The following is a 72,089-nucleotide window of genomic DNA, read 5'->3' on the forward strand; positions in this document are numbered from 1 at the left end:
AGAAATTATTTTCCTATTGATTAGACTTTTAGCTGATAAATTTCTTAAGAAAAGGGCAACCACAGAAACTTTAGTTTATGGAAAAGGATGCAAGTAATTTCTATTCATGTTACAATTATTTAAGGTCTGGGATGGTTGTTAGGTACAGGATGTTTGGTGCTGACCATACTGCCATTCATTGGCTTTTAAGGTTCCCATGTGTAACACACTATATTTTCAAAACCTAGTGTTTTTGTTACAGTAATGCTAGTATAATGGCGCATCATTGAACATTATGGAGAGTTAAATCTTCTGGTGTGTTCTAGATAACATAATAGATGACAATTCACAAGGCAAGAACTATACCTTCCAAAAAAAAAAAAAAAAAAACAATAGTGAATAAAAAATGTAATATAAAGATTCTAGACTTGCAGAATTCTACATCTAGCGAGTGGGGATTGAAATTATGCAAACCAGGCTCGCTTATTGTTGTATAGCAAAGTCCAAATAAATTAATGGAAATTTAGCAAAATCTCATCTGGACTTCTTGCAGGTGAAAGAGAACGCTGTTGAGCTGGCCAAGGCCATGGAAAATGAAGATGGGGTGAGAGGAGCAGTGAAAGCTTTTCATAAGCATTTTCCTCCCAAAAAATTTGGGGACGAGCCTGAGCCATTGCCTAAGCACTCTAAACTACTTTCCGTGCGGGAATGTTTTAGTTGCTCATGATTTTTCCTTTCTTTGTCCCGTGTGAGCGTTCAGTTATACTCAACATTCTGAAATTCTGATACTACTAATCTAACTTAGAGATCTGCTTATCAATTTGATTTTGTTCATTTATCGTTGTCCAACATTTGTTACTGTGGTTCTTGTTGTTGCTAATAGTGTAATTTGTCCAGACATTATTTTTGTCCATTTATAATTGTGCAACATTTGATACCATGGTCCTTGGTAGTGCTAATAGTCAATTTGTTACTGTAGTTGTCCAGACGCTATCCATGTATCTAGTAGAGTAATTTCTGGGTTAAAATTGGTCAGTCTTTTAACATTTCCAGATTTGTGTGGACGCCGGAACGGGTGGTGACTACAGCAACCACTGGTGGTCGCCAAATTTGTTTTGCAACAACACACCAGACCTGCGTTGTTGCCACCGCATGGTCCCCAAATCTTTGGTAGCCATAGCATGGCCGTTGGATTTGACTAGCAGCCAGCTCGTGACCACGATAGCCATTGGAAATTTGGTTTTTTGTTTTTGTTTTTTTTTTTTTTGTTTTTGCAGTCTTTTAAAGAATCCATGTTCGGTTTTTGTGCTAAATTTTCAGACAACACAATTTATTCAACTAACTCCTAAAATTAAACTAATGAAGTAGAATGGGTGTCACTTAAAACCCCTTAGTCCTACTATCATTTCCTTCCATAAAACTTGGAGAGAGTTTTAGCTTGATTTGATCATAAAGCATATACATTATCCATATTTTGTCATGCGTAAAACATACGTATTAGTAATAACCATTTAAATCATACTAGATACTCATACTTTCTATGCGCATACTTAAACTCAAACCTTGTTCACATTCATTTTACAATGCATACATACTTTACACTATCATACTTTATTCTTTTTACATTTCCTTTAGCTTTCTTTTCCTTTACCATTTATAAGGGAATGATAAATATTCACATGACTGTTATCATATACTATTCGGTAGACGAGCTAGGTTGGGTGGGGTGCAAGTTGTGCGTCCGTGGGTACATTGGGAACTCCCATGTACTAGGTTAGGGTTTCAAGGTTGATGTGCATTAAATGCACTGTTATAAATGTACTCATGAGGATTTTGACTGAACATTAAAGTCATCACTGTCCTATGGATATAGGCACACCGTCGAACTACATAAAATTTATGTGTTTTTTCTCCTTTTACTTTCTTTCGATAAAGGTATAATTTCTGGACGGATTAAATTAAGAATGGGGATTAGATCTTGTTCTAAACATTTTATATCTAACTTTGTCTCTTATCAGCATCTTTCACCCTTATATTGTTTCTTTGTATCCAAATTGTCTTCCGTGTCTATTCCTCAAAAGTTACAGGAGGCAATTAGTAATCCAAAGTGGAGGGACGCAATGTAGGAAGAGACGAAAGCTCTGTACAAAAATAATACATGGGAGCTAGTCGAGTTGCCTTGTGGAAAAAGACAATTGGATGCAAATGGGTGTTTACAATGAAGCATAAGGCTGATGGGTCAGTGGAAAGATATAATGTGAGATTGGTTGCATTACTCAAACTTATAAGATAGACTATGGGGAGACATTTGCTTCATTAGCAAATATGAATTCTATTCGAGTCCTACATTTTTTGGCAACGAGCTTAGATTCGTGACTTGATGTGAAGAATGCATTCCTTCATGGAAATCTAGAAGAAGATGTATACATGGAACTTCTTTTTGGTCCTCAATTCTCCTTAGCTAAGGGTAAAGTGTGTAAATTGACGAAAGTCTATATATGGATTGAAACAATCTTCGAGAGCTTAGTTTGAGAAATTTTCCTTGGTTAAGCAGTGATTTGACTATAAACAAAGTCAAGCGAATCGTACACTATTCATCAAACATTTGTTATAAGAACATGTAACTGCTTTAATTGTTTATGTAGATGATATCATGTTGATTGGAAACAATGATGAGGAAATACAAAGGTTGAGAGAATATTTGGCTAATGAGTTTTGTAATACCCAAGAAAAGAATAATATAAGCTAAAATAAAATAGAAAATTGGCAAATATAGAATATTAATATAGTATGTTACATACAAAAACTAAGGATATTCCGAAAACATATGATAGAAAAATCCAAGAAAAATCCCTAGCTACTGCAAAAGAAACAAGTAATTATTAAGAAATGACAAAGAATAACTTAAAATGAGGTTTTAGAGGTGAAAAAAAAAAAAAGAAATCTAAAAATGTGCTCATTAGGTAAAGCTGAGCATGGTGTGTGCACTTAAAAGAGCTTTTCGAATTGGGGCTATATGCGTGATTCTGATACTTGTAGCAAAAGTTATGATTGATTTCTGTCACATATGCAAACTATAGAAATTCATTTGAGTGAGAATGGTTTTTCACATGCCAAAGCACAAAAATTTCATTTCTTAACAACCCAATGGTCAAGTGGGCCAATAAACTTAACAAACCTAGGGATTAAGTGGAGGCGATACGCTTAACACTCCGGTGCTAGGAATGAAGAGAAAATACTAGCAAACCCAAGGTTAAGCGGGGGTGATACACTTAACAAAATCAATGGTTAATTCGGGGGATACACTTAACAATCCAGTGGTTAAGCAGTGGTTATACTCTTAATAAGTCAAGGAATGAAAAGCCTCTCTATAAGATGCATGATTTTTTTTTTTGCTGATTCTCTAAGATGGATGATTTTACAAATCCGCAATGGCACTTTGATACGCAAGTTTTACGAAAAACTATGCATCTATTTTTAGACACGTAATCTTGAAAAAAGTTCTCAAAATAAGGTGAGAGAAATTTTAAGAAAAAGGGGGCTCACATCACACACAAAAAACAATTGATTAATTGTATTTGATGAGCAGTGCACTCATTTTTTTCACTCGTAAAATTGTGAATTTTGCAGATATTGTTGAAGAGGTCGAGGAGGATCCCTATGCTATTAATGGCCTATATTTCTCATGTCTACAGGAGGTCTCAGCTATTGATGGGCTAACTTTTGTTGTTATCAGCCTTAGTTATGAATGCCTCGTATGGTATCATTTTGAGTTGTACATAACAGTATTAGTGATAAAAGATTATTTAATGACTTTATATATATTTCAGAAATTTATTAATTTATTGTTTAAAATTTATTAATTTTAAAATGAGTCATGCCACTTAGGATTAAAATGGCCAAAAGATTTCTTATATATATATATATATATATATATATCATAACCGGATACCTCGGTTTCGATTCTGATTTTTGACACCAGATTATAACCGGGTATATATATATATATATATATATATATATATATATATTAATGAGAATTATATGGCGATAGGGAATAAAATAAGATCAACCGCATATCTTCAACGCTTCCCCTTAAGCTAAGGCAAAGATGTCTTGTATGCCCAACTTGTACAAGACTAAAGTAAGAACACCAGTGGACACTTTCTTTGTCAAAACATCTGCCAGTTGCTCACATAAGTAGCAGTGTTAAAAAATACCGGAAAACTGGGACCGGAACCGGAACCGGGGAACCAGTTTTGAAACCAGTTGGAAAAAATCAATAACTGGATACCTCAGTTTCTGGTTTTTGGCACCAGATTATAACCGGGTAATATATATATATATATAATTTGACACCCTAGGTGAAACAAACTATATAATTTTGTTTGGTTTGCAGAATATATATATATTACCCGGTTATAATCTGGTGCCAAAAACCAGAATCGAAACCGAGGTATCTGGTTATTGATTTTTTTCAACTGGTTCCCCGGTTTCGGTTCCGGTCCCGGTTTTCCGGTATTTTTTAACACTGCTACTTATGTGAGCAACTGGCAGATGTTTTGACAAAGAAAGTGTCCACTGGTGTTCTTACTTTAGTCCTGTACAAGTTGGGCACTTGGGCATACAAGACATCTTTGCCTTAGCTTAAGGGGAAGCGTTGAAGATATGCGGTTGATCTTATTTTATTCCCTATCGCCATATAATTCTCATTAATTGTATTTCCATATTAGAATATATTGCCCTTCTATATAAACGCATGAAACTATATCAATGAAGTATCAAGGAAAATCAGACCATATTTTCTCGTCGTCTTTTTCTGAATCTTCCTTTATCAAACAACAATATTTTAGAGAAAAAGTATAGGGTAAATTAAACTATACAAGAGTTTCCCCGGTGCAAAATTGGTCGTTATTTGGGATGAAAAACATTAGCATGCGTGTTGCATGTGTGCCTAAGTTATTAAACTGCCCTTAAAAAACAAACATAAAGATAATACAAGAACAGTCGCGACACCCCTCTGAAACTTAGCAATGGTGGCGGGACTACCCTTATGAACATGTGAAGGGTGGCCATATAGCTACTCTTCTGATAAGTATGGGGTGGTAATGAAGTAGTCGTGCAACCACCCTCACTAAAAAGATAAGGGTGGCTGCATCATCCCATTTGATATATTAAGAGGTGGCCATGCTTCTAAACAGGTAGTGGTGATTGTGTTGTCACCCTATTTGTGGGCACCCTTCTAAACAAGTAGGGGTGAGCACGCGATCATCCCCTCTGAACAAATTGAGTGGCAATGCAACCTCTGAACAAGAAAAATAAGGGGTTGTAGTGTGGTCACCCCTCTGAGTATATGAGATTGGTTGAGTGACCACCTCACTGAATTGGTGCAGCCACTCCTTTGAACAGATGGATCATTCCCTTTACTATGTTAGGAATGGCTGAGCGACCACCTTATCTGAAGAGGTGAGAGGTAGCCGGCCGAGGCGAGAAGGCCGCCGTATTGAAGCTTGGGATGCAGCAGCTGAGGAGGAGCTTGGTCTTAGCTACTCAACGGTGGAGATCCTTGTAGTCTTGTACCATGCAACAACCATCAACAAGCTTCCTCCCACCGCCTACCCAAAATCGATCCCTCCAAGTCCAAGGCATTTCAAATCTAACTGGTTGCCCATCGTGGTTGGACATATCTAGGTGAATCACGTATGTTAGGCTTTGGAACTGAGGATCAACTTCAAACAGTTGGAGGAGTTTTGAGCATCTTTTTTTTTTGCGAGCTTGAACTTTAATACATTTGAGTTGTTGTGTGATGCTGCTGTTAAACTATTCGACAAAATGCCAAGGAGAAAAATAGTCTCCTTGGTTAGTTAGTTTGTTTGTTGTTGTTGTTGTTTTTTTTTTCTCCTTGGTTAGTTAATTCAAAGGTACTCACTGTCTTCCATTGAAGGTGTCAAGTAGTTTGTTAGAATAAAAATAGTAGTTTTATTCTTATCTTACTATTTACAAACTTGAAAAGTATCCCAATCAACCACCAGCAATTATGGCCGTATGTTTCATTCTCCCTCCCACCAAAAATTAGTGACATTTTTTGTTAGATATCGATGAGAGTTCTGTACACACAACCCACTAATTAGTGGTCGTACCATGTTAACGTATGAAAAATTGGATTGAGATCTACAACAATTAGTCGCTCAATTGATAGTAATTTAGACAGCAATTGTGAAAGAGCTTATATAGAATTCACTTGCCCAAATAAATTTTAGATTGTTCGGTCATCTATTCGAATAGGTGAGTCTCATATAAACACTCATAATTATTGTCTAAATTGCTAGGAAATAACTAATTGTTAGAGATCCCAATACCTCGAGTCACACAACCTGTAACGAGTGAAAATCAGTGGGTTAGAAGACCATTTAACAGTTTTTGGCCTATGGTTCAGGCAGTTGAGGGATTGCGATTGGTTAGGTCAGGTCTCCTCACACCCTGGTTCCAGTTGAAAAACAAAGATGATTTCTTTTGAGAGAGAGAGACAATACGACCACGTCGACCAGGATCAAAACCCTAGTGCAACATTTTCAACTGTATATGATGTCTTTTGCTTTCACTTTAGAAAATGTTCTCAAGGGGCCAAGGTAATAATAAGTCCTACAAACCACACCTTGAAACACGAAATTTACATTAAAACCTTGACAACAATGGCTGTAATACCAATTGTTCATTTAAGCAGACATTTATCAATGCAATCTGTGTTCACCATTGGGCCCAAGCAGCTTAAGCTTCTATTTGTATTAGGATGGGTAATGAAGATCCTTCACAGTCTCATGAACAGCGGAAAAATCAAGGTCCCCCAACCCCAGGCTTCTGGCCTTCTTGAAAGCCTACAACAGATATGAATGTCAAGTTTTAGTTTCTAATAATCACTGAGCTCCCATATCAAACGTCTTTTTATGCAATTTTACATGCTCGTAAAAATCCAAAAAGAATTTTCTATTTTCCATACAAGAACATGAAAAGATCCATCAAAATCGATCCAAATTTGATTGCCATAGCCAAAAAGGAGAGATCTTAATAACTTCTGCAATTCGTTACCACTATTAATATATCATATCTTGTAGCTTTCATAAAATTATCAGGCCAACTCCAATATTATATATGATTTTTACACTGACAAAAGTAAGCAAAGAAGAGAATAAGCCTAGTAACCAAGAAAATGAAAATGAATTGCTTTGGGAGGAAAAGCCATCACAAACCAAAACTTGAATTTGATAGTTGAATCCAAAATCCATCCTAAACCAAGTCAAATTCAAGAATAACTCCAAACTCAAAAAAAAAAAAAAGAAAAAAAAAAGGGAAACCCAACCAATACCAACCGAATAAAATAAACCTTTCAATCATCAATATATTAAAAAGAGATGGATCAAAGGAAGGACATCTTACTTATCATCTGTAAACAAAAAAATCGATTCACAACATAAACATAGAAATTGACCAAATCTTGAATAGATTGGAACAATATGAAACAAAAAGGAAAAAGGAATAAAAATCGAGATCCAGAGCCATCTCAATCAAAGGCAACAGCTTTAGATAGTTGCAACTTGCAATAAAGATGTGTGCATCTGTGTGTGCGCTAGAGAATGAGAGGAGAAAATAAGAAATTCTAGGACTTTGATTTTTTTTTTTTTTTTGGCTGTGGGTAAAGGGTAGTAGCAGTATGGTGGCACCCCTTCCTGGCTACCCATAAACCAGGAATGTAATGGGAAGCGATATCCCACTGACGCCATAGAGCTAGGCATTATTCCACTGCAGTACAAAGGTAGTACAATTCAAACTCGACCACTGAGAATGAGCACACATTAAACACTTATACACCTACTGTAGTCGCAAGAAAAGCTTTTAGGCGGCTTATACATAACTAAACTCAGCTCCAACGTGAATGACCTTCATCCTTTACCATCTCTCCCTTCTGGCACTAGGATGAACCCCTCCGTCTACCTCTACCATACTCTGACACCACCAAGAACCGTCCATGCTTATTGGAGCAACACTGGGCAAGGAAAGCTGGAAAACCAACTATAGAGCAGCTCCAAAATTCTTTCATCCCCTCCTCTAGGACCAACTCCTCAACGGTGGCTAACAACCAAGATATATTAACTTTACCCAACCATAAGGATTGGATGATACCCCTACACCTTTCAAAAATCCTTAACACCAAAGACCTACCTTCCACCGCCAACTCAAACAATTTGGATATTGCTAATATTGCAAATGGTTGGCAGATATCATTTCTTTAGGTGGAAGAGATAAGCCATAAAGAATTCTAGTGAAAGAGTAGCTCAAACCTTTCAAACTCTTTGGGCCAGAACAACAGCAACTAATGCTCTGTTTCAAACAAAGGAAAACAGAGATTTGATTCAAGAAAATAGTGCTCTGTTTTAAACAAAGGAAAACAGAGATCTGATACAAGAAAGTAGTACTCTGTTTGGAACAAAGGAAAATAGAAATCTCATTCATCAAGAACAATTTGAATAAGAGATTAAGCCAAAAAAAAAAAAAAAATTCGGCTTCAATCTTTGCAGATTCTCAACACACCAAGGAGGATAAATCAATGCATGATACTCTGAAACCAAAATGATGCTTCAAACTTTTAGATTCAAAAAGAAATAGAGAGATTTAGGATTTGGAGAAGAATAGGTTGTCTAGAAATCAGAGATAACTGATCCTATGCTCCGTTGTTGGTAATGAAATTCTGTTAAAACTGAAAAACTGATTACATGAGTTGGAATTCTGTTATTTATACTCTCCAACAACTAAAAATAGGCTACACTACCTTTCCATCCTTGTTACTTAAGCAAAATGACAGCCCATAACAACTAACAAGCAACAACACTCGAACATTACAGAAAATGCCCTACATCAATCTGACTCTAATTAATGACACTGCTTCTACATATGTTTCGAGACTAGTAAGTGTTAAATCCATTTATTTAAAAAAACTTAAACAAATAGGAAAGGATAACTTTAATCAATTAATTAATATTCCAACACTCCTCCTTACATATAGGCTCAAACCTTCCCTTAACAAATGAGGCCTAATACGTAACCATAATGGGATAAACCGTAGAGTCAGAGTTTTAACTTGCCACTAGTCTCAAAGCTCAAGTTAACATGAAAGAGTGAATTTAACCATTTAATTAATTTTTTATAAGTGATAATCATTTAATTAATATTCTCAAAATTACAAGAGATGAAAAAAGAGTATAACCTCATTGGCTGCAGCTGCTACCGGCATTGATACAGCATTTTCATCACCAAGGGCAAGAGCCAACCTCATGTCCTTCTGCTGATGTTTCAGCGGAAAAGCAGGGGAGTAACTGCTCTGGATCATAGTGGGTCCCTTCAACTTGAACATTGGATTAGCAATTGCACCCAGATCCTGCCAGAAAGTAACTTATCAACACTCAGCTCAAATACCAAAATCTTTCAATAAAAACATTCTTGGTCTTTCAATAAAAACATTCTTGGTCATTATCTTACCAATACATCAAGAAGAGTATGAGGGTCAAGTCCACTGTTGCCAGCCAGTACAAGTCCCTCTGAAAACGCATTCATCATACTGAAAAGAAAAATGCCATAACTAACAATCAATTAAGGGTATAAAGACATAGGCTACAGGAAAGTGAAGGAAAAGCAAGCTCAAATGCAAAGGAATCTTCACATTAGGTTTAATTTCAATAGAGGCCTAACTGGTATCCTCCTAAGCTACTCTAGTTAGTATTAAGTCTTACTTTTATGTTTCTTGGAATTAGGAAGTTGCTGGTTTAGTATGGCTGAGACTCTTATAATTAATACTCAAATATTTAATAATTCTCATAATTAATTTTTCAAGAAACTGACTTCATTTTCGTATAAGTAACAATTTTAATTTTAATAATTCATAATCAATTGTGTTTCAAAAAACTCCTTAAGAGTATTAATAAGAATAAATTAATTACAAGAATTAAAAAGGATACTTATTGCTAAATATACCAATTGTTGATTAATTCAGGAAAAAATATAAAAAAGCCCCCTCAATTACCTATCATTTTCAATAAAGTCCCACAAAGTGACAAGCGTGACAATTTGATACATCAAACTACCAATATATGACAAAATGGCCACTTCGTTAGCGTTGACCATTAGAATGGAAAGAAAAACAAATTTGGCTGTAATCTTCCAAAAATACCCCTACATTGGCAATTGTAAACTATCATGCTTGTCACTTTATGGGACTTTATTGAAAATGGCTGGTAATTGAGGAGACTTTTTGATATTTTTCCCATAAATTTATCTGCCATTATTTCTGAAACCTAGACCACAAGCAAAGAAATCATTCACCAGATGATATCAAATGAGGAATCACTTGCCTTAGACGATAAAGATTAAAAAACTGTAGAGGACACCAACAATCATGAGAATTTACATCTAAAAGCAACTTCATAAATTATTATAGTTGCAACCCCTACCCAACTAATTAAGTTAGAAAAAGAAAACCATTACCTCATTGTTGACGTGCATGAGAGTTAAAAAAAAAAAAAAAAAAATGTAGAAGCATGAACAAACAAAACAAGCTTTTAACGTCTCCATCGCAAAAGGAAAAAAGTATTTTTTAGAATTTGCATTATTAATATTTTCTGAAATGTTAATGAAACTTGGAAAAACACCTATGTAGCCTTAACTTTGTACCAGAAGTCTTGTCGATTTGATCTTTTTTTTTTTTTTTTTTTCGTTTATGAAAGTCATAGAAAAATTAAAGGAAAAATATACTTTAGCTCCCTAAACTACCACCGCATTTTTGTTTACACCTCCAAACTTTAAAAAATGACATCAGGACCCCATACTATCATTGTGTGTCATATTAGACACTATTTGTATTTGTCATCAAAATAGATGGAAAATAGGTCATGTGTGCCACATGTGACCTCTTTTGCGTTTTTCTCCCCAAATTGCCCATTCTTAATAGAGGAAAAAAAAAAAAAAAAAACTTAGGGTGTAGTTGAGCCACCTCCTCTGGCCAGCTCTAGCCGACCTGAGAGTGGCCAAACCACCTCCAAATAACCAAATGGGAGTGGCAAGCCACCCCCAAATGGCCAGGAGGTGGTTTTGGCAACTCCCATTTGGTTATTTGGATGTGGCCAAACGACCTGAGCACCCCCTAATTAATTTTCTTTTCTTTCTTTTTTATTAAAAAGAAGGGACAATCTAGGAAGAGAAAGTATATAATTTGATACATTGAAGTAGTACATGGACCCCGATGTCACTTTTTAAAGTTCGAAGGCGTAAATGAAAATATGGTAGTAGTTCAAGACACTAAAGTATATTTTTCCCAAAAAAAAATTAATTAAATTCTATTTATCAAAAAAATAATTAATTAATTAAATTTTGATAATAAGAGGGTCTACAATCATTTATGCTTCTTAAATGTCAGGGGTATTCTTGTAATTCCATAATTTGTTGGACATGGGCTGTACCAATTCATATTTGGGTCAAGTTACATTTTGGGCAGTTTATTTAGTTCTTGCACATTTTATGACTTGATTGAAAACCTACTCTCAGAACATGGATTATTGTCTGAGATGTCTCCATTTTTATTTTACTTTTCTAGGTTACATTAACCAAAAGCTAACGTCTACCTGCCCATTATCATGTTGACAACAAGTTTCATCTTCGCTCCATTTCCAACCTGCCCTAAGAAGAAAGATTTCTTCCCCAGGACATTAAAAGCTAGGATCGCTTCTTCATACAATGCCTGCATTTTCAAACAGTGTATCCATGAGCTGCATGCTAAAAGATTAACAGCTATACTAACAGAATCAAGTTATGTAGCACTCTGAAAACAATAGAAGGGGCACGAGGATCACCAAGCCACGGGGTTTCTTATTTACTCAAATTTTCCTCTTTGACTTATTCTTTCTCAAACACCAGAAAAACTAGTGAATCGCTTCTGTGTTCCTAGTGAGCCTAAATTATCATATCCTTTCAAAGATTTACAGAATGTACGACTGCACAGTCCAAGCAAGAAATTTGACAGCAAAGTCAAACAAAAGATAAAACCTATGTTTGCTAATGTATTATTCTCCAAGTGTTTTTGTTTTCAATTTGAAAAACACACTTTTCTCCAAGTGTTTTTGTTTTCAAGGTTTTCTTGGGTCAATTGAGTTTAGATGTAAATCCACAGTTAATCATGTTTGGAATTTTATATCACCTTAACAGTAGTATATTGACAAAAGACAGGTAATATATTTCATTAATATCAAGATCACAGTAGCTCTACTCAAAGTGAGACAACAAAAGCCTGTTTTATGATTGTCTAGCAGTCTCTAGCTCTAGCTGATGTAAATATTAAAGGGCCATAAGGCGGAGCAAAATTAAAGAAGTGATGTTTATGAAAAGTGGTGTGGTTTTAAAGCTAGAGCACCTGCTCATCAAGGATATTATGGTACTTTAGTTTTGGTCCAGCAGCAACTTAGCTGGCCTTTAGGTTTTTGCTTTTGGATCTGACAGATTAGGTAGCTTTTTGTCTTTTGGACTGTCAAAAGTCTAGGTTCACTTGGCTCTTTGACTTGAAAGCTTCACCATGATGCAATCTGGTTTGGCTTACGTAAACATGAGATACCTTAGCACTAAGTAACCTCCTAAGCATGACTACATATAGGGTTGTATCTCATCAGATGGAGAATGAATGAAGAAAAATATTTTGAGCCTTTTATGTTTTATTTTTGTAGTGTGATGTCATCCTCTGGGTGTGTTTTATTTTTCATGGCCCTTTTAAAAAAAAGATGAGATTCACCAGCCAACCAGATCTATAGCAATAAATTGCAACATCATAAATTTGTATATGAATTTACCTTCTCCCCAGCAGCAAGGATTACCAGTTGACCATCTTCGGCAGGCTTTTTGCTACCTGAAACAGGAGCTTCTAGGAAGTGACCACCCTTTGATATAATTGCCTGTAAATATTGGATGCAAAACTCAGTAATATATCTGAAGATGACTTCTTATTCCCCATCCTCAGCAAAGATCAATTACTTATAATCTAAACCACCACGCGTAAAAAAGATATTGCAGAAAATGAGAGATACTACAATCAAATTACAGTCATGGCAAAGGCAATGTAGAAACGTCTAAGAATGTATCCATGGTCTCTAACAAAGAACACACTTACATAAGATTGATAACTGGATTACTGAAAAGTAAGCTCACTTAGCTTCTTTAAAGCTCTCATCCATCACCTTTACAGCATCAACAATATCTTTTATATGCATTATATCATATAGAAGTCTAAAAACAATGCAAGGTATCATTCCCTAAAAAATGTATTTTTTACAAATTTGCAAGTTTCACATGCTTCTAGTGGATCTTTAGCCCATGAATTCATCATACACCCCACTCTTATAGGTGGAAATGTTATTTGAGCAAGAGCTCCTATTAGCATATCCTAAAAAATGAGCAAAATTTGAGTAGATACTTCTGGAAATAAAGTTCCAACCACCAAAATAATTATCTAAGCTAACAGAAAAGTCTCTAAAGAAATAAGTAGGGACTAGTTAAGGCCATTTCTTTTAGATGACAACGAATGGCACCACTTAATTTAAATTCTATTGAATGGTTGACCTCATTCAATTCAAATCAGCATATTTCCTACTGTCTAGCTAGCTGGCGCATTCTCTGCAGAAAACCTTGTATAACAGATTGATTGCTTCCAAAACAAATTGATTGTTATCCCTTTATTGTTGCAAACCATCCATTGAATATTGTATCTCATAATGACAAGTATTCTGTAAATAATTTTGTGTCTTATATAATACATATCAGACTCCCACGAATTGTAGGGAGAATTCAAAACGTACACAGTATAAGGCCCATGGCTTCCTCCACCTCCAATGCGTCAGCCCTCAACAACAGAGTACAAAATTTCAGTTCTCTTCCTATTGTTTAATCCATTTGACAAGATGTCTCCCTCGGGCTCAACCAAAACAACTATCATCCCTAGAAGACGCAGGTGCTTACAGCACTTTGTAGTTATGATCTCCTAGGTTTTGTCATGGGGACAACTCCCGCACCTCTGCAGACCGTCGATGGTGCTGTGAACCCAGACTACAAGCAATGGTTTCGGCTTGATCAAATGATTCTAGGCTGGCTCACCAGTTCCCTTTCTGAGACTGTTCTTCCATTGGTTGCTGGTAAGGACTCTTCCTCGGCTCTTTGGCATTCTCTTGAGACGTAGTTGGGGCCTCAATCAAGGTCTCACATTCAGCACATCAAAACTGAGCTTCAATCTATGACTAAAGGATCGAAAACAGTTTCTGAATATGTTGAGTATGCAGAGTCATTGGCTTTGCAACTTGCTACAGTTCACATGGCAGTTGATGATGCCGACCTTGTTTTATCAATCCTCAGAGGGTTGGGATCTGAACACGATCCCATAGTTGCTGCCATCAATGCTGAGAAAGAAGCACCCTCTCTTGATGATGTGCTTGGTCTCTTGTTAGACTTCAAGCTTCGTCTTTCCGTCGTGGCTACACCATCACCCACTGCCTTCATTGCTCATGCAAGAGCATAAGGAGGGCGTGGTCAGGCTTCAAATACTTGAGGTCGCTCTCATGGAGGGCATGGATCCAACAATTCCATTCCTCAAAGTGGCTCAGTTTTGGGCTTCAACACCAATGCACACTCCTTCTCATGCAATGACTCCTCTCCCCATGGATGAGGTCGTGGCAGCAAGCAAATTACACTGTAAGTGCAGTTTTCCTAATCAAAAGGCGGATCAATGCTTGGCTGATTCCTCTAATATCTCTAAACTTCAGCATGGTATGGCTGCGATGCATGTTTCTAATGGAACTGATGATGCTTGGAACCCTAACACTGACACTACCAATCATATGACTCCTAATGATGACCTTCTTCAAGGTATGTCCCCTTAAAACGGGTTTCATTCTGTTATGATTGGTTTTTTTGGATAAGTAATTATGATATAAAAGAGCGCAAAGGGGCGCAACCCACATACACAGGAAGTATAAAAGAGAGCGCCTAAGAGGGAGAAAAATGAAAAAAGAAATCAAAGAAGCTAATCCCTACAGGAGCTAGCCAAGCGGCCGTCCAGGAATAATGGAGCTAATTTATCTATCTCCAAAGTTGTGACTTTTATGCTTGGCTTTGATTTTGGTGGTCTTCTTCTTCATAATGTTTATGTGGTGCCTTCTCTTCGCAAAAATCTCCATAGAGTTATTGGCGAGTTGGAGAGGTCAATTGGGAAGCTAAGACATTTTGGAAGTTTGGAGGATGGTACCTTTGTGTTTAATGTGGGGCATTTGGAGATAGCGGAATGCAAGAAGCTTTGAAGATCACGAGATTTTTCTTTTGATAAGTAATCAAAATTTCATTAAAAAACACAAAGACACAACTCAGGTAGACAGGAAGTATACAACAAAAACACCTAGCTAAAAAGAGAAAACGGTCAAGAAAATCATGAAAACCAAGCAAATTAGAAAGTCTAAAGTAGCTGTCCAGTGGTATGGAGTATTCAAGAAGAAAGGCTTTAGATCCACCATCTTCCTCTCGCAGTCTTCAAAACTTCTATCATTACTTTCCCTCCAAATACACCACAAAAGGCAGGGCAGTACCATCTTTCAAACTGTTGCACTTTGGGGACCGCCACTCAACCCTCTCCAACAAGCGAGCATAACCCAGGTTAGCCCAACATGACTAAGAATCTCACAGTGGAGAAAAAGCAAAACATTGTTTTCCGTTCCAGCACTGAAGCTGAGTATTGTGCCTTGGCTGCTCTTGGGGCTGATGTTTTGTGGCTACTATACATTCTATGTTTCTTCATCTATCGTTTGCACAGCCTCCCTTCTGTGTGACAACATTAGTGCGCAACTAATCCTGTCTTCCACAGTCACACCAAACATATAGATATTGATGTTCATTTCATAAGAGAGAAGATTGCCTCTGGGTTTCTTTGACTTCAGCATGTCCCCACCAATACTCAGCTAGCAGATTGTCTCACTAAGAGTCTTTCCAACCCTCAGTTCATGTCCTCATGCACCAAGCTGTGTGGAGGACCAACCCACTTCAGCTTGCCGGGGGGGGTGGGGGGGTGTTAGACTACAGCGAAGATGGCCCCACTTAATTCAAATTTTATTGAATGGTTGACCTCACTCAATTCAAATCAGCCTATTTCCTAGTGCCTAGCAGGCTGGTGCATTCTCTGCAGAAAAGCTTCCATAGCAAATTGAGTGCTTCCATAACAGGTGATTGTTATCTCTTTATTGTTGCAAACTATCCCTTCAATATTGTATCTCATAAATGACATGTATTCTGAAAATAATTTTGTGCCTTATATAATACATATCAGACTCCCACAAATTGTAGGCTGAATTCAAAACTTCCTATTTCTAGGCTTTTTTGGAGATATCTAGGCAATACCCTTATTGTTTATCCGCCAAACTCTAAGCAGAATATACAGTAAGTTTCAAACATCATTTTCTATCAATCAGATGTCAAACAATTTTTTAACCTGAATGAATTGATACAAGAGAAATAAAAGGGAAAGGGGGTGGAGAGTAGCATTAATAATCCAACCTCACTGATCTTTAAAGAAGTATCAGCATCAACTGTTGACATGTCAATGTAACCTTTTCCGTGGCAAATTTCCTCAAGAACACCATCTTTATCGAAAACCACCTAAACAATCACCGGTTTGTGACCTTGTAAGCAGAGAACTAGAACTAAAGAAATAAAATATCAAATACCAACATGGAAAACACCAACCGAAAGAGCAGCTGAAGGATCGGATAACATTGCAATGATACACTTGCACTTCTTGGCTACAGCTGCTGGGGTTTCTCCAATTGAAGCACCATGTTCCACAAGCTCATCACACTGCAATTTGGGGTTACAAGCAAAACATGCAACAGATGTTGGTCTCAGTGCAAGCCATTGATGACAGAGTATTCTCACTGATGATAACATGGTTATGTGAGATTTGCACGCTAGCAAGACTGAACTAATTAGTAGCTAAGATCTCATAATCATAAGCAATATGTCCAAGTTGTCCTTAGGTTATTTGACAAAGGTTCTAAATTTAGATTATATCAACTGATCAGTTGGTATTTCATCAAATTCAGTTAATTCCTCTTCATCTTTCCACATTTTATGGATCCTACTCACTTACTCAGTTTTAAAAAGAAAAAGAGTGGACATAAAGAAATATCAATGAAAAAATGACCCCTGTCACTAAGAAAATCAAAGCATGAGCCCATTGACCACCTACCAATAAATAGTTCCTCAAGTGATCCAATAGGATCATCTCCATTTGCTCATGATTTAAAGTTAGTGCATCTAACGGTGTATATAAAGTCAAATTGGTACATCTTTTAAAAAATTTATATAGTATGAAATCATATACACCATAAGATACACTAATTTTAAATCTTGACCACGTCATGCATCATCTCCATTTCTTTGTTGTCCGTGGTCCATAAAGTTCAAAATTAAAACCATATGAGGCTTGCTTTTCAAGAGCATGTCACACAAGGATTTTTCTCTTCACTATGGTAGACCTATGAAACTAAAGAACCCAAACTTCTTACTATCTCATTGTCGCCGTTGGTTCATCCACTATTCAATCATTCATCATAATACATGTATAACAAACAATTCATACAACAGCAGCCAAGAAAGAGCATTAAGAGGAGAATCACTGGAAAACAATGTAATATAACATAATCAATTTTGAGTTCAAGACCATCTGATCATTCTTAGGAGTCTTCTTATAAGACAGTAAGTAATCAATCAGCAGGAAAGTGCACCCAAAAAAAAAAAAAAAAAAAACACAATCAAATCTTCAAGACAGATAAATAGCATCACGAAGAACCGGCAACGTACCTTGGAGAGGGTCCTGTTCCAAACCGTGACCTTAAAGCCGTTGCGCAACAGATTGGTGGCCATGGCCTTCCCCATTATCCCCAGCCCCAAGAACCCCACCTCCATTGCCATTTTCCTTCTCTATCCTTTCAACTCTGTGCCTCACTGTGTACGTGCTTCCTTTACTTCTCCACGGAGGGAGTCCATATTTATTTATTTATTTTTTTTTTTGTTAATTGATTAAATCACAATCACCACCATTTGATCCATTTCTTCGCCGTCCTCGGTCATGACAAATTCAAATTAATTAAAATATTCCTCTCAGTGTCTGGATTGGTACCGCTAAATAATTTCTTAAATCCTCGTAATATATATATATATATATATATATATATATATATTAATTAGTTACTATTATTGTCATTATTGAAGTTTATTGCTTATCTGATGCACTGATTCTGGTTGGTCATAGTGCATCTGCTTTTATCGTTAAGTGGACGGGTGGATGCATTCCACGTCACTCAATGATCTGATCATTTTGGTTTTTTCTACCGGCTTCCCACTATCGTGGGAATCCACTTTATCCGCCCATACGTACGTGTAGCCACTGCTACTTAACTCTGCTCAGTGAAAACCTATTAAACAAAAAACTAAAAAAAATAAAAACTAAAAAAAATTAATAATAATAATAATAAATTCATATACCCTCCCAAGCTATCACTAAATTAATAATATTTTCCAAAATTTTTAATTGCAACAATATCCTCTTAAATTACCAAAAATTATCAATATCTCCCCTAATGACAAAAATACCCTTACTAAAATTAAAATTCAAAAAAAAAAAAAAACTAAAATTCAAAAAAAAAAAATTGAGTGGAAATTTAAAAAAAATTTTGTTTTTGTTAAATAAAAAAAAATAGAATTTATATGGGTATTTTGTCTTATTGACAAAAAATTATGGTTATTTTTGTTTGTTTACTAGCCTTAAAAGACATTATTAATTATGTGGTAGTATGAAAAGGGTATGTAGACTTTTTCACAAAAAAAAAAAAAAAAAGAGACGACTGCTAACTATATACATAAATACTATTTACAAATTACCAAACAGAATTATAGCAATTTAAAGATGGATTTAATTCCTCTATGGATTTTGGCCTGCAAAATGGAGGGTTTACATCAAGTACCTATCACAACCAATAGTTTTAGTTCACTGCTTCAATTCATCAAATTCGTAGTAAAAATTACAAAACACAAAAACTTAAGGAAACCCTGTTGAGTAATAATAGAAATCATATGCTAAACAATTACATAGTCCTCATGTGACAACATTATCACCATCCTCATAACATATAACAACAAAACAACAATTATAGCAATTACAAATTCTGTTTTTTTCACTGATAAGCATTGTTACATTTGTTACAAAAAGCATTAGAATTTTGTTTTTCACTGCTAAGCTCTCCTTTGCTAGAATCTGAAGTCCTAGTCTTCCTTTCTATACAAATTGATAAATTACACTACCTACATTGGATAGAAAAATGAAAGCATCATAGCAAAATGATACACTTCCATCAACATGCAAATCATAGCCCTTAAAAGCTCATTTGTCTGTGTGCCTGCCTGTCGAAAAATGAGCGGCTCATAAGCAATGGCTTGGTTAAGAGAACCCACCAGAGCCGTAGAGAAAGCGAGTCTGCATAACTCACAAGGAAATTGTTGTGGATGAATAAGATATTAAGTAGCAAAACTGATGATGAAGGGCCAGCTCTGACAATAATCTGCCTTGTTGCATGGCCAAAGTGCACTTTCTTGGCAGATATATGCACAGAGAACAATCTTAAATACTAAAATTTTCTTGTATTAGTAGAATAAAGCACCTCCTTTAGGACGCTGCAACAGGTTCGGGCAGGAATATCTTATTTTGTTCGCGTTATTCTGCTTCTTTTTTTGGATGGTGTAAAATTAATGGACAAATTTTCCAGCTTAAATTTCTGAACCATAGTGTATACCTGCATTGGGATAAAGATATAAGTGCACATAATTGACAATGCAAAACTCGCTCAGATTAGGCAACTGGATCTCAAATATATCCAAGAAATGAAAAATGAAACACTATCTAACTAATCCAAAATAAGAATAAACGGAAATGATTCACTCTTAAGAATTAAGTTCATTACTCACCTATTTAAAATTCATATAGGGTTTTCAATTTTGCAACTGACAGGTTTGAAGTTCATATAATATGCTTTGTTTCATTCTAACTACAGCTTCTTAGAATGCAAAACTCAAAATTGAATCATAAAACTAGATCCAGTAGCACCTCCACCTCGCAAATTGGGGAGATGTTTTGCTAAGCTCCTTGTACTTCTTTCTTTCTTTCTTTCTTGGTTCTATCTAAAGTTCTCTAAGGTGTAGAAACATTTTCTATCCTATTGGAAATTATAAGTGTTTCAAGCTAAAAGGAAAGAAAAAAAAAAAATTGAAATAGTAAAAGAAAACTACATTTATATCCCTTGAACTGACATCTTATTCCCAAACATTCATAACTTTAAAAAGTGACAATCAACCCCCTCAAACTCGCAACACCTTCAAGTAACCCCATTTGTCAGCATTTTCTATTAAATTGGATGGAAGATTTCGCATATGACCTACACATGACCAATTTTGTCTTAAAAGTGACCATTATATCCCAACCTCCATAGCCATGGTCGTGGGTCTCCATGGCCTCCTCTGACCATGGAGACTCACAGCCTGGCTGTGGGTCTCTAGCCACGGTGACGAACAGTCAGGTTGTAGGTCTTCTTAGACCCACAGGCCAACTATGAGTCTCTGGCAAGTGGAGGTTGTGGGTCTCCAAGGCCCAAGACCCACGGCCATAGCCATGGAGCTTTGTCCTCTATGGCCTCCTTTACGGTCAGGCTGTGGTGGATTTTTGTTTTTTAATTATTTTTATGTAAGAGGGCCCTCACAATTTTATTTTCATATATCTAATGCTTTGGTCACGTGGGGAATTTTCTGTCCAACTTAATGGAAAATGCTAATAGAGAGGATAACCTAAAAGTGTTGCGTAGTTTGAAGGAGTGTTTGCAAATAGGGTACCAGTTCGAGAGGGGTAAGTGTAGTTTCCCCAAAAAAGAATCTTAGAACCAACTAACCAAGTCCTTACATTGAGCAAAGGAGAGCTGAAGGATAGAAGCAACTTCAAAATTTATAATGCTTTTACATTAGCATGCCACCTTAATCTATTTTTTGATAAGAAAGTATCACCTTAATCTATAAAATAGACGACAAAAAAAAAAAAAAAGCTTTTTGTTTTTTTGAATCCAAATGCTCTAAATGTAAAATTGGGTTAGCAAAAGCTTTGCATGTTTTTGAACATAATTTGCATTATTTAATACTTCCTACTGCAAGCTTTTTATAATTGACATCAACTCATATCATGGAACATTTGAAATGCAGGAATAAGACATTACCTTTCTGACAGCAGATGTCAATCCCATGCTTGAAAGGAGCTCGGAATCAACACATTTCCATGGCATAATTTCTTTGTCCTGCTTTCCAAGTAAGTCATTCTTCCCACCTTCATGCCAAGAGAAAAGTAAAGAAAGATCATGCAAAGTCATGAAAATGTGTGTGTGTGCGCGCATGCGTGTAAGTAGGAAGCTCAAAGAGCTCCCCTTCACTGAGAGTATTAATAAGAACTAAAACAGTCGGATAAGTATACCCTTGCTGATAAAAAGACATGCAGCTACCAATTAATGTCATTTTCATTGAAAAAATAAAATGTAAGTATTTGTATTGTTTCCTAAATATAAGCAACGTTCAGATTTCACTTTGTGCCCCTAAAAATAGTAAGGTCTTCAAGATTGATGGAAGCAGTATAAAACCTTGGTAATGCATGGAAACTCTAGGAAACATTTGATGGAAAAAATGAGCCTTATAGGTAAGTAGAAGAACAATTCATTTTCTGTTGGCAAGAACAAATCTTCATCCAACAAATGGCCAACACTTTTCACTTGTGTCTTACAAAAGGATAAAAGACAAATTTACCATATCCAAACACACCAAAATCCAAAATGATTTCTTTCCAATTAATTTGCACCAAAACATCATGCAATGTTTTAGAATTTTTGGGTTTTGATAACCCCTGGATGTCTCATATCAGTTTCTGATGAAACCAAAGTTAATGATAATATAGTTTTGTTCATCACATAATTATAAATGTACAAGGGAATGATGCCCAGCGTCATACAATGACAATATTCTGACAATAACAAAAATTTATTGCAAGCAATGCTCTCAATTAAAATTAACAATCTATTACAAACAATGCTTTACAAACAACAGAGACTACGACAGGAAACCACCAAAAGGACGACTGCATACTTGATTATCCAAATCAATTATTTCATATAACCAAACCTCTGTCACTGAATTTGAGAGAGAGAGAGAGAGAGAGCACCTTTAAGATGTAACACAAACAATTCCACATATACTTTTAGACGAATGTGAGTGAAAATATGGACAAACTCTCCAACATCTTTCCTGAGAACTACGTCGCAGGTCCTTTTGGGGTCAAGTCCAAAGCTGTTTTTCAAAAAGCAATCAATTGCTTCTCTCCTAGAGGCCAAATCAGCTTCTTCGTCCAGCAAGACAGACGGGAACTCCCAGAGGCCAGCAAGCAAACCTTTTTCAGGCCTTTTAACAAGAAGATATCTGCTGTCAGTTTGGCTTCCCTCCGATGTTTTCTGACCTCCAAGTAACTCCACAACACATACAGCAGAAAAACCATGTCTCTGCTTGACCTTTATCCCCTTAACTGGGAAATCTGTAACCTGTACCGCACTATCATGTCTAGAGATTGACAGTGCACGACAATGGCCAGATGCAGGACATGAAGAGCAGCTTGGGTTCAATGGAGTGCAGACAGTTGCACCAAGTTCCATGAGAGCCTGATTGAAGTCGCCAGGCCGGATAGGATCAACTAGTTGAGCTGCTACTTTCCTGTTCCCACACACCACATAAAACCAGAAAAAGGATTAAAACCTGACCATGAGAATGCATTAAATAAGCAAATTCTGCGAAAGATTATCAAATTATAATCATTCTGACATCGCTTGTTAGAATCATGAATGCTGTGGTAAATGTGTTTAGTACACCATTATGCATATTAGTGATCAGATAAGCAGTGAAACTACATGCATTTGCCATTATAAAATTATTTTCTCAAAAAAAAAAAACAAAAAGAAAGACACAATGCAGAAGCTCAAAGGTCCAAGATTATCATCTTCAATGCAGAGTGGAACCATGAAATTGTTGTAATCTAAGAGCTGTACCACTTGGATGCTTTAATAGCCTTGAGAATTACTTAAGTATGAAGATCTACTACAAAGAAAAAAAGAAGTACAAAGGTCTTTACGTAACATATGAAACATGGTAGGCATTTTTGTATATAGGACTTCCAGAAGGTGTAGCTGCTTAGTCAGCGACTTATTCATGAAGTAGGTTATTTAAACCCCAAGTGCTTCACCATGAAGTAACCTGCTAATCTGCTTAATCAGCCGCTTGCATACTTAGTCCCATGTACTTCACTTGGAAGTAAACTTCTTAGTAAGAACTTCATATAGATTTATAACTCTTTATTTTAGAAAGGAAGTTGTAGTCCAATTTGAGTAGCCTTTAGTGCTTGTGTGGGGTGAGAAGCCATACACCCCTCTTTGGTCTGTGGTGAGAATCAGCAAAAACCTGGATCAAGAAGCGAGGTGACCTTTGTTCTTATTTCCTCTTTGTTATCCTATTTCCTTGTAATATTAGCCAACATCATTTTGATACTAGACAGATTCAATTCCAATTCCAAGAAGCTTTGTAGCATCAAATATCACCTTTCTCCTAAACCAGGACATATTATTAACTAACAATTTTCCCATCAATCATACTGATAACAAATAGCAAAAGATTACTTTCTTGTAGAGGAATACCACAAATGGAACAGGAAGACAAAAGAAGAAAAAAAACTATGCAATTGCATAATCCATGTCGTATCAGTGCTGCTGGCCAGTAACCAAATTGTAGTAGAGATGACGAATGACAAGCATGTTTTCTTAAAGAATAGAGTACAATGACTCCAATGCCACGATTTCATAGATTGGACAAAAGAAATGGTTCCGATAAAGATTTGTTAACTATAATTTTCTATTCCTCAGAATCAAAAATAAGTTTCTACAACAAAAGGAAAATAAAAAGAAAAAGTTGTAGGAGTCACAAAGCTCACCATACTTTCTTGACCATCACCTTGTCTTTTGGATTCGCAGCAATAGCTCGTAGTCTAGCAATCACCCTTATCACATTCCCATCAACCACAGGCACCACCTGATAAAGTAAATCTTGAATACTGCTTGGGGCTGATTAAACAAAAAAATTCCAGAAGCTACTCACCTCCTCAAATGCTATTGAAGCAATAGCTCCAGCAGTATAGTCTCCAATTCCTCGAATCTTTCGCAGTGCAGAAACTGTTTTAGGAAATCCACCTCCTTCTGTAACAATCATCTTTGCTCCCTAAGAACAAAAACAAAATGGAGGGAGAGAATTATGACATGGTTTACTGTCAAAAAAAGGATGCTATTCTCTTCCTTTCAAATAATTTTAATTTTTTTTTTTTTTTGGTTTATCCTTTTGAAATATGGGAGACTTCAATCTTCTCATCTGTGAGATGAAACCTCTTGATCAAGAACAGAGCCACAACAATGGTTGTTCAAGACTGTCCAAACGAGTTCATTATAAATCCTAAATTCTTAACGACAACATGAACATGGTGTCAGCCCACATGGGAGGTATTCCAGTCACTCCAGATGTCTAAGAGCCATAATGTACTACATGACTAGTTCTCTTGACCATGCCAAGGCAAAAAATTATCGAAGGCACCAAATGCTATTTGTCTTCACATCACTTGAGAGATGAATCAGCATACTCATCTACTGATTTTGGCACTTCGCTTATTTGAGTCACAAGTTTCTCAGTGACATAGTACAAAGAGATCACAAACCAAATCTAATTGAGAACAGCAGAAACATGATGTTTCCAGTGTTCTCTGATTGCAAACATTAGGGAAAAGATCAAGGTTTTGGTTGAGGTTTTGAAGTGCTAAAGTTGCAGGATTTTATGGAAGCAATGTAATTTGGGGGTTTTATGATGGTTTGTGGTAGGATTTCGTGGTGGCAAAGATGTAGGTAAAAACTAGTGAATTTGCAGTTTAAGGGTGAGGAAAGGGAAAGGATCTGGAGCCAAAAAAGCCGAGAAAGGGCAAACATCAGAGGCTGTGAATAATAATCAGAGAACAGAGGCTTGATATTTTTGAATTCTTTGGGTGCTGATTGATGATAGAAGAATTAAAGATTTTTATCATAGGAATGTTTGAGGGTCTAAAGGTGATAGATCAAGGTTAAATTGTTGGGTTTCAAGGCTAAACGAGTTGGTGTGAAGCAAAGAGAAAAGAAGTAGAAGAAGATAAGCTTCTAGGTATTCCAGTCACTCTGCATAGAACAGCCCCTATACCAAGTCCACTAGCATCACATTCAGTAGTAAAGGGTTTAGTGAAATCCGGCAATCTTAGGACAGGTGGGTGTGTGACAGCTTGCTTAAGTTCTTGGAAGGCCTTTGTTGCACTGTCCCTCCATTCAAAGATTTTTTCGTAAGTAAAAAAATATTCATTCTTAAGTAAGACTGTCAAAGGAGTAGTTATCATTCCAAATCCCCTTATGAATTTCCTGTAGTATCCAGTAAGTCCCAAGAATCTTCTAAGAGATTTGAGGGTAGAAGGGAGTGGCCAGTTAATCATACACTCAATTTTTGAAGGGATTGCCCTTACTCCTTTCTCAGATAGCAAGTGCCCCAAATATTCAATCTCTTCCACCCCAAATATACACTTAGAATGTTTGGCATACACTTGAGGATTCTTCAACACCATCATCAATTGTATGCAAAAATATCATCTTAGATTGAAGAATCATCAATTTTATGCCAAAAATATCCTCTTAGATTCAATTTTGAAAAGATTCTAGCCCCATATAGTTCATCCAAATAGGGCACTTATCGTTAATTGTCTCCTGATTAAGTTCCTTATAATCAATGCACATTCTTTAACTACCGTCTGCCTTCCTAACTAACAAAACGGGAAAGGAAAAGGGGCTTTGACCAGTTTCAAACACAACCCAACGGTAATCTTCAGAGTACATAACAACCCCTAGAATCAAGCCACGCCACGCTCACTTTTCCCAAATGAACTGCTCGAGAGACACCCGACACCCCTAGTGCTTCCAAAGATTCTTAACATTGAAAACCCTTCCTCTGCCAATAGCTCGAACACTTCCGCTTCCACGAAAAACACAGCTCAAATACCCCATCATCATGGCATAACCAAACACTGAAAACAAAAGGATACACCATTGCCCGAAGCCAACAGACAAGACCAAAACAACCCGAACGCCCCTACACACGCTGACGAGAAAGAGGGAGAGAACTCTAGATAATTTTCAGGTCTAAGCATGAAAAAATTATATTTATATAAAGCACAGAAAACAACACACGACCTCTTGTTCAGGTGGTGTGTAGCCAACAGTGGCCATTAAAGTAAACTTAATAAAAGCAAACAAGAAATCGAGGCAATGCAGTTCATATGGACTAAATCGAGCCCAAAAGAGCTATTTCTGGAAGGAGAGAGAGAGAGAGAGAGAGAGAGAGAGAGAAAGAAAGGGCGGAATATTAAGAAATGAAGGGAGAATCACCTCTAACAGAAATCGTGCTCGGCGATAGTAGCCCAAACCAGCCCACATTTCATTCACCTCCTGCTCACAAGATTAAAAGGACCAGAGGTCTCAATCCATGAATCAAGAATACAAATAGAAACAGAAAAAAAAAACAAAAAAAAGAAGTCTTCTTTACCTCAAGAGAAGCCTGAGAGAGATGGTGAATGGTGGGCCATTTGCGCATCCAACGGTTGTAGTAATCAATGACAGTCTGAACCCTCGTCTGCTGAAGCATTATTTCCGAGACCCAAACTCCATAAGCCCTTTCTTCTTCTGCTTCTGATGGCGACTCTAATTTCTTTGAGCGCCATGGGAGGTCCCTCTTGTTCAGGTCGTACCACTCCAAAAGAGATTCCCTAATCCTCTGGGTTTCGTCCCCACTGAACCTCCACGGGATAATATCCTCTATATCTTCTTCTTCTTCTTCTTCCATTTGTTTCTCTGCTGGTGATGGTGGCTGTGGTTGTTCTCTGACCAAACGTCGTCGTCTCTCAACAACAACTGCATTCTTGTTTTGCTTCGGCTGTTTCCTCTTCGTCTTCTTCTTTCCCTCGCCCCCCATACTCGAAATACGAAACCGACTTTTCACTTTTGAAGCAGCAGCAGCGGCGGTTTCAAATTCAAAATCCACCGCAAAGCCAAGGGTACCCACCATGGGCCAAGGCTTGAAAGTGCTGGATTGAGCCAGGCCGGCAACTTTTAAGCCTCCACTGCCAACGTAGGGCTTTACGTTGGTATATCCATATTGAGCCTAACTTCTATGGGGACGTTGTAAAACAAGGGTTTTATGCCCTCCAATAGAAAAATGACACGTTAGCTTAAGCACAAAAATTGCACAGAAATATCTAAGACATAAACACTAGATTTTTAAGTTCAACTAATCCACAAAATCTCACGACTAGGTCTACGCAAGCAGGCACATGGCCTGAGACTTGCCGTGGGTGACCGTGAGCCTCCCATGGGTCACGGAGGCTGGCTCTAGCCGCAACCCAGCCAAGGGTGTACTCATGCCACCACCGGTTTCGCTACTACCCATGCCATCGCGATTCCGCCTCTGCTCCTCCACCGATAATGTCTCAAGTGAGTTAAGTTTTTTATCCGATGAGTTGATAACAATTTAATTATTATTTGGTGTTTTGATCTTATTTTCTTAAGGTGTACTAGGCGAGGTGTCAATATTTTAATGGAAGGCGGAAAACATCATGTTCTCTGCCACGACCGCATAGAATCACCTCTCATCCATATTATAGTAAAACAAATTCCTACAAAAATTTGAGAATTCATTTACTTGTGCGATTTTTTTGTATTCTCTAATATTTTTTATTGCTTTTAAAATTGTGAGTATAGAAAGAAATTTTTTTTGAAATTATGTTTGTATGATTTAGAAAACAGAAAATAAAATTGAGAAAACATGTTTGAAAAGGTAAATAATTTAAATATATTTTAGAATTCATGTTAAGGAGAAATTTATTTTTTTGCACACACTCTTGTCATGCTTACTGACCACTCCCATACATCAAAATAAGCAACACAAGTCAACTCAAACCATCAGCTCTCAACCATCAAAATCCACTACATGACATCCCCTCGACCCTCGCCACCACTTTGACACATCGGTGACCACCCTAATGCCCGGAAAGCCACCCTATTAGGGTCTTGAAGCACCTCCTCTTTCCCTTTTAGATGGTATCCCACACACATAGGCCTTCAAAGGAAAATGGTCTCTGATCAAAGCTAAACTCACCGACCTCCAACCCTAGCTCACTGAGTTTGCCGAGTTCCCCAACTCCTCCTCATTCAACACCCTCTCCCTTAACCTACTTCACTTCATTTCCCACACCTTGAACGATGACGACTCGCTCTGCAAGAAGTGTCAGACCTGTGATTTTTTAGAAGGTAAGCTCAAGACCCAAAGCGACATTGACTCCATCTTTGTAACGCTCATAAAACTGGCATTGATCAATTTGGCAGGATTACTAGCAATTACCCCAGTTTACCCAACTTGTGGCTAAATGGGAAACCACCCCTCTAAATATTATCAGAGTTAATGTATAGGAAGATGGAATAAATCTGAGAAGTCTATTAATCATTATAGGTACAAGTATAATCATCAATACAAAGACACGGAGCAACTAACAATAATTTAAAGCAAACTTGATAATAATATGAAGATCTTTCTTAAGCCAAAGTCTGTGGTGGCAACCGCACCACTCTAGGGTTCTAGAAACAAGCTTCCACATGAGTAATAACCATGTAAGTCTAACGACTTAGTAAATAAACCTCACAATTGGGTATGGCATGAGCCAGTTATTATTAAGTAGAAATAAACATGCAATTGTGGTAAACATTTAAAAGATGTGTTGTCTCTGTTAATACACCGCAAAAGTATTGTTTGGTTAGTAAAATGTGGTGTACTTCTAGCGGCAATCAGCTAAGTGTTTTAATGCATAAAACTAATGTTTTATAGGTCATAACTACCATATATAGTCTACTCAAGATATTACTGATGAGCGCCAAATGTTGCATATTCAAGCCCCTTAACTCGCATATGTTAATTCCTTAACGTTGTTATTTGTTTGATTTTGTTTTGTTTTTGTGTTTTCAAGTGTTTAATAAAGATACAAGATTGATTTTGGGCTTAAAACACACTTTGAGAAGGCTTAGCATACGTCTTATTATTTTGACCATAACATTCTTCTCAAATATCGAATTAAGGTGAATCAAGATGCATTGAAAAGCTAACTGAAAATTCTAGAAATCTTTGTGAAATACAAATTTCCTAATTCTAATGTTTGCTATGCCAAAATCACCTTGCAAGATAAGATCGCAAATCTGTCAAGTACGTAGGTGCGCTCGAGCGCATCACAAGTAGGATCGAGCACACTCTTGCTGGAAAGTTCGAAAAGAGCCCTAATCCACCCTAGAGAAGGTTTTCAATCTCCTACTTGGACTATGAGACTGACCTATGACTTTTTTGGGATCTCTAGGGCTTCTAGGACTTGTTTGCTCCCTATAAATAGCTCTCAAGGCTTCAAGAAAAGGTGTGCTTAGTTTTAGAGACAAAAATCTTTTTAGAAGCTTGACAAGTTGAAGAGGAGATAATCCATGGCTGAAGGCCATCCCAGCACCCCGATGAGCGGCTAATCCTGTAATAGGGCATTGATGTAGCCCTTTCCAAGTAACAATGGTTTAATTATATTTTAATTTGGGCTTTTCTATATGCATGATGGTTGTATAACTGTGAGAATTGATCTTAATGTTTATATTCAATCATAATAAATTTCTTATCTTGTCCTAGAAAGTCTTTTATAGTGATTGAACTCAATCCTTTATATTTTCTGTGATTATATGAATGATTGTTATACAACGACTTTAATTGATACATGATTTTGATAAGCAATGTCTAGGGAAGACTAATTGTACTACACCCTAATTTAGTGTGATTTAGGTAGACAGTTTGTGTCAACCGAAGATGAGTTATGTTTATTCATTGATTGTGTATAGCCTATTAAGGAATTAGATAGTTCATACATAAGGAAGATGGATCGTACCGCATCTTAGTGGTTAGGTGGACGGTCTGTGCCAACCGAAGATGGATTATACTTATTTCTTAAATGATGGTATTTTCTTGACTACTCGAGTAAGACGAGTCCTATATCATGCATAATATGAATTTTCTTTATTAATTTATGATTGACCATTGTTATGAGGTTAGTGGTGAATTCAACCCCCTATTATATCTCTCATTACTATCTTTACTTTTATGGATTTAATTTAGTTTAAAGAAAATCAAATCAAACTTCTTTTAATTAAGTTAGAGTTAATTTTGAAAAACTTGATAACAACACCCCTGCAGTCCTTGAAGTTCGATACCTTCTCTATAGCCTTATCCTACAAGGATTCGTCCTATTGTGAGTGATAATTTATTATTGATATATTTTTGCTTTAAAAAGACCACATCAATTACCCTTCTCAACAGAGTTGGCGCTGTCCTGAGGCACCTATAATACAATGCCAATGCCACGACCATTGTACGCTGCTGTCCATAACACTAACAGCCCGATCGAGTCCGACCTCGAGTGGCCCACGCTACTAATGATGTACAACCTGTAATGACCAGCCCGTTAAGGCTGTGCCGGTCATGAAATAACCATTGGATCTAAGGCCCATATAACACATTCACAAACAGTTTGACCATAGAATCAAGTCTATATAGTAAGCCCATGACCATTATACTGCACGTACCCTTGTATCATGTCATACAATGCATTTTATCAACCAATTATTAAAGTAGTTACCAAGTTGTAAAAATATAGGCATGCTCATATCATATGCGTGCTCAGTCAGCTGACATATCACACGTTTTTAAGGAAAGTGTTGTAAGTGTTTAATTACCTTGTGTGCTCGTTAGAGTCCTTTGACATCACGAATCCCTACTATAACAAAACATGACTCATCATTATAAGCAGTACTAGAGAACTCTACGATGTTCTATCTAACGAAAATGGTTGCTAAAAACCTTCGTACCACATATTTGGGCTAGAGGGCGTTTGCCTTGTTCTCTAAGCGAGGGCGAACGTTAGGCCATAGAGTTAAGGCTCAGCCAGAAACTCCCAAATTTAGGCTTCTATCTAAAGCTATGGGTTGGTATATCTCTTTCTAGGCTCTAAATAGGCACACACAAGTACAAAACATACTATCATGTAACTTTAAAGGAAACAAGGGTGAGTTGAAAGCTTTTCGAAATCAGTTTTGGTTTTGTAAGAAAAATGGGCGCAAGAACTTGCCAAGGCATTTTTAAAACTTATAATACTAGGAAAATAGTAACAACAATAAAAAAGGCATAAAGGAAGGGTCAAGAAATCACCTTAGAAGATAACTAAGGCACCAAACTCTCTTCCTTCTTTCTCCAAGTCTCTCCTCACATTAGGGTTAGGTTTTTATGAGGTTGAAGGTGGCTGAGGGTCAAAGAGTAGGGCTTACATAGAGGGTGCAGGCGTGCCTTGTTTTGAAAAAGTGGAGAATTGGTTAAAATTGCTTTTAGAATTTGGCAGCGAGCGCTCGTGTATTGTTGAGCGAGTGGTCGGGTACTATTTACACGATGGGTAAAAAGGTTCAGGCGTACGTTTGGGTTTTGCCCAATGGATTGAAGACTGGTCAACGAATGCTCATGTGGTCCCCTAGCGAGTGCTCACACCTCGACCAAAAGCAGGCGCTCGTGTGGTCCCCTAGAACGTGCTCGACCAATGAGGTGATTTTGAGGTTTTTGCTTCCAAAAGTTTTAAGGGGTTGGGTTCTTTGAAAAATGTTTAGGTCTTTTGGTCTAAGGCCTTGTTTTAAGGGAAACATTAACTGTTTAAGTAAGAAATCTTTAACACTTTAAAAACAATTGTTTTTCAGGGTATTACAATCTTGGCCAACATCAATCTCACATCAAGGACAATGATTTTTTTTTTTTAATTTTTAATTTTTAATTTTTATCAAGAATGGGGTTCTCCAAGATAGCGGCATTCCAGGCATGAGCTCTTCGTCGTCGAAGAGAGAGGCTGTGAGAGCCGAGTCAAGAAATCGAATAACCCAATTGTTGATTAAGACTGTCGAGTCGAATAGCCCAACGATGAACTGGTTGCTAAGTCTTCTCAAAGACACCTACTCGATTAGAGTTCCATGAAGATGAGCTATCAAGTCATGTTGTAATCTCGAGGATTTTGTTGGTGGAAACTAGGTCTATAAACAAGCCGAGCTTGGACGAGCTGGGGCTGCTCAAGCTCGGTTTGTGAAAATAGCTCATGAGCTCGAGCTCGGCTCGTAACGGGTTTGGAATTACCAGCTTGGCTCGGCTCACCAAGAATAATTTCTTGTGCGAAATTGAGCTCGAGCTCAACTCTTAGATGAGCCGAGCCCCTTATCAGGTACTCGGCTCGCCCAAATAGTAATGTATAAAATATATTTTTTAAATTAAAAAATTAAAATTAATAAAAAGAATGGATAACAAAAATTAATATATAAATTATATCAAAAGGGTAAGCACACCAAAAATTTTTTGTCCCCAAGTTTTTTTTTTTTTTGTTGACAATTTACTCCCTGCATCAATTGAAATGCCAAGAAAATCCTTACCGTCAAATTTTTTTAACTGCCATTAGATTGGTTGAAATGCACCGTTTTGTCACGTCACATAATAATTTTTTATTAATTTAATTTAAAAATCAAAATAAAATTAATAAATTTTTTTTTAAAGAAAATAGAAGGGGTGGCCGGAAGCCACCTCAGCCAAGGGCTGAGACTTGAGAGGCCACCCCATAATGGTTGGGGTGGCCAGGAGTGGCTCTTTTTTTATTTATTTTTATTTATTTTTATTTAATTTTTAAATTAAATTAATAAAAAATTATTATGCTGATGTGGCAAAACGGTACGTTTCAACCAATCTAACGATAGTTAAAAAAATTTGACAGTAAGGATTTTCTTGGCCCTTCAATTGACCTAGGGAATAAATTATCGAAAAAAAACACTTAGGAACAAAAAAGTTTTGACGTGCTTACTCAAGATGTTTTGATATAATTTCCCATATATATATAACTTATTTTAATCAAATTCTCTAAAACCACATTACAACTTACAACTAACAAGACAAACATTTACAATTACAACTCCAAAATTATGCCAAAAAAAAAAAAAAAAAACATATCAAATATGAAATAGTATTACAAAAAAACCTAATGAATATTTGCAACATCATTATGATATATTGATATGCAATTACAAATCAAATTTAAAAAAACCTATAATCACTTTACATTTTCCAAATGAAATATAGTCTTTACTAAACAAGTGAAGACAACAAATAAAAAGCTCAATTTACAAATGAAATCTTGAAATTCACAAGCAGCTTTTGGTAGGAAAAAAAAAAAAAAAAGGCTGAACAGTAGACATTGGCGCTAGTAGTCTGGCAGAACTGTAGAAGGCAATGCTTCCAAATTCTAGCAAAATGTTGCACCATCTTTTTATGAATATTAAGATACAAAAGCAAAATTAAATATATGATTGACAAAAGATTTGAGTCATTTGACTATTCAAAAGCTTACTTAGCTGTTAAAATTCCAATCAATGCCACTACCAGCAACCTTCAGCTTTGAGGTTCAGAAGCACCAAGGCAGCAACATACAAATTTCCAAATCAACAAGGCTGCAATTTTCAAATAAAAGAAACATTAAATTTTCAAACCAGCATGTAATCAAAACCCAAGATTTATCAAACCAATAAGGTAATTTGCAAATGAAAGAGAAAAAATAAAATTTCAAACCAGCTTGTAATCAAAACCCAAAAATTTCAAACCAGTAAGGCAGGAACTTCAGCAACTTCAGTATTTTCTCAATAACCTAAATACACACTAAAAAAGGTTTAATATATTTTTTCTCTCTTGCATTACTTAGTCAATGTCAATAAACTTCATTTGATTAAAATGTCAAGGGAGGTATGATTTAATTACAAAATTTAATTTATCATATCATTAAAAATGAATTAACCTCAAATCCCCAACTCCAAGCCTTCATGTCTTCAAAAAAAATTATAACACATGAATCACATCATTGATATAACAATAACAAATAAAAAGTGCAATACATTGACATCTACATATTAATAATTAATCTAATAACTAAAAATCCAAACATTCATTGAATTAATCAAAACTTAAAATTTTCAAACCAGCAACAGCAAGGCAGAAATTAAGTAGGCATGAATGGTGGAAACTTTTGAATCTTTGATTGCCTTAAGAGGAGAGGTAAACCAAGCACAATCTTCTGTATCTGGGCCATACATCCCTACCACAATGCTGCAAATATATTAGTTTGAAGAGAAATTATCAGATAGAAAATGTCATGCAGCAAAAATAAGCACTCAACATTGCAGTAGGAGATAACTTGCTATAGTTGAATTTCCCATAAATTTCTAAGGAATCTTCCTGTGACTACCAGCAAGGCAACAAGGCATCAACTTCAGCAACATAAAAACTTTCAAACCAGCAAAGGCAGCAATTTGCAAAATGAAAGAGAAACAATAAATTTTCAAACTAGCATGTAATCAAAACCCAAAAATTTCAAACTTGCAAGGCAGCAAGGCAGGAATTTCAGCAACTTCAGCATTTTCTCAATAACCTGAATACACACTACAAAAAAAGGTTTAATATATTTTTACTCCCTTGCATTAATTAGTCAACGTGAAGAAACTTCATTTGATTAAAATGTCAAGAGTTTTTTAATTACAAAATTTAATTTGCCATATCATCAAAAATGAATTAACCTCAAGTCTCCGACTCCAATCCTTCATGTCTTCAAAAAAATTATAACACATGAATCACATGATTGATATAACAATAACGAATCAAAAGTGCAATAACATTGACATCTACATATTAATATTAATAATTAATCTAATAACTAAAAATCCAAACATTCATTGAATTAATCAAAACCCAAAATTTTCAAACCAGCAAGGCAGGAATTTAGCAAGACAACAACTTCAGCAATTTAATTTTTTTTTTGAATAACCTAAATACATACTAGTACTACAAATTTTCTAAATAACCTGAATACACACATGATTAATATTATATAACAATAACCATCAAAAGTGCAATAACAAATGGATTGACAAGATATTAATTATGGATCTGACTTATGCGTTGTAGTAACAACTCCACATGTCTCCAAGGGGTAGCTCAATCGGCTGGAGACCACGCCTCATAAACTAGAGAAGACTAGTTCGAATCCCCATCCCCCTCTTGTGTGGACATGTCAAAAAAAAAAAAAACTCCAGCACATCTCCTATAAAAGTAACCAAGGGATCAGATTTTACATCATTTAATTTGAGTAAAAACGACGTCACATAACTCTAGAGGCAAACATTTAAGCGAAACAAAATATCACGCCATTTGTTCAAATTCTCTTGTTAAAAAAATAACTGAAAATGATAGATATGTGCTGGGGGAGTATTGTGAAACTAATATTGTAAGTCTGAACACACAATTTTAAAGGCTAAATTACGAGTTTAAATGCCAAACTGTAATTTTACCAAATGTGTAACTGCATTTTCAAATTGCTCGATTTAAAATTGTTACTTTTTAATTGCGCGTTTTGATATTGGAAACCCAAACACATTGCAAATGCTTATGTTTTGATTTGTTTTTTAATGCATTATGCTGAAGTAAAAATCGAATCTATCTATTTGTTTAATTTGGCTTATTTAATTAAATTTTGGGTTGGAATAAGCTATGATTGTTAGAAAAATGCTTACTTGCTATTTAGGTCGAAACTATCAAGTATAATATGCTTTTAGATGCCTGTATTGTAGGCCAAGTTGCTCATAAATTAGTACTAGACCGGAGTATATGGTTTCTGTATGTTGGCGTCCTCAACCAATTTGTCAATGCCTTCCATGGAACCATACCCACTTTTAGATGCCCGTATCTAAAAAATGTTTTCAGTTGATCAAGGAAAATAACCTTAACGAAACGTAAAATGGTTTACACTTTGCATTTGCGTAAATCATTTTTTGTCACTCTCCCACACCAAGGCATGCAATTTTGAGAGAACTCCTAAAAGGACTTATCTACTCGAGTAAGTCTTGGGATACTCGAATACCTACCCAGGTAGTTGAGACATACAATGGCCTTCTTAAAATTATCCGTCCAAATTAAAATAATATGGGTAAACAATTGTATGGTTAAAGGACTAGCTAGACAAAAGAAGTAAATTATATATATATATACTTAACCTACCATTTCTCATGTTCTCAACTGTTTCTTTTCATCATGGCAATGAAGTACAAGAGAGATCTCTTCGCAACGGAATATGATCTTTTCCAATTTAAATGAACCGGATAAGATTCAGTTAATTATAGTGGAGGAATATTTTTGTCTTTTTACTTTTTAAGAAGACAAAAATACTTCACTATAACTAACGAGATATTTTTCAATTCAAATGAAATGGAGAGGATTGTAATTCCTTCGCAACATACAAGACACAAATGATGAAATGATTTTTGTAAGTGGACTAAAAGAAGAAAGAAATATTTATCCACCGCATCAATGGCTCCTTCCCTATAATAGTGGCTTACAAGCATGTATAAACCCATAGATTGATGCACATATAACCCGACCCGAACCTTTGATTGGTCCTTGCTTGCCGCTCAGCCTTCTTCTACGGTCACCTTGCGCCGCTCAGGTTTCTCTGAATCTCTCTCTTTCATTCTCTCTCTCTATTTATCTCTCTCGGCCTCCTTTTGTCACAAAAATGTCAAAGCACATAATACCCGCATTACCCGCCCCGCCTAGCCCCCGTCCCGCAAAACCCGAGACCGCGGATATTATTTACTATAACCGGGTTGCGGTTCTAATTTTGATGGGTTCCGAAATACTCAATACCCCCGATCCGACCCGTGCCCTTTCGGGACACAAATACCACATTCATTACGCTTTACGACCTTCCCTCTGTGTCTCGCATGTAGTTGTCCTTCCGTATTTTGCATGGAGAGAAAGGAGACGAGGGAAGCGGAGGATGATGGAAGCTCAAAAAGGCCTTCTCTTAAAACCCGCCATCACTTCAATAATCACGACTTCTGGAAACACAAGGTCCGTTTGTTCCATTTTTTAATTTTTAAAAATTATTATTATTATTATTAGTTCCATAGCTGTTTTACAATCTCTGATGTGAGAAATTTGATGGGAAAATGTAGCTCAGAGAGAACTGTTACAAAAGGGTCCGAGAGGATCGAACCCGCTTGCTTTGGAAATTGAGGTTGCCCTCTAACACTGCTTTTCATTCTCTCAATCACAGCCAGAACCAAACGGTCAGAACCCTTTTTCTTTTTAATTATTATTTTTCCTATGTTGGTCTTGAATTTGTGATCCATCTAACTGTTATCTCTTTTTGTTAAATCGATTCTAGATTTTGCAGAGTGATTGTTGTTCTTAGAGTTTGTTTGGCACTGTGATTTTGCATACCAAAAGTGCTATTTTAAACAAAATCATGGTTTGGGAATGCATTTCAAAAAAATTCTGATTTTAAAATGTAATTAGTCTGCGTTTTCCAATCGGATGCTAGTGAATTTTAAAGGTTAAACTGAAATTTTACCAAATGTTTAACAGCGTTTTTAAAAATTGCATTTTCAGATCGAATAATTTAAAATTGTTACTTTTTAATTGCGTGTTTTGAAATTGCAAACCCAAATAGACCGCAAATGCTTATTTTTTAATGCATTATGCTGAATTAAAAATCGAATCTATCTGTTGGTTTAATTTGGTTTATTAAATTCTGGGTTGGGAAAATGCTTACTTGCTATTTAGGTCCAAACTATCAAGTATAATATGCTTTCAGATGCCTGTATTGTAGGCCAAGTTGCTGATAACTTAGTACTAGACCGGAGTATATGGTTTCTGCATATTGGCATCCTCAACCAATTTGTCAATGCTTTCGTGGGATGTGTTTACCACTTTTATAGAGGAAGAGAAGCCTCATGAAGTGTATTGGTGAAGAATTGAGATTGTTCCTTTAGTCCAACTTATTTAGTTCACCGCCCTTCACCTCATCAGAAACCTCTAATTCTTATAATTTTCTTTCTACATTAATGCTGGAGACTCACTAGTCCATTGAAATTCTCTTGCTCTGATGGGAACTATACGCTGGGAATCTAGCTTATTGGTGTTGGGTGTATAGTTCATCATCATTTAGTTGTCTAAAGCTCTATAGATTTGGGTTTCTCACACAAAAGCATTAACAGAACTCCATGGGTTTGGCTCTACCTGTGGAAGTACATAAGCAATGGTCCTTAATAACGTTGATATTAGAAATGCCTCATGGGGAGTTAGATTTGATGTGCAAATTTAATTGAGCCATTCACTTGGATCTTTCAGCATATTCATTTTGTTATAATAGTGGTTTTGGAGTTTAACTGTTATCAAGATGATATTCTTGTTATGCAAAGTGGTTCATGGGATGTTATTGGCTTGAAGGGCCTTTCTTGTATGCATTTTCTTTTGAGTGATTTTGGTGGGTTGTGGTTGAGTGTTAGTGGCTAGATCAAGTTGAGGCATTGGAATTTGTTCCACCCGCCGGAAGAAGTGTGTTTTTTTATTCTATAAAAGAGAACAAGTCATTGTTTGTATTTGAAGTATGAAGTTGAGGTAGGTGTATAGTTTAGAGATCCAGGTTGGTGGATGACACTTTTAAGTGACTATGATAAATGGCAGGTCTTCAAATACTATGCTTGCAACTGGAGAGTTTAGTTAGTTGATGCATCTTAACTAGATTTTCATTCGAAGCAGTTTATTGACTTGACAGGTACTTAAGCAGGAATGGAGATAAGGTGTTGCATTTAAACCTATACTTCAGTTTCACCCTTTTTTTCCTCTTCATACAAATGTCATAGTCATCAAAAAGATAAAAAAGAAAAAAAGAAAAAAAGAAAAAAAAGAAAAGAAAAAAGAGAGAGAGTTTGTTCGAGTTAGACTCATAAGATAGTTGGAAAGGGCTAGATATTTTATGCTTATTGTGTTGGTTGTCTCCTGAATCAGATTTTGAAAATATATTTTTCTCCCTTCCCCTCTTCAACACTTCTTAGTAAATGTTGGAGGATGCATTTAGAGTAATGGCTAAATTACCTGTATAAGCAAAGCCAGAGGATGTAGAAACGAATTTTTACAGTCAAGACATAAGCCGACAAGGTGTGTCTACCTCTTCCTTGCTAAAGATATCAATATCAGCAGAAGTAGAACTAGAATCAGGTTTGCAAACAGTCAAATCTACTATAGAAGTATGATTGGCACGAGACCTGGTTCCACCTCCGGAATGACCCCCTTGACCTCTCATGGGACGACCATGAAGTATCCAACAAGTTTCCAAGTATGTTGAGACCTATTATAATGTTCACAAAATAATTGTCCTTGTCGTCTAAGGTGGCATGTGTTCCCTTGCCACCATCCCAACCCTAGTAATCAACTTTCGAATTACGTGGAGATGCACTAACTAGAGCAGATTATTCCTATGAAATAGAATGGAGCATTGTGCTATGATGGCTCTCCTCGTTTTGGACATATTCAAGACCTCCCTTAGTGAAGGAAGGGGTTCCTTTCCAAAAATCTAAAAACGAACTAGATAACTGCCACTATAATGGCTCTCCTCATTATAGCTATGTCAGCACTAAATGACATGCTGTTTTGGACACTGCCATATGACCTGCTGTTTGCCATCACACCCAAAAACGACCTGTCATTTTTCTCTCTGATCTGAACCTCCGCACACAGTCACTAGAGATGACACTTCCTCCATTGAACATTGGGTTTCCTCAAAAAACACTCAGAAAACATCCAAAAATCGCCGAAGAACCGAAAAAATACTATCTTTAACAACCGATTCATCAAAAAATGACCCAAATCTTACTTTTCCGCTTGCCGGTCAATCGATTCAACAAATCCCCACTGCTTGCTGGTTTGCGCTTGACAGGGCACAAATTTCCTCCACTTGCTAGTTGTGCTTGACAAAACACGCCAAATATAAAAGCTCATATGATGGTAAACCGGGAGCCGCGACTGACAATCATCGAAGAACATAGATTTGGTTCTACGCTGATGTCAGCAACTGTACAACACAGTTTCTGTGTTTTCTTGGATTGTTTGCAAGGATTCCGTTTGCTCTGATACCAAATTGGAATAATGGAGAAAAGAAAAAGATAGAAGAAAAAGAGTTTGAGAAGAGAATGCCAGAATTAGGATTCTCTTCCTGCTCATATATTATTTATAATTGTCACACATTGTATCAGTACCTAAATGTCCTCCAATAAAAGAAAATAAAAATTATAACACATCAACAAAAAGCTCCAAACAAACAAAATCTTTAGAAAGCCATGACCCAAAATACTTTAAAAGATCTAAGAAAAAATAAAACAACATATTCAAGGTTCTTCTAGAGGGCGTGGATCCTGGAGCCCATGTGTTTGGCTTCAACCACATCTAATTATGGGAAGTCAAATTCTTGGGGAAGAGGGTTGGCTTTGATGTGTTCATACATGGCAGTAGTAGCTGCCGTTGATGGAACTGAGAGGAAGAGCAAGAGTGAGAGAGTGAAGGAATGTAAGGGGGTGTACTTGTGGAGGGTGTTGGAGGTAGGAGGAGGAGGAGAACCTGAGGGTGCAGCGACAGGAATTGGGGTATAGTTTGGGAGATGAAAGAGAATGCGAAGTGCGCTTTAGGAGTAAGTGGATTGAGTGGGTGATGGAGATGCATGTTACCATTAACATGTTGACTATTAGAAGGGCTCATAGTAGGGCTCTTTTTGGTATCACCAGCACAATCTTCATGTCCCTTTTTTTCTTTGTTTCCTATGTTTACTGAAAGTTCACTGAAAGAGATTTGCTCGACAAGCACGATGACGAAGCTTTGATGTGTCGAGCACCGAAAGCAACCTGACCCACCAAACCATTTTCAAAAAGAGTTGTTTCCCCAGGCAAGTTAAAGAAAAACAAAAACCCCAAAAGAAAACGGTTCATTTCACCATATATGTCCCAGTTTTCTTAGGGCAATTTCATTATTTCATACCCCCCAAGTTGCATATGTCATACATGTGAAGGTTTTTCTGTCCAAATTAAAGCCAGATTTCGACAAGGGGACATATTGAAACTGAAACTTGAAACTAGGGGGCAGGTTATAATGATTGAAAGTTTGATGCTGTACTTAGAATAAGATAGTAGTTTTTGGGAGAAAGAGTAATTTACTCTAGAAATAATGTTAAGAATTTTTCAAATAGAGATAAAATGATTAAGTGCATGTCATATGGTCAGATTCCATTATCAATCTGGATAGAATTATAATAGAAGGCCCTATTGCCCAAATAGCCATAGTTCAAGTATTAAATGGACTGACTTTAAACCACAAGGGGTATAAATGTCACTGACCTAAACTTGGATAGATGTTAGTGTATTTCAGCCTAGAGAGAGAGAGAGAGACAGAGACAGAGAGAGAGAGAGAGATTGATGTGTGTGTATATATTGTAGGCCAAAATACACTAACATTTTTCCAAGTTCAAGTAATAGCATTTACACCCTCTCTTTCTCTTGCCCCCCCCCCCCCCCCCAAGGGGCAGTATATAAATATATAGCCTTATCAAAAAGAAGTAAGAGAAAGAGTGGCTCACATGTGTGAATGAAATGTAATTATTTTCTTCTTTCATGAATGACCTTGTTTCCAGATTTCCTATATTTCTCTTCCTTCCAGATTACCATTTTCTCTGAAATCAGTTTTTATATCCCAGCACCTATTCATTCCCCCTTTTTATTTTTTCTCCCTTTTGCAGGACTTAATCAAATCTACTTTTCATGACATAGTTTCTGATGAACTCAAAAAGATTAAGGACTCATCATTGAATGGTTGTTTGAAGTTTCCAACTTCTTCCCCCGAGGCCAATGATGTGTTATGGGAATATGATGGCCTTCATAATGCTCATGAAGGCGAATGTGAAGAAATATTGTTAGAAATGCAAAGGATCTTTTATGAGGATCTTACGGCAGAACCAACTAGAAAAGGTGAAACATGGTTTCTCCATTGATTCCTGATGAATATCTCCAAAATATCCAATTAAACAAAGGAAAGATGCTATGACGTGAAATGAAGTATGGCAAAAAAGCTTCTGTATAGATGCAACTATTCTCAGAGTAGTGATTAGAAGCGATTCATGCTCAAATTTAAAAAGAAGCAATGTCCTTCAAATATCTAAAATGATGCAAGTCCTCTCAACCAAACGTGACAGCACTTGCTGCAAAGTCATTTTTGTTGACATGGAATATGCCATTGGGACAATTGTCCATGTCTATGTCAACAAAGATTCATAATTTTTTATTTTTTTGCTTTGAATTAAATAATATAAAATTTCTTTTTTTCTTCTCCTTCCCAAACCACCCTTAATACTAATGCCAATCCACCTCCAACTCACTCCTGCCATTCAGGGCTTCCAACTTGTCAATTGCACCGAATTTGTGGCACCAAAGAATGAAGGAACCACAGCCACTAAAGAACTCATTTTCAGTTCTATTCCCTGCTTTATTATCCAAACCAAAAACTGCCAAAGAATCACCAAGCCTAGTTACAATTAATGATATGCAAGCTTCATCATGTCCATAAACCAACAAAAATGACAAAAAACCCACAATAACTTCTACGAGAAAATTATAATTTTCTTTATGTCCAACTTTGATACTGGCACCGGATTTGGGATGTCCATTGATTTGGTGGCACAAGCAGTGGACACGGCCATGGTTTTGGGGCTGTGAATGAGCTCATAAGCATGAAATAGGAAGAGGGAGAAGGGTTTTTTAGGGTTAGGGCTTGGAGGTTTGGGGGGGAGAGAGACAGTTTTGTTTTTGTTATTAATTTAGTTGAAAGCAAAATTTAAAGATCTATGAATATGCCATAGGGATAATTGTCTAGATGGTGTATGCCATGTCAGCATAAGTTGCTTGGCAGTGATTTTCGTTACAGTTGGTTGATAGGAGTATTCAATTGCAACATTCTATATATTTGATGGACTTCATGCAAGTTTCAGGGACCAAAATTGGTGTTTAACCTTTACTTTTGTTCATAAGTTTATTTATTTTTTGGATAAGGTTGGTGTTTAACCTGTACATGTTTATATCGATGTACATATGTCATCTTGGGGCTTAAATGGTCAACCCATCTTTGTGAGCATAGATGTTACTGCTTGCAGAACCTGATAGATATATTGAAACATGGGAAGATGAAGAAGATGAATACTTGGCCCGTGCAGTTTATGAGCATATGCAGCTCAACGATGCGCAGGTACAACAGCCACTTTTATGAGGATTGTATAGATGAATTTTTCTACACAAGCGTGGATGATATACAAAAGTTTTAATATATTTATGTATCCATATATGTATGTCTTTGTGTATCCATAAAATTTACATATAATTCCATATACAATAATTGTTTCTTGGTCGTATATCCATGTTCAAAAGTCTCTTGAGTTTTTTATAATTCCCTATACAATAATTACAAGTCCATTAGGGCCATTTTTATGATCAATCTTGTTCTGTGTTTCTAGTAGTTTCCAAGTTTCTTACATATGTGTTGTACGGGTCAGGTTTGTCTATCACACATATCTGAGCTAGCTTTTCTTCAGTGGTCAAATAGAGTCCTACAGATTTCTAAATCAACTGGTTTTGTTTTTGGAAGGTTTTCAGTTTTGAATTAAATTTTATTTACTATTAATAGAATTCCTCTTGTACAATAGTGAAATTAGGGTTTATTTAGTGGAGATTGAGGTTTTATATTTTTTGCCAAATATTGAAGGCCTAGCCTTTTTTTTTTTTTTTTTTTTTTCTTCCCACTGTTCTTTCTTTATCCTTATTCTTCATCATTGGTTGTGAATCAAGCAATACCCATGCAGCTCAACCTTACAGAAACCCTTGCAACTCTAGTCCGATTTTGTCTGTTAATTCTTAAGCATCGTTAAAGCCATTCCCATGCCCTTTACTTTGTCAGGACAGCCATAGCTCAAGAACTCTGAGGCTATTCTGAAGTCACCTTTCTTGCTTTATATCAATCTGCTGCTTTGGTTTCCCATATTCTATCAAAACATGTGTCATGTGTTTTCTGTGCATGCAACATTGCAAAGATGCTTTAAAATAGTTTCTTTAACAATGCCCTTCACCTATCCTCCTTTTCTTTTTTTTCCAAAAAGGAAAAAAAAAAAAAAAAAGGAAAAAAAAGAAAGAAGAGCAATTGATTATAATTTTGGATGTTGATGGTAGGTAAGCGAGAAGATTTGGTGCCCCATATGTAAGCAAGGAGAGTTGCTAGAGAATTACTCTCTCATATATTGCACTCTTTGTAAACTTCAACTCAACAAAGGCGATGAGGTGTGTTGCTATCTCCTCTCAATCCTATGTTACCCTTTACACAAAACTGGTCGACTTTATAGTTTTAAACAATAATGTAATACAGCATGTGTTGAATGTATGACATTCTAATCATGACTCAATTTCCTCTATGATAGCAACAAGTTTGTTACAATTTTTGACCCAGTCCCTAGTTGTACCTGCTGTCTTTAATTTTTTGGTTGCTAAAATGAAATGGAAGCTTGATTCTTTTATTTGCTAAATTGTGGTTGTGAAAAGTGCAGGAAATAGATTTAATTAGAATATGACTGCATAGCATCAAAGTCAATTCAAGGTGCAACAGGTGGCCATATATGTCTACTTTCCTGCAACTTTCCCACCCCTTTATCTAATAGTGGGTGGAAGTATTAGCAACTGAAAAAAAAAAAAAAAAAATTGACATCTTTTGATGCTTTCTTATCCTTTTTTTTTTCTTCCTAATTTTAGTTGTCGAGTAACTCAAACATTAAAAAGTGGCTTAATATTCTTCAGAATCTAGTGCTTTCCTTTCTGACAAGATTTTTCTCCTTTAATATTTAGATGGGCCATCATACTTGTCCTCTTTATATTTTCCTCATTGATTTCTGCATGGTTAGAATCGTCCTCTAAGTTTTACTTTTTTGTTTAGCTGGGAAGAGTGTATTTAGGACATTACTCATAAAAAAAAGAAAGAAAGTGTATTTAAGACATCAGAAGTGCAAATGACATAACAGATGGAACTCCTTACTCCTGTTCAGCAGACAATGGTGGCTTTGACTTTGGCATGTAGCTAATTATATCGTTTATCTCCTTTGATCACTGAATTACGAATGTGGCAAAAACTCCTGGAGTATTTCAGATTGTCTTATGGAAACAATTCAAATAAATGAATTTTATTCGTGAATATATAATAATTCCCTTTCTGACAAATTTCTTCATTAAATGTTGCAGTCCTTGCTGGAAAAAAAAAAAAAATCAATAATATGTTTGTGATTAGTGCTAAATGGTGGAAGATTCAAAAATTTGTTATTTGTTTTCCTTTCTTCTTTTTTTCCTTTTCCATGAAAAATAGATTTACTTAGAGGGAAGTGTAGAAACAAATAAGAGACTGCTAATGCCAGGTATTGGATTAGTATAAAATTATAAATGATTCATCAACTTGAAGTCATTATTCTTATTTTTGGGTGTTTTAGGTAAATTTGGATTTGTTGCGGATTCGGCTAGCACAAGTGCACACAGAACATCTTGATCGTGGTTGCAGATCGAAACCCAAGTTTTGCGTCGAGACAAGATTTGATTTAACTGCATTGTACATTTGTTGTATGAGTTGCAAGATATTTGAGGTTGTAATATAGTAATGGTAGTATATATATATATATTCCAACTTGATACTAATTTGAATATATTCTCAAGCCTTCTGTTCTTATTTAGTTGTCTGTCCTATCATTTTGGTTAGCTTTGATTGATAGTTTTTCTCATGGAATGCTCTTCGTAAAAGGTTTGCTGGATAGGGGAAGTTTACACCAGTTTTCTGGCACATTCTGATTTGTATAGGAAATAATATGATCATTCTATTTCAAGGCTTCAGGAAGAATGAACAAGGACAATGGAGAATGTGGTAACAATCTCTTGCCCTTTTTCTATTTGCTGGGACAAACCGTGAACTCCAAAACCTCCTTTTGTTCTTTTGGGGCTGAAGTACCATTTTTTTTTTCACCTTTTTTTATATTTATATTATGGAAAAATGTTTACATACCCTCTTCAAATTATCACTGAATGTGTTTGGGCTCCATTTCAAAATATTCTGTTGAAACGAACAGGCCTAAGCACCCCAATAAGTACTCTTAAACCTCCTATTGTTCTATTGGGTGGTAGGGGGGTATGTAGACTTTTTTCTATATTATTTTATTGGGGTATTTTGGCTCCATTTGTTTTGGTGTAAAATATTTTTTGAAAAAAGTTTTTTCTATTTTTAAGTGTTTGGTGCAGCATAAAATACTGGTCAATCTAAAAATGTTTTCAGTTGATCAAGGAAAATAACTTTAACAAAGTGTAAAATAGTTTTGTACTTTGCATATGTGTAAATCATTTTTTGTTGCTGTCCCAAACCTCTTGGCATGCAATTTTGAGAGGGCTACTAAAGGGACTTATATGCTTGAGCAAGTCTTGGGCTACTCGATTACCTACCGAGATAATTGGGACATACAATGGCCCTCTTACAGTTATCTGTCCAAACTACAAGTAATATGGGGTAGACAATTGCATTGGGTCTTAATCTCACTCTCTCGAATATCTTTTATTATTTATCATCAGGGATGAAGCCAGCTTTGAATTTGTGGGGGACACACAGAATATGAATAGTGAATGCAGGCACAAGACAAAGAGTAATTTGAGGGAGACCAGGGCCACTGTCGGTCCCCCCTAAATTTGTCTTCGATTATTACACTCTTTCTATGTGACTCCTCTTTGTTACATTTCTCTCTTCCTTGCAGTTTCTCATATCATATGAAAGAGTAATCTTAAAAATCACATTTTTATTCTTCAACTATCCGACAATGCTCACATGGCAGTCCTAACCAATCAAAATCAATTCAGGGTGCAACAGTGGGGTGAAGATCCAGCCAAGTGGGGTGTACTTAGCCAACCTGTTTTTTTACCCATCATAAGATAAATCCTCATCATTGGGTTTTATTGGCACCCATCTGCATGGAAGGGGATGCCCTCATTTGGTTACAGGACTTTGAGACATCTGTGAGGAATGACTAGCTACGATACCTTTATTGCAGACCTATCCAATCGACTTCGCCGAAACTATTGTTGCTTGGAAAGGCTCATACGGTTTTAAGTACAAGGCTGATTTACACTTGCATTAATTCATACAAAGCCTGTACGGTTTTATGCGAGTAGTTGCTTGGAAACTATTGTTATAAGTAAACTCGACCAAAGAAAGGTACTAAATCCAACTATCCTTGAGATTGAGCATACATATTCTCAACATATCCTTCCAAATTTGGATGGCCCGCTTTGACTAGCCATCAGTCTGCTGGTGGTAGGCTATGCTAAAGTTCATATTCGTCCCAATTGCCTTCTACAAGTTTGTCCAAAGCCTTGATGTGAATCGAGGGTCTCGATCAGACACTATGGTAATTGGTATCCCGTGCATTCTGACTCTTTTCCTAATGTATAGTTCTGCTAGTTTCTACATCGAGTCTGTAACCTTGATGGCGAAAAAGTGTGCGCTCTTTGTAAGCCTATCAATCATCACCCAAATGACGTCTTGTTCACTTGGCACCTTTGGCAAACCAACCACGAAGTCCATCACGACTTCCTCCCATTTCTATTATGGGATGTGCCGGTGTTCAGCCTTCACTTACTAGCAAATGAAGAATTGTGCTACGTACTTCGCAATCTCCCTATTCATGCTACCCCACTAGTATCATTTCGTCATGTCTTGGTGCATTTTTATACTTCTGCGGGTAGGGCATGTCTGTTGAGGCAAAAGCTTCGCATTGCGATTTCCTACTCAATGCATCTGCAACTACATTGGCTTTATCAGGATGGTATTGCATCGCATAGTCGTAGTCCTTTATAAGTTCCAGCCATCTTTGCTGCCTTAGATTCAACTCATTACGAGTGAATAAGTACTCCAAACTCTTGTGGTAAGTAAAAATTTCGCACTCGCACATTGCCAAACTTGAACTCCTCGTCAGTATGTGGTCGGAAAGTCACTTCCTCCCTTCGGCAATTGATGCTCGCCTAGTGTTTCAATAAACAATCCATCGCAAGGATTACATTGAAACCGAGCATTTTGAAATTCCTAGGCTCGTAATTGTTGTTGAGTCCAGGTGACCATGCTCATGCATATAGAACCATCTGTTCTCTTCTTTTGAGCAGGCTGTTACTTCAAATAACCTCTAGATCAGATGAATAATAATAATAATAAAAAAACCAATTCAATAATTTTATACACATGAATTAATAAATCCTTAATTATTACACATCTTGAATGGACAGACTACCTGAGTTTTATGTTTCTTTAGTTTTGGTATACATCTTGTCTCATAATCAAACCAGCAGAAATAACACGAAAACACGGTTGGTTAAAGGACTAGCTAGCAACATATGACATACACTTAACCTGGCATTTCTCATGTTCTCAACTGTTTCTTCCCACCAGGGCCATGAAACTGAAATTCCATGATGAGATCTCCAAAAGCTTTTACCAGGAGAGACCTCTTTGCATCACACAAGACACAAATGATCAAATGATTTTTGTTAGTGGACAAAAAGAAGAAAGAAATATTTATCCACCGCAGAATGTATGCTGCCATCACATGCACAAGTCATTCAGACGAAACAACGCCAAAAAAAAAGGACAGCATCCTCATTTTGGCAACTACATAGTCAAATATACATTGATATTACATGCACACCATTGATTCTATTGCAATTGAGAACAATTAGAAAAACAAAAACAAAATATTTTAAACAGGCTAACTCGGGTCAAATTGGCATTGTGCATTTCTTTTGCGAATGTCCTAACATATGGCAGCGACCACATTGAACAACTCTCTTTGGCCGCTTAAAGTTCTCTACACGAAGAACCTTTTTTTTGGGCCTTCCTGGAGGCCGGCGAATCTTCGGTGGCCGTATTGTGATATCACCCTTGGCACCTCCACCCTCTGCTCCCTCACCTGCTTCTCTCCATTGGCTTTTATCTGGAATAGGATTTACAATCTGTGAATAGGTCTCACGGTAACTTGCTACTGTGAAACAAGGCTCTGCAAATAGATGGGCATTTTGCCCACAAGAAATAAGAGCAGCAGCAGCATGTGCACAAGGTAAACCATACAGCTGCCAACGTCGACATGAGCAAATACGACTACGTATATCCACAATATTTGTTCGCTCAGTTGACACAATCTCAAATTCAACTTCATTTGCACGAAGTACTTGATAGCATCGAGCATCTGCAATAGCCTCTAAAACCCGCTTCTCAGCAGATGGTACAAGAATAGAGGTCAATCTCATGCCCATATCTCGGCGATCATTAAACCAAGATGTCAACAGATGGCGAATATGCTCCATCATTCGCACAATAGGGAGCTCATGACATTCAAGGGCCCAATTATACAACAACTCTGTGACCCCCAGTGTAAAATGGCCATATCGCACACCCTCAAAATATGCTACAGCCCAGAGTTGGGGAGGGAAGTGTTGAAACCATGGTATCACATCCTGTGAAACTTCTACCATCTCAGCAATCTTGCTCTCAAATTCGACTGCCGTGAGTGCATAAACTGCATTCCAGAAGATATTCACCAATTTTGTGTTTTTAAATGTATCACGGAAATTTTCACTAACGTACCGCAGACAAAAACCATGACAAGCACTTGGAAAATGAGTTTCCACTGCTTCGACAATGCCTCTTTGTCTTTCGGATAATATTGTGAGTCTAGGCATATTGTCAGTATTTACTCCAAGCAGCTTTCGCAATTCTGACATGAACCACATCCAACTTTCATCACTTTCCACGTCAACAATAGCAATAGCCAATGGAAACAATGCATCATCAGCATCAATGGCTGCTGCGCAAAGTAATGTACCCAAGTACTTCCCTTTAAGATGTGCTCTGTCAAGTTCTAATAGTGGCCTACAAGCATTTATAAACCCATAGATTGATGCACGATAAGAAATAAAGAGGCGCTGGAAGCAATTTTCTTGTCCAGTGGCAACAACTGTTGCAATGCTTCCCGGGTTGGTTTTCCTTACTTGCTCGCAGTATGCAGGAAGAAGGCGATACCCTTCTTCAAAAGTTCCATGAAGGGCAGCCATGCTACGCTCCTTCCCACGCCAAGCTTGCATATAGGAAACAGCAACTCCATGCTGATCACGGATATCTTGCAGGATTTCTTTTGGCTTGTATTGTGGATTATCTCGAATGCGTGCTTCTACAGATCTAGCAACCCAACCTACTGATGCTTGCTGATGATGATGGTTGTGAACTCCTTCACAGGTATGCTCTCCATGAAGGGTTCTAATTGTGAAGGTTGGAACTCCAGGACATTTGGCAACATGGACACGCCATGGACAACCTTCTTTATTACACTTGGCTATAAACCGACTGCGATCTGATTTAACTATTCGAAGATCAAAATGCAGTGCTATAGCAATATCTTTCAACGTTCTTCGACAAGTTTCCACATCAGCAAATTCTTGACCAATGACCAACGGATGCTCTATTATATCATGAGGAGCATTGGATACAATTAAAGAATGATTAGCCATTTAATCCACATCAAACCTGGACAAATCAGGGTCACATGATTCAAAGAATTTTTCCCATCCAGCGCAATGTGGAATAGAAGTGGTTGTCAAGTGTACATTTCCAACAGTGCCACCACAAAAAAAAAAAAAAAGGCAGCAAAAAGAACTCCTGTCAGGTACAGATTCTGCAATAGAAAACGCAAAAATGAGGAAACAATTAAACATGACAAATAACACAAGTAGAAAGCAAGGCGATTAAATAGAAAAATTGTATCAGTGCTAACTAAGATGCATTGAGAAGGGTTGGAAGCTTTTCTGCACAAAAATCTTATGGAAGTGCAGGAAGCATTATTGAAGAAGAAGAGGAAATGAAGAAAACAAGAACGATGAAGACAAAGCAAATCCATGCATATCAGAAGAGACCAGAACAAACTATATTTAAAGGTGCTTCAATCTATAAGATTCTCCGCATTATTCAGCCTACCTCACTAACAGGTTCCACCAAGAGTTATGCAACTACAAACACATTTAATCAATTTATTTTCAGCCAAACAGGTCGAGATCAATAGCCTTCATACTATCAACTGTGCAATTCTTTTGGTTGCTAGCCGATGTTCCAAGTTGACTTCCTTCATAATCCCTTATATTCTTGTACAGTTTTCCTTTTGATTGATTAACAGAAAACAATTATCCACAATCTTCTACACACTGTAGCTTGCCATGCTCTCATCTTTTCTTGCTTTTACTTTTTAACACTTTTCTCTAGTTCTTTACTCCCACTGATTGAAGAATATTGAATAAGCATCCAAAGATGTGTCCACCATGCAGAATACTTTGACTACATGACTGCCCAATTCTTCTGTTTTTCAATTATAACAAATGCAATTATATCTGGCCATCCACTAAATTTTTAAACCCATGAGGTAATGATTCCAACTGTCACCTCATCAAATTTAGGAGTATGACTTCAATCTTAACCCCAACAAGGGCCCTATTCAAACACGATCAAAATCACACCAAGCTTCATGGAAAAGTCCTTACACTGCTGGTGTCATCACTTACTTCCAAGAAATATACTGGGGAAATGTACTCAAATAGAAGCACCGTGAACAAAATTGCATCACTTTCCCCATTCCCCATTTTGTTGGCATAGTTGATTCAATGACTCGATGAATTCTCTAGACCTACAAAATATAATCCTTCCTAAAGTGGCACCTAATCTGCTAGGTAAGACCTTCTTAGAACTTCTAATAAGAGTGTAAAGTCCCAGTTGGAATGGAAAATTACTATTTCCAAAGAGAAGGGTGTCGCTATGTTGATTGGTTGTAAATATCTCATGCACAACGCCAGTGATAGGAGAGCAAAGATAGGGATGCCATGTCATGGAAAAAAGGACAACCTGAATGAAAATACTTTTTTTTTTTATAAGTAATCGCAAATTCATTAAAAAGCACAAAGGCGCAACCCCAGTACACTCCCTGTGTACAAGAAAGAAGCCTAGCTAGTAGCGGAAAAGAGATCTAAGAAAACATGAAAGTTCAAAATACTAAAATCTAAGGCAGCAGCCCAAAGAAAAAGTCTAAAGAATTAAAGCCTTTAATTCTAGTTAGGCCCACTCATGATCTTCAAAGTTGTAATCGGTTCTTTCCTTGCATGGGCACCACATAATGCAAGGCAAGATCATCTTTCAAACTGCATCAAGCTGAAACCTACCCCCTAGCGCTCTCCAACAGGCAAAGAGATTTACCAACTTTTTAGGCATTACCAAGCCAACCTCACACTGCTAAAGATAGTATTCCAAAGTGCACCTACGATTTCAAAGTGGAGTAAAAGATGATCCACTGACTCCCCATTCTTCTTGCACATGCAACACCATTCAACCATGATGATATGTCGTTTCCTTAGATTCTTCATGGTAAGGATCTTCCCTAAGGTAGCCAACCAAGCAAAGAAAGCCACTCTCAAGGGAGCCTTATTCCCCCAAATGCTACTACAAGGGAAGGGAGTGTAATCAAGGGGGGGACAAGAACATTATAATAGGATCGAACGTCGAACAACCCTCTTGGAATGAATCCAACAAAGTCTGTTCTCACCACTTGTCTCACTCTAATGGAATACAACAAAGTGAAGAAAGAAGTAAAGAGATCCATCTCTCAATTATGCACCGCTATGAGAAAGATAATATTCCATTGATGGGAGCCACTAGAAAGCTTCAAATGGTCTACCACAACAGCATCCTTAAAGCAAGTAAAGCTAAAAAAGTCTGACAAAGGTGTCTTGAGAGCTTGACCCCTACACCAAACATTATGCCGGAATTGAATTTTGGAGCCATTTCTCAAATTTAGTGTGGGTAGAAAGCCCTCCCCCCCGCCCAACCCCTCCTAATATTCTTCCAAAGCCCTACCTCGTAGACCCATGAACCTCATTAGAACCCCAAGCACTCTGCCATATCCACAAAAAATCTCGCTACAACTATTCTAGGCAATTGGCCACACCAACTAAAAGGGGGAAAAGGGACATGAATAGGTAGATAGATTAGATAAAGTGATTTTAATCAAAGTAACTCTCCCACACTTTGATAAGTACACCCTCTTCCATCTAGCCAAACGAAGCTCTACCTTCTCAGTGATGTCATCCCAAATAAACTTGGCTTTAAACGAAGCTCCCAAGGGAAGACCTAGATACTTCATAAGTAAAGAAGATACCTTTCAGCGTTAAATACTCGCCAAACCTTCAACATTCATTATATTGCCAACCAAGACTCACTCTGATTTAGCCAGATTAATCCTTAGACTCGAAATTGCTTCAAAGTACAGAAACAAACAGCACAAATTTCTAGGGTGATTTGGATTTGCCTCGCTAAAAATCAGGGTGTCATCCGCAAACAAAAGGTGAGTTGATAGAACCTCCACTCCTTGAACCCACCATAATGCCTAATAAAAAACCCCCATCCACTAAAGTTGAAATCATTTTACTTAATGCCTCCATGAAAATAACAAAAAGAAGAGGAGACAAAGTATCTCCTTGTCTTAGGCCATGGGAGCCACTAAAGAAACATGACAGGGTCCTCATTCTCCAAGATTGAAAAGGGCACAGAGGAAATATAGTAAGCCACCCATTTACACCATATTTCCCCAAAATCATATCTCTCAACATATATAAAAGGAAGTCCTAATTGACTTGGTCAAAAGCCTTTTCAAGATCTAGTTCGCACAGTACACCTAGAACCTCATGTCTAAGCCTACTATCAACACACTCATTGGCAATGAGAATTGAGTCAAGGATCTACCTACCCTTGATGACAGCATTATGAGGCTTAGAAATGGTTTTCTCCACAACCATTTTCAATCTATTAATGGCTCTTGGTTTCTTCGGAATAAGAGAAATGAAGGTGACATTGAAACCTTTTACAAACGTACATCTAGCAGGAAAATCATGGAAGAGATTCATGATGTTTGCTTTAACCATCTAGACCTGGGGCCTTGTCACCATTAAGGGCTTTCACCACCTCAAAGACCTCAACATCCTCAAAGAGTCTCTCCAACTAATTGGCTTCCTCCCCCCCAATGGAATCAAGCAAGCGACCATCCATCCTGGAATGCCTACTAAACAACTCGGTAAACAAGCTGTCGTAAAACTACACAATGTGATCTTTGATCCTTAATTTGTTCTGAACAAACTGTACCATTAACCACCAACGACTCAATGAAATTATTCCTTCTTTTTGAATTGGCCATTCGACGGAAAAACTTTGTGCACTTATCACCCTCAACCAAAGTGCCCTCGATTTTTGCCTAACATAATATAAATCAGCATGGTTAAATTCTTATTGCTGTAAATTCATTTATTAGGTCCAGCTTTAGTGATTAGCAAATTCTTGAGGGTGGCAACTAGTCATCTGATCGACCTTGAAGATTCATTTATGAAAGAATACAACTGTCAAAATGCAGGTTAAGGATAGATTCAGAAATGACTGACTGGATTGAATTGGCTCTTTGTTTGATCCCTACTCATTTTCTTCTATAATGGAACTGATTCTTTCAGCAGACCTGTTCGTCATCACCATTTTGACTTAGAATATCTGGTCAGATCTAACACTTGCATTCTTTGCCTTGTAATCCCAGTAGTATAATTGCCTTTGATTTTGATATTGATGCATTCTAGAATGCATCCATCAGATAGAGCGGACATGGTTCAATTTAGTGATTGCTAAAATTCTCATGGATCTTAAAATCGAATTTTATCGGATGTTAATCAATAATGATCATTCATTGTTTTATACTTAAATAAATAAATAAATAGTGACATTTGTCAAAATTATAAGATGCCACATGTCATGACTTTAGACTCGTCTCTGATTGATTCCTCTTTACGATATATACTGGGCCTGAGCATAATATAAGTTTTACTATAAAATCCTTCAGCATCAACTGATGTAGGATATGAATATGCAAGCAAGCATAGAACTGAGCTTATGTTTTTCCCTAATCTTATCATGATAATCCGTTCATCTCACAGCAAAACAGTTTCATTTACTCAAATTAGTACATCAATCTCAAATATAAGCTCACTTTCAATAGGAAAATTAAAGAGAACAACTAATTATGCTGTTGCGTGCAAAAATCTCATACAAAGGAACATCTCCATGTAAAGAGCATCAAGGTGGCCCTAAGGAGAAGAATCTGCCAAAGGCATGAACGAACAAGTTCTAATCTTTGAAGTATAGTCTAGCAGAGGATTCAGGTATTGATCTAGAGGAGCAAGAAGAGGACTTGAATGAGTCTTCATGCTTTAGTGCTTATACAAAAAATGACATGGAAAAGAATGCGCATGCCAAGTTAGCGGAAATGTGCGCGGGATGGACGATACCTCATTTCATTTGTTTTGACGAATACTAAATGCCTCATTTCATTGTGTGGGTTAACAAGACATCCATTTCACCAAATTGTTTAATCATGACTTATTTCACTACTAAGACAGTCAGGTATACATGAACTCATTTTAGCCTACTCGACAGCAAAACAGAGGTTGTATTACTAAAAGAAACTGTAAGTCAATCTTCTTAAGCTCATAGCCACCTTTCAATTCGCCACAGCATCGTCATACAAAGTTAAAACCACTAGCTCTAATTCGCAGGGAAACTGCATTCATCATATTGTCTTAAGAGTATCAAGAAGGTAACAATAAGTTCATAAGCCACAAAATCACTCAAGCCCAACAAGTACAATGTGGCTCCAAGAATCGCACTAAACCTCTGAACAAGCATTGCACTTCAACAGAGACGGGCAAGAGTTCATATTTCTTCTTCGAAGTACTACAGTTAGTTTGGACATTTGGGTAAGTCACTAGCCAAAATCACTCACAAGACTCTACAAGCTAGAATCATCCTAACCCAATAACTAAAAACTGGTCCAATTCAATCCTAAATAACCGCCGACATAAAAAGGTAAAAATAGAACCTAAGACAAACTAAAACAATAATTACACATAAACAAAAACCTCATAAATCGCTTCAGAGAAAAAAAAAAAAAAAAGGTAGCAAATTCGCTCTCGAAACACGAATTGGGGCCCTGGAGGCAGATCTAATAGCGTCAATTCCAGGTTCACCCAAATGCAAATATAGAAATCGGAAGACTATTTGGTCGCGGTTTCTTTTAGGAGTTTCCGAACTAAAATTCGAACCGAATTAAGTAAAAAAAAAATCTCTTCGAATCTATGCATATGAACACATCCGATGTTTTCTCAGTAAAGGGATTTTGTTTCTTCTGATATATATATACATGCATATTTGTGAAGAAAATGGTATAAAAAAAACTGAAGAAAAGGAGGAGAACCTGATGGTAGTGGCGGGCAACCGCTGCTGCTTTCTCTTCGCCGTGCGGTTTAGGGTCCGGCAATTGGAGGAGACGGTGGACAGAAGTGAACAAAGCCTTTATTTTTTTTTTTTCTTTTTCTTTTATTTTTGGTTGTTTTTTATTTTTTAAATTTTTTTTGTTTTCCTTGTCTTCGACAATCGATCGGGGTCCCCGGGTGGGGGGGCTTTAAGATATGGTTTATGAATATGTGCGTGCGTGTTCACGAATTTGACCTCATTTGCACCATCTCGCCGGCCCTTGCCTTTTTGTTTCGAGAATTCCTTTAAATGCTTTTAAGCCTTTTATTTTATTTTATTTTCTTTTCTTTTTTTATATATATGGCAATGAAAATTACTATTAAATTTTAGACACAATAATTTGTATATTTTATATTAATGATAATTTTCACTATTACACGATGAGTAACATCGTGTGCTAATGAAAATTACTATTTTTTCAAAAAAAAAAAAAAATCACTATTGAGTTTTGAAAAGGTTAATCTGTTTATTTTATTTTCACATCAATGATAATTTTTATTGTCACATCAAAAAGTAAATATTGTAATAGTGAAATTACTATTAAATTTTGGATGAATTAATTCATATATTTAGTGTTAATGATAATTTTAATTAACATATCTGTATATTTTACCTTGTGTGATTTATCCTATCTCCTCCAGAAATCACAACTCCAGCCCCTCTTCCAGTCCTCCGACATTCCACCGACTCCTCCGAGCCACGAAAACGGCATTTTCGTTCAGATTTGTTGTGGGTCTCCAATCCGGTTTCTTTGAAGCTCAATTTGTCCTCCCCCGGCAGCCATGCTACCACACCATCGTCTCCGGCATCATCTCCTCCCTCGCTGCCTCTCACTCATCCTTCCGGCCATCTTGGGCCTTCATGTCTTATCCACCTCCGCCTCTGGTGTTGCTGATTTTTGGACTTGGATATTTTATTCTGCTTTTATTTAAATTGTTGCTATATTGTATTTGTTGTGTTTTTGTTTTTCCTTGTAATTTTCTGTTCACTATGTTTCTTTTCTTGGCTAGATCCTTGATCTGGCCTTCTTTTCTATTTTTGACAAAGATTTTCCTCTCATTTTCCGACCACTGATGGTCGTGTCGGCTACCCTTTGGGGTTTTGTTCCATTTACGGAATTTTGTTGTTTATAACAGCCTCTTTTGGCCGTCTTGGTTTCTTTGATGGGTTCGGTCATTTATTTGACCCATTCCCGACTGTTACTAGGATTTCTCTATCGATTTCGTTTGTGTTCTTGTAATTTCTCTTTTTCCTTCTCCCACTTTGAATAGTATATATATATATATATTTCCAACCCCCCCCCCCCTCCCCTTTTATTTATTTTTTATTTTCTATGTATTACTATCGAGAAATGCTGATTATTTTATTCCAACCTAATAGAATACTCATTCCGCAAACTAAACGGGCCTTAAGTTGTTCCTGTTCAATGATAAAATCTATCCCCGTTACGTATTCACGTAACATCCTACATCTCAAGTAAATCCAAACTATAAATAACGGAGCATGACTGCATGAGAATGAAATTAATCATTTGGGTGTGATTCACTCTCAATATAAAAGGGGATTGATTTATCATCCTCTTGTGGGAGCCTACACTCTCTGGTCATCTTCAGTCATTGGGGAAAAGACTCTAAGACTCTAGATGTCTCAATATTCCTGTGAAGTTGTATAGCATGAGAGGAAGGAAGGAAAATTTCAAGAATCCCATGGTGCCAGATCCCCTACATGTATGCCTGTGACTTGTTCTTGCTATTTCAATTTTGTATGATCTTTTCAAACTTTTTCTGAAGTTCAAATCCCTGGTATCTTTATTTTGTTCCACATGATCCTGACAAATGGTATTAGAGCCATTTTTATTAAAAATATGGAGAAGATGAAAGTTTGTGAAACTTAATTCATACATGTTCTACAATTCGGCTATTATGTGTTATTGTTAGAATTCGATTTCAACAATCCTAAAGCTTGGAAAAAAAATCAGTTCTAGATTTTTAACATGTTCTTTAAAATGTTCAGATCATAACTCAGGTGTTGTTTCAAACAAAATAGTGTTGTTGTAAAAGTTACAATGGTGATTGTTTTAAGGGTTAAATACCTTATTCCCCACGTGATTTAACTTCTTTATTTTTTTTTTCTTATTGGGTTTACTTTTTATCACAAGAGGTACATCTGGTTTGCCTAAAGACGGAGATGATACATCCGTCTAAATTCCATCCAAAATTTGACAGAACGCCACGTCAGCACTAATAACAAATTGACATTTGTCTATATAATTAATTAAAAAATAATAATTTTTTTAAAGTTAAAAACATTAAAAATTTATATTTAATTATTTTTTGTTTTTTTTTTAAAAAAAATGTTTGGGGGTGGTTACGGCCACCCCCTTGGCCATTTGTGGGGTGGTCTGGCCATCCCCATCTGGCCGGTTTGGGGGTGGACCCCCAAACCCATTGAGCCACCCCCATATAGCCAAGGGGGAGGCTCAGCCACCCCAAAATGGCCGGGTTGGGGGTGGCCGAAACCACCTCTTTCCTCCCCCCCTCCTCTCCCAAATGGCTGGGTTGCCACCTTCGAACTTTTTTTTTTCTAAAAAAAAAAAATTAATTAAATATAATTTTTTAATGTATTCATTTTTTTTTAAAAAAAAAATTATTATTTTTTAATTAATTATGTGGACACATGTCAATTTGTTATTGGTACTGACGTGGCATTCCGTGAAATTTTGGACGGAATTTAGACGGAGGTACTATCTCCGTCTTTAGGTAAACCAGAGGTACCTCATGTGATAAAATGTAAACCCTAAGGAACAAAAAATAAAAAAGTTAAATCATAGAGGAGAATAAGTTATTTAACCCTTGTTTTAATCCAATTTTTTAACGTGCTTTAAGAGTAAAATTGTTTGGATACATGTAAAAATTGTGGTTAACGTGTTGAAAAAATAGGTTCGAGGTTTCAGAATGTTTCTTATCTCATTTCCAACATAGCTACAATCTTGAATTTTGTATTAAAGATTTATTGTTTCTTGTAAATTTTGTTTTAATGCATAGCCAAAGAAAAGTTGTTTCTTTGATTATTATATATGTTATAAAGTGGTTATAGTATATATTAATCAAAAGAGATTAATTTTACAAATACTTCTTATGTTTTTTTGTAGCCCTTGAAAATTGGTTTCAAATTGATGGCCTAAAACACATGATTTTATAATATTGCTTTATATTATTGTTTTGCATGCTTTAAAATTCTTTTGTTGATGCTCAATTGATTTAAAAATGTTTTGATCATTGAAAGATGGTATAGACTTTTATGGGTAGCATGTATGATGATTGGACTATCATACTCAGTTATTTAAAAGATGTAATCATTGTCATATAATTAATAATTATATGAGTTAGTTGTATGATGTTAGACTGTCATACTGATTCAAAAGGATGTTCTAATCATTGATATATAATTAAGAATTATATGGGTTTCATGTATGATATTGGTTGGAGCATCACACATAGTGGTAGTATGTATGATTATGGACCATAGAACCACATTAAGGTTAGCCATGGGTATAACTCATGACTAAGTTAATTGCAATTATCCGCTATTCGCAACTATTTGCTATCCGCATATATGTGGATGGCGGTTTTAGGGCCCTTTATATATAATATATATTGAATAAATTATGTAGGATCCTCTGACTTGGGATGTTTTGTCTCTTTATGAATGTTGTATGATCCTATGTACTTGGCATGTTTTTTCAACCACTTGAGCTATTGAAAATGCCTTTTTGGTTTTTTTAATTGTAGAGATTAGAAACCATAGAATGGATGAGACTCGACGAAGAGGTTCTTATGGACCTTTTTAGGGAATATAAGTTTGCATCACAGTTAGGTTGCATGACCAAAAAAGAGAATAAAAAAGAAAGAGGAAGTGAGTTGTTAGTTTTTAGTGTCCACTCGATTAATTGCTCCATCAAGATACATTTTTCACTTCATATATAACTTAATGTTGTTAATAAATTCAAGGGAAGGGGTCGGGAGATGCCTCTCCTCACTTCTCAAAAATTCATTTATTCTCCGTATAAATTATTTTTTTTGTTGTTGTGTTGGTTGCCCACCCTCAGCCAATCATTAACGGGCATTGACTTTGCACTGAAGGTTCTTTCAGGAGGAGATTAGGTTAGATGAAGGTAGAAGAAGGAAGATGGGAAGACGTATGACTCTTTTTATTTTTGGAAAAATGCATAGTTTAGATAAAACAAAAACATACCATTTAAATTTTTGGCGCTTAAGCTATTTCCAGTTGACTATTCTTATATAGTTGCACCGCTTAAAAAACATGACATCTTTTAAAGTTTTTTTTTTTTTTTTTTTAATCAAATTAGAAAAGGGTTACAAGATTAAAACATCGAAAAAAGGGTGGGTTCCCCTACATTAGACCCAAAATGAACAATACGGTGCAGCAAACAATACAAGAAAACAGTAGGAAATGGGTCATAAAATGACCCGGTCCTCTCAATAAGGGCCGCACAAAGCGGTTTAAACTCCGAGATGGAATAAACGGACAGGGGGTTCAACCCTACCCGAACACCTGCAAGGTAAAGGCAACCACCAAACGGATGTTGCAGAAGAAAAAGCACTGTAAAGACATCTGGATCCAACAAGGAAATAACACACCAAATTTCAATACAAGAAATCAAGTAATAAAAACACACAAAGCAATAAAAGCAACAAAATAACCCAAGAAACAGCAGCATCGGAGGAGGGTGTGACAGAGGAGGGCGGATCAGAGGGGCTGACCATCGGAGGAGAGTAGATCGAACTTAAAAAAAATCAGATTTGCAAACCTTGATAGATCCGGCAACTAACACAGAGGAGGAGGCGGAGAGAAAACCGGCATGGAGGAGAAACCACAACATAGAAGATGAAGTTTCAGGCGCGATAGGTCGCACAAGGCAACGGATAAGACCTCGTGAGAGGCATCAACAAAAGGGAAAAACTTTATAAAAGAGAAGGAGGAGAGTAGGGAAGAGATGAGAGGGAAGAGGAGGAAAAAGATGAGATTCTCTTCCCTCCTCTTTGCAGGCGACATCTTTTAAAGTTAGTTGAGAGACCAATTGACTTTATTTTATTTTTTTACTAAGGCTCCGTTTACTTCGACGTAAAATGGTTTCCTTCGTAAAATATTTTCAGGAAATTCATTTTCCCTGAAAATATTTTCCGTCGAAAACATTTTACGGCGTTTACCTTGCATACGGAAAATAATTTTTTTTAATATCTTTTTTTTTATATATATATTTTTTCCAATAAGGTCCCCACTAGGACTTGCACGAGACTTGACGGGGACCCGCCCAGGACCTGCCCGAGACTTGACCGGGACAAGCTCGGGACCTGACCAGGACCCTTCCGGGACTTGACCGGGACGCGCCCGGGACCTGCTAGGGACTTGACCGGGACCCGCCCGGGACCCTGGAGGGACCTACCTGGGACCTAACCGGGACTCGCCTGGGACCCTCCCAGGATTTGATCAGGACCTGCTCGGGACCTAACCGAGACCTGCTTGAGACTTGCTCGGGACCCCGGCGGGACCTGCTCGGGACTTGCCCGGGACCTGACCGAGACTTGACCGGGACTTGCCCGGGACCCGCCCAAGACTTGACCGGGACCTGACCGGGACTTGCTCGGTCCCGGTTAGGTCCTGGGCAGGTACGGTCAAGTCCCGGGCGGGTCCCGGTCAAGTCTCGAGCAGGTCCCGGTCAAGTCTCGGGCGGGTATCGAGCAAGTCCCAGTCAGGTCTCGGGCAAGTCCTGGGCAAGTCTCGGACGGGTCTCGGTCAGGTCCCGAGCAGGTCCCGGTCAAGTCTCCGGCAGGTCCCGGGCGAGTCTCGGTCAAGTCCCGAGCAGGTCCCGGTCAAGTCCCGGGCGCGTCCCGGTTACGTCCCAAGCGGTTCCCGGGCAAGTCCCGGGCGCGTCCCGGTCAAGTCTCTAGCGGGTCCCGGTCAAGTCCCAGGCAGGTCTCGGGCGGGTCCCGGTCAGGTCCCGGGCAAGGCCCGGTTAGGTCCCGGGCAGGTCCCTCTGGGGTCCCGAGCAGGTCCCTTTGGGGTCCTGGGCAAGTCCCGGGCGGGTCCCGGTCAAGTATAGGGCGATTCCCGGTCAAGTCCCGGTCAGGTCCCGGGTGGGTCCCGGGTAGGACCCGATCAAGTCTCGACGAGGTTTTAGGCGGGTCTTGGCAAGATCTATCAATTTAAGAATGAGATGCTTATAGTCGAAAAATGGTTTACGGTTTTCAAAACCGTAAACCATTTTCCTAAAATTAAAGAAGAATTTTTGGTCAAAAGGAAAATATTTTCCGTTGACCACTATTTTACGTCGAAATAAACACCGTAAAATACGGAAATCATTTTCTGAAAATCATTTTACGTCGAAGTAAACGGAGCCTAAAACCAACGTACTTATCACCTTAAAAGTTTGAAATAAGTTAATGTAACTATTGATTAACGGCGCCAAATTTGAATAATTAAACCGTTTTTTATTTTTTTTTCAAAGCGCACAGGCTTTAAACCTAAGGATTAAGTATATACAATGTAACAATGCTACACACTCCAAGTTTTCTACACTCATTTTCATTTTTTTAGGTGGCTTTTAAAATTATCATTGAATTAAACTTCAATAAAAATCAATCCAAATCTAATGATGGTTTTAAATGCCACCTAAATGAGTGAAAAATTGGTATGCAGAAATAGAAGTGTGTGTAATGTTACTCATATTTAAAACACTAGTGTCGTAGAGCGATTTGCGAAACAATAGTAGCGTAACACGAGTTCTGAGTGGATTTGTGATTAATGTATTTCTTCTTGACAATCAAATTTGTCAAAAAAAAAAAAAATTTAAGTATGTAATTGGGGAAGAGAAATAATGCTGGGGAAGAGAAATAATGCTAGGGAAGAGACCAAAATAAAATGAGAGAAAGTATTATTGAGGGAAGAGAAATGCTAGAGATCAATAAATTACCCATATTTGGCCCATATTCGTTTACAAATTCAATAGATCAACCATTAGATCTGTTTTGATTTGTAAGATGAGATGGACCAAATATAAAAATATATATATATATATATATATTGACTCCTAACATTTCTCTTGAGGAAATGAGTACAGATGAGCTGAACCTTGGTGTGACGTCCCACATCGCCTGGATATGGAGATAGGGATGTACTTATTTGTATATTTACACCCTTAATGACAACAACGCATTTTAAAGCCGTGATGATCATGATTCCATCAGAACTCCACAAAACTCCACAGTTAAGCGTGCTTCTGCGAGAGTAGTACCAAGATGGGTGACGTCCTGGGAAGTCTGGTTCGGAGGAGCCAAAAGTAGACAATATTGTGTGTCATTATGGTGGGGTGTTACACTCGGACCCGACAAAAATAATGTAAGTTTTTGAATCTAAGAGTTAGGATTTATATTCACCTAATATCTATCTTGGGGAAGAAAGTTGATCTTTTGTTTTCTTATCAAGCAAACAAGACAAGTGAAAAAGCTACCCATGGCATTGAACCAAGGAAGCACAATGTGCTATGCTCCTGAATTTTCACCGTAGGCAGGCTAAGATTCATTACCTATTCTTTGCCTCTTCACAATAAAAAAGTACATAATTTTTATTTTTTTATCGAACAAGTATCTTTGTTTTTTTGGTTTTAAAAGCTTATTAACTGATAAAAACGCTTTTAAAGCTAGTACAACCAGTATCTTTGTTTTTTTGGTTTTAAAAAGCTTCTTAATTGATAAAAACGCTTTTAAAGCTAGTACAACCAAGCAGGCCTAAATGGAATACAAAACAGACAATAATAAGTACTCTTGAAAACAATTGTACTAACCAGACTCAAAACCAAGGAAAACGAAAGAAAAGAGATAATTAATCTTGAAAAAACACAAACACGCACAATCCCTTGATGCTGCCTATGCAATTTGAAAAGGACAGAAATTTCTTTCAAATTAGTTTGGAGAAAATTTCATTCAACTTATTTTAATAAGTGACGAGTGTCATTGAACATATTTGAATTTCTCAAAAATCAATGTTTAAGTTCTTATGTTAGTAGAATAACAATAAATGACTATTAAAAATATTAAGGGTTAAATACCTTTTTACCCTCCTATGGTTTAACAAATTTAGTTTTTACCCCATAGGATTTAGTTTTTATCACAGGAAGTACCTCGGGTTTACATAAAAATAAAAACGCAGATGGTACCTCCGTCTAAATTTTGTCTGAAATTTGACGGAAAGGTACGTTAGTACCATTAAAAAATCGACGTGCTTTTTGCAAGTGGCCCCTGGGGGTGGTTCGGCCACCCCCAAACCGTCAAGGGGTGGCTCCAACCACCCCTATGAGGGTGGCCACCCTTTTTTTTTTTTTTTTTTTTTTTTTTTTCTAATTTTCTAATTTAAAATTTTTTTATTGTGCATTTTCAATTAATATATGGACACATGTCAATTTTTAATGGTGCTAATGAGGCTTTTTGTCAAATTTTGGGCAGAATTTAGACAGAGGTACCATCTCCCTTTTTATGTAAACCCGATGTACCTCTTGTGATAAAAACTAAACCCTAGGGGGCAAAAAATAAAGTTGTTAAACCACATGGGACAAAAAGGTATTTGACCAGAATATTAAAGAAAACATGTGAGAGATGACACTTGGCACTTATTAAAGTAGGTTGGAGAAAATTTCTATCCATTTGAAAATGCAATAGTCATTCCCAATAGGACATAATTTTTCTCCAAACTGGCTTGGAAGAAATTTCCTCCAACCTAGTCTAATAAGTGCCAAGTGTCATCCCTCACATGTTTTCTTTAATATTTTAACAGTCATTTATTATTAGGGTTAAATACCTAATACCCCATGGGGTTTGGCAACTTTATTTTTACCCCCCTGAGGTTTTATTTTTATCACAGGAGGTCCTTGTAGTTTTGATAAATGACCAAGTTAGTCTATCCATTAGTTGACCTAACGGAATTCCACGTGGACCAATCAAATGTTGACACATGGCACCCACTTAATTTTTTTAAATAAAAAAAATGTATTTTTTTTAAATAAAAAAAAGGAAAAAAAATTAAGGGTGGCTCTACCACCCCCTTTACACATTGGGGTAAGGCCGCCACCCCTGATCCCAATGGATGGGGGTGGCTCACCACCCCCTGCTGAGCTCCAACTGGGTGGTCGAGCCACCCCTGGTGCTCAAGGAGGTGGTCGGGAACCACCCCAATGGTCAGGTTTTGGCCACCCTAAGCCCATGGGGTGGTCGAGCCACCCTGGGCACTAATCGGGTGGTTTCTCACACCCCTCATAATTCCAAGGTGGCCGAAGCCACCCCAAATGGCCAAGGAGCCACCCTAATTTTTTTTTTTTTTTTTAAATAAAAAAAATATACATTTTTTTTTTAATTTTTAAAAAATTAAGTAGGTGCCACGTGTCAACATCTGATTGGTCCACGTGGACTTCTATAGGTCAACTAATGGTCAACTAATGGATGGACTAATTTGGTCATTTATCAAAACCACAGGGACCTCCTGTGATAAAAATGAAACCCTAGGGGGTAAAAATAAAGTTGCCAAACCCCATGGGGTATTAGGTATTTAACCCTTATTATTATTCCACTAATCTAGAAATCTAAACATTAATTTTTGAGAAACCCAAAATATATTGAATGACACTTGTTACTTATTAGAGTAGATTGAAGGAAATTTGTGTCATTCTCAATAACTGCTAATCGACCACTCTCACTCATTTATTACCCTCTTTTTGGCTTGATCTCAATCGCTTGAACAATTAGGCCAGCCTTCCAGTGACTACCATTCATCTCCACAACACTCATTTCCACTTCTCCATCTCCTCCTCCATTGTAGAACTCACCCAACTTTATCTCCCACCATCCATCTCCTCTCTCATTAGGAAAATGACCATCCTTGTTTTCTCTAAGCTGAGGCGGTTGAAACCCCATAATGCAGTTGCAGTTAAAAAGCCCAACTCCAACTCGTCGCGGTACAATCCGGTCACGAAGCCGGTTAAAGATTGAGCCCAACTCGCGGTGGTGCAGCCTGGTCACGCAGCCTTTGTGCTATTTTCTTATCAAAATAGACACTTCGCTTATGCCCTGAACTTCCAACAACTCTAACCTTAACCTCAATAGGTTGGTTTTCAAATTATCCACATGGCCCTATTAACTTGAACACAAGGTATGCTGCATACTGTATGGCTGGAGAGCGCATACAAGTATTTATCTTCCCAAGGATATCCAAACAAGACAGAGTGATAAGCTCCGCCACTTCCGGGATTCTGTTTTTGCATGTAAATGAAATTAGAGAACCCTAAAATCCAATTACTTTATATAACATTTTGATTTATTAAATGAACATCGGACATATAAGTATTGTTTACATGTAAATATACATGTAAAGTCCATCAGTTTCATTGAATATGAGTCACATAACTTAGGTGTGAGCAATGAGATTATCACATAGAATATATCTAAGTCATAAACCTTGTATCTTATAAACTATTGTTCGTTAGGACATTTCATTTGATACGACTATAACACACCAATTATGATGATTTATCTCAATCATGTGAAGTGGTGACTTCGAATTAGCATGTTGGTGCACATACAATGCACTGGATGGGTCAAGTGAGTTGTCGTTTTTTTTTTTTATAACATTATCATAAAAATAATGTGAAACTCACGGCTACTTATAGCGTTGACTCTCAATCCTAAGAGGGTCGCGAACTTAAATGTGAAGTGAATGTCAAAGTGATACATTAGGGGATATCATTTTCGGTGTGTTGGATAATCACATGTAGTATTTTGGAAACACCCCTCCTTAAGAAAGAATCTAAATCCTTTAATTCAATAAAAATAATAAGAAATATTCCCTTAACACATATTTAATGGAACGAATTAGTCTTAATCTCAGGCCTAAATGCTTTAATAAACTTTGTGTACAAGGTGAAGTTAAGATTAAATACATGAATAATCAAGATCGACATTACATTGAGTACAAGTTAATTAAAGTGGCAATCATTTCCTCACTTTAATTCAACTATCATGAAGGAGTTAAAAGGCAAAATATAAGTATATTTATTGGGATTAATTGAATAATATATATATATTCAGTTCAAAAGTTAATAATTAAAGTAAAATTGCAACTGTTTAGCAAAATTAATTTAAATTAATCATAACGTCATAAACTTATCTAAATTAGTTTTTATTTTCCGTTTAGCTCACTCTTCAAGCTGATTTATATTTTCCCTTGGCAAAACAATATTCGCGTCTGTGGAAAAAGCCGAATAGTTTGATAGCAAGGATCGTGAAGGCAAAATATTTTCCAAATTGTGAGGCTTTGGATGCTACTTTAGGATCCACACCCTTGTATGCTTGGAGGAGTATTTTTAGCTCGAATGAGCTTTTAAAAGAGGGGTTGATATGGAGGATCGAAAATGGGGAGAAGGCCCGGATTTGGGGTGAGAGGTGGGTGCCAATGCTGAATAGTTTCACAATCCAGTCCCCTCCAAACCAAGTCTATGCCGAGGCCAAGGTTTATGTTTTAATTGGGCGTGTGGGATCTTCATATTCTTGACAACCTTTTTAGAGTGGAGGAAGTGTCGGCCATTAAATCAATTCCGTTAAGTAGCACTAATCAAGCGGATATGTTGATTTGGAGGGGCACGGTGAATGGCCTCTTCTTGGTCAAGAGTGTATATCACTTGGCCAAAGAAGTGGAGGATAGACATAAGGCAGAATGCTCTACGGGTATGCATAAGAGTGAAGTGTGGAAGCTGATATGGAGATTGCATATCCCTAATGTGGAGAAGAATTTCCTTTGGAGAGCTTGTCACGATATTTTACCAACTAGGGAGAACTTATTGAGAAGAAAAATTGTGAAAGATCTGTTGTGCCTGATTTGTGGATTGGAGGCAGAGACACCCTTTCATATTTTATGGAAGTGCCCTTCAGCCATGGATGCGTGGGGAGCCAGCTGCAAAAAATTCCAAAAAAGCTCTTTTAAGTGGCTTGCTTTCATTAATGTGGTGGAGGAGATTTTGCAGAATGGAAATGAGGAAGACATTAAACTGTTTGTGGGACTATCACGACAACTATGGCTTCAGCGGAATGAGGTGATCCATGGAGGGCTGTTCATCCATCCAAGCACGTTGGTCCGGAGGGTGTACACTACCGTGGCCGACTATGATAAGGCTACTGGTAATGAGACCCATGAGCGGGAACCCACAGGGAGAATGGAAGAGGAAAACTGGAAAGCACCTGCTACTGGTAGGCTAAAGGCCAACTGGGATGCAGCTTTGAACATCAAATGTGGGAGGATGGGTATGGGAGTGGTTGTCCACGACCATGATGGTTATGTGAATCGAGCCAAGTGCAATATTAGCCATGGACGTTTTGATCCTACAATTGTGGAGGCAATAGCAGCCGTTCATGCATTGAGATTATGTATGGAACTAGGTGTGCAGACTATATGCATGGAAGGGGATGCCAAAAATGTGGTGGATATGTTGAACTCAATGGAGGAAAACTTTTGCCGCTCATCATCTTGCAAAGCTGGCGGTACGAATGGGTATGGAAAGGCAGTGGTTGAGAGACATCCCTAATTGTATCTCAGAAATTATCCAGGGAGAGCAATCTGTAACATTTTTTTGATTGATTAATAGAGATGCAAATGATTTTTTCAAAAAAAACTTGTTCATCACTTGAAAACAATAAGTAAAATTTAATGAGCAGAAATATTCAATAAGTAAATCATCAACCCACGGGGAGAATGTAAGATGAAAACTGGAAAGCACCTCCTACTGGTAGGCTAAAGGCCAATTGGGATGCAGCTTTGAACATCAAATGTGGGAGGATGGGTATGGGAGTGGTTGTCCACGACCATGATGGGTGTGTGAAAGGAGCCAAGTGCAATATTAGCCATGGACGTTTTGATCTTATAGTTGCGGAGGCAATAACAGCCGTTCATGCGTTGAGATTCTATATGGAACTGGGTGTGCGGACTATATGCATGGAAGGGGATGCCAAAAATGTGGTGGATACGTTGAAGTTAATGGAGGAAAACAGGAACATATTTAGACACTTAGTAGTAGATGCAAAAAATTTGCTCAACCGTTTTACTCTCTAGAACATTAATTTTGTAGGACGCAAGCCAATTTTGCCGCTCATCATCTTGCAAAGCTGGCGGTACGAATGGGTATGGAAAGACAGTGGTTGGGAGAGATCCCTAATTGTATCTCGAAAATTATCCGAGGAGAGCAATCTGTAACTTTTTCTTGATTGATTAATAAAGATGCGAATGATTTTTCTAGAAAAAACTCGTTCATCACCTGAAAACAAGAAGTAAAATTTAATGAGCAGAAAGATTCAGTAACTAAGTCATCAACCATAAATAATTAAGTTATATTCATTTTCTTTAAAACATGTGATTTTTTTTTTTTCTTTTGAAGGGGAAAACATTCTAGTCTCATTAATAGAAGGAAGGATCGAGCAGAACGCTCTTACATCACAGAGCAAAAGTTCTGAAAAAATCATAGCCGAAGCTATAAGGTTACAAGCCATAAATACATACATAACAATCTAACATTTAAGACCTATATATGATTAATCTTCCGCTAACTCATAACTAATCTTCAGATGTAACAACAGATCTGTACTAGATAGAGTTAAATCAATGCATAGGTAACTCAAATTTCTCTACCCATGGATCAAAAATCTCATGCCGAAACTCATCCTTCTCGACTCGCAAGCGAGGACATTATTCACATCCTCAACCCAAAAGGCCAGGACCATAAAAAACAGGGAAAACCAAAAAATACAGGGAAAGTAAAGAAAAATCACAAAAGCCCACAAACACCACTGGAGGTAGCCTGATGATTCTGGCCAGAGAGCAAAAAACCACACGCAGGCTCGTGCGAGTCACGATCCGTTGCAAGGAAGCCGGAATCAAAAGCGGTAGGAGTCGTTGGAAAGCAGCGGGGCCGTTGCGCGTAGAGGAGGAGCTCGTGTTGAGATGGGTCAAACGGAGGGACGTAGATTGCGCTTTAAATAGTCTGATCGAAGAGCCCCACCCCAAAAAAGGACACTGCAGAAATGGAGGACTGCACACCTGGTGCAGTGGAGCTAGAGCCTGAAACAAAAAAAAGAAAAAAAGCAAAAAGGGGGGAAGGGAGGAGGGAAAAGAGATAGGGAAGGGGAGGGTGGGGCGCGGAAGAACAAACCAATCTGTGCGGCGCTCTGCTAGGGTTTTTTTCACTTTCTCTAGTGTCCTATAGAAAGCATTTACCACATTTCACAATTTTAAGGCAAAAACATGTGATTTTTAAGTAAGGCGCAACATCAAAAATTTCATCATCAAAATCCTCCTTTTTCATCTACCAAAACAAGCCCTTTTTTCTTTTCTTTTCTCTCTATTATTATTATTATTATTATTATTTTAAACTCCCATCAATATCCATCCCACCTTCTTGTTTCCTCTTCTGTCCGTTATTTTTTTATTTTTTTTAAGTGCCCCAATTAAGATTTTTAAGTAAATCTTCTTGCACATTTTTAAGTTAGGTTCAAATCATGTGATTTTTAAGGTGATGAAATGCATAATAGGTAAAAATAATATGATCAAAGAAATGGTTGTGTGAATGAATCATGTATGATGAGAATGATTTCTTGTCATGGAAAAACTATCCATTTGATTTGCATGATCTTTGGTTTAAACAAAAAAAATTCCATAATAGCTAAAAATTTGACCAATGAAATAATAAATTGACAAAAATTTCCTCCAAACCAATTTGGAGAAAATATCCTCAAACCCATTTAAAATAGTGCCAAGTGTCTATAATCATTTAAAAGGAACATTAAATTTTCAACATCATTAATAGCAGTTTACTAATTTAAATTAAATTTAATGTGCATTTTAAATGTTTATAGACACTTGACACTATTTTAGATGGGTTGGAGGATATTTCTTCCAAACTAGTTTGGAGGAAATTCCTGTCCTTACAATAATCCCCCACATGTTACAAATTAACATTAGAATAAGAGGAGATTGAACACATGCATGATGTGGTACCTGAAGGTTTTAACCGCACATAGTATAAATAAGTTATGAACATAATGAATTGTGGTAGAGTTAGACTATTTTGTTCCCAAGAGGTAGCGCTCAATCGGCTTGAACCATGCCTAATGAATCGGAGGTCACTAGTTCGAATCCCCCCTTCCCCCTCTTATGCAGACACGTAAAAAAAAAACTCTTTTAACCAAATTTATCACCTACATAACTTTAATTTCTCCAAA

General features: G+C 37.0%; 5 protein-coding genes and 1 long non-coding RNA gene across 10 annotated transcripts in view; 3 read left to right on the forward strand and 3 right to left on the reverse strand.

Moving 5' to 3' along the window:
• LOC132169741 (sterol 3-beta-glucosyltransferase UGT80A2-like) overlaps positions 1-811 on the forward strand; it is a 35,271-nt gene extending 34,460 nt beyond the window's left edge. For all 3 annotated transcript variants that reach the window (XM_059580723.1, XM_059580725.1, XM_059580724.1), the window contains one exon: positions 533-811. In XM_059580723.1, the coding sequence (XP_059436706.1) occupies positions 533-706 (174 nt within the window). In that variant the 3' untranslated portion in view covers positions 707-811. The remainder of the gene's footprint in view (positions 1-532) is intronic.
• Positions 812-6,545: 5,734 nt separating this feature from the next.
• Positions 6,546-18,209, reverse strand: LOC132171015 (glyoxylate/succinic semialdehyde reductase 1). Its single transcript, XM_059582209.1, has 8 exons — positions 17,902-18,209; positions 16,786-16,896; positions 16,597-16,698; positions 12,861-12,962; positions 11,646-11,761; positions 9,511-9,589; positions 9,239-9,409; positions 6,546-6,854 (listed from the first exon to the last, which is right to left on the reverse strand). Exons 1-8 carry the CDS (start codon positions 18,010-18,012, stop codon positions 6,765-6,767), a joined length of 882 nt encoding a protein of 293 aa, XP_059438192.1. The 5' UTR covers positions 18,013-18,209; the 3' UTR covers positions 6,546-6,764.
• Positions 18,210-19,100: 891 nt separating this feature from the next.
• On the reverse strand, positions 19,101-27,404 carry LOC132171036 (adenine DNA glycosylase). 2 transcript variants are annotated; one of them, XM_059582240.1, is made up of 8 exons: positions 26,818-27,404; positions 26,661-26,720; positions 24,316-24,435; positions 24,152-24,249; positions 22,343-22,884; positions 21,354-21,460; positions 19,758-19,889; positions 19,101-19,573 (listed from the first exon to the last, which is right to left on the reverse strand). In XM_059582240.1, the coding sequence occupies exons 1-7, from the start codon at positions 27,334-27,336 to the stop codon at positions 19,797-19,799; spliced, it is 1,539 nt and encodes a 512-aa protein (XP_059438223.1). In that variant the 5' UTR covers positions 27,337-27,404; the 3' UTR covers positions 19,101-19,573; positions 19,758-19,796. The 2 variants fall into 2 exon arrangements, with proteins under 2 accessions (XP_059438223.1, XP_059438222.1); XM_059582239.1 differs by having other exon boundaries at positions 19,103-19,889.
• A 175-nt stretch (positions 27,405-27,579) lies between these two features.
• On the forward strand, positions 27,580-29,972 carry LOC132173019 (uncharacterized). Of its 2 annotated transcripts, none has more exons than XR_009439223.1 (2): positions 27,580-27,761; positions 29,500-29,972. It is a non-coding gene; the product is annotated as an uncharacterized LOC132173019 (long non-coding RNA). The 2 variants fall into 2 exon arrangements; XR_009439222.1 differs by having other exon boundaries at positions 29,505-29,972.
• Positions 29,973-37,087: 7,115 nt separating this feature from the next.
• LOC132168474 (uncharacterized) lies at positions 37,088-46,100 on the forward strand. Its single transcript, XM_059579464.1, has 6 exons — positions 37,088-37,308; positions 37,413-37,526; positions 42,023-42,251; positions 43,430-43,521; positions 44,496-44,603; positions 45,794-46,100. Exons 1-6 carry the CDS (start codon positions 37,204-37,206, stop codon positions 45,953-45,955), a joined length of 810 nt encoding a protein of 269 aa, XP_059435447.1. The 5' UTR covers positions 37,088-37,203; the 3' UTR covers positions 45,956-46,100.
• Positions 46,101-48,946: 2,846 nt separating this feature from the next.
• LOC132172178 (uncharacterized) lies at positions 48,947-56,882 on the reverse strand. Its single transcript, XM_059583628.1, has 2 exons — positions 56,702-56,882; positions 48,947-51,052 (listed from the first exon to the last, which is right to left on the reverse strand). Exon 2 carries the CDS (start codon positions 50,886-50,888, stop codon positions 49,104-49,106), a length of 1,785 nt encoding a protein of 594 aa, XP_059439611.1. The 5' UTR covers positions 50,889-51,052; positions 56,702-56,882; the 3' UTR covers positions 48,947-49,103.
• Positions 56,883-72,089: the final 15,207 nt, after the last annotated feature.

The sequence above is a fragment of the Corylus avellana genome, chromosome ca2 (genome assembly GCF_901000735.1).
Source record: "Corylus avellana chromosome ca2, CavTom2PMs-1.0".
Lineage (NCBI taxonomy): Eukaryota > Viridiplantae > Streptophyta > Magnoliopsida > Fagales > Betulaceae > Corylus > Corylus avellana.

Excerpts from the sequence above, each read along its gene's own strand:
- LOC132172178 (XM_059583628.1), bottom strand. The coding sequence starts at position 50,888 with ATGGCTAATCATTCTTTAATTGTATCCAATGCTCCTCATGATATAATA.
- LOC132168474 (XM_059579464.1), top strand. The coding sequence starts at position 37,204 with ATGGAGAGAAAGGAGACGAGGGAAGCGGAGGATGATGGAAGCTCAAAA. Across the intron at positions 37,527-42,022 it reads ATCACAGCCAGAACCAAACG|GACTTAATCAAATCTACTTT; the intron begins GTCAGAACCCTT and ends TCCCTTTTGCAG. Across the intron at positions 44,604-45,793 it reads AACTCAACAAAGGCGATGAG|GTAAATTTGGATTTGTTGCG; the intron begins GTGTGTTGCTAT and ends TGGGTGTTTTAG.
- LOC132171015 (XM_059582209.1), bottom strand. The coding sequence starts at position 18,012 with ATGGCAATGGAGGTGGGGTTCTTGGGGCTGGGGATAATGGGGAAGGCC. Across the intron at positions 16,897-17,901 it reads GGAACAGGACCCTCTCCAAG|TGTGATGAGCTTGTGGAACA; the intron begins GTACGTTGCCGG and ends CCCAAATTGCAG. Across the intron at positions 9,590-11,645 it reads GTCAACATGATAATGGGCAG|TATGATGAATGCGTTTTCAG; the intron begins GTAGACGTTAGC and ends TTTTCTTTTCAG.
- LOC132171036 (XM_059582240.1), bottom strand. The coding sequence starts at position 27,336 with ATGGTGGGTACCCTTGGCTTTGCGGTGGATTTTGAATTTGAAACCGCC. Across the intron at positions 22,885-24,151 it reads GTGATGGTCAAGAAAGTATG|GAAAGTAGCAGCTCAACTAG; the intron begins GTGAGCTTTGTG and ends GTGTGGGAACAG. Across the intron at positions 21,461-22,342 it reads GTTTGTGTTACATCTTAAAG|GTGGGAAGAATGACTTACTT; the intron begins GTGCTCTCTCTC and ends CTTGGCATGAAG.